General features: G+C 44.7%; 1 long non-coding RNA gene across 1 annotated transcript; it reads left to right on the top strand.

Annotated features, from left to right (window-relative positions):
- The first annotated feature begins 33,665 nt into the window (after positions 1-33,665).
- Positions 33,666-47,231, top strand: LOC116975779. Its single transcript, XR_004412769.1, has 3 exons — positions 33,666-33,871; positions 38,541-38,629; positions 47,027-47,231. It is a non-coding gene; the product is annotated as an uncharacterized LOC116975779 (long non-coding RNA).
- The last annotated feature ends 24,858 nt before the right edge of the window (positions 47,232-72,089 follow it).

Raw genomic sequence — 72,089 nt, 5'->3', positions numbered from 1 at the left:
TGGTTTAGTCGCAAATAAAATAGTTGGCTGATGCCATCAGCACCAATGGTTCAAATCAACAATGTAAGTGATACCACTGTACTGGCGAAAAATTGAAGTTACTTTCACCTCTGCTTTCAACAACTGTGTGTCAGACAGCATCACAGGGCAGTTAAATGGAGCTCTTTTGAAGTCACAACAGGTTCCATGACCTTTTGGTTGTGAAAAGGTGTGAGCGGCATTTTATACCTTTTAGCTCAATGCACCTTAAACCTGACAGCCATATCGAGCTGTCACTGATCTCAATGCACAGTGGCTGGTGGAAACCATCTGTTTCACTGGCTAAAAACAGATTAGCTTATTGTCGTTTACACCAAAGTGCATTGAAATTCCTTTCTCACATGAAACTCGCAGAACATATATCAATGATTAATGCAATCTACCCTCGTTATCACAGACTTCTTTATAACGGATCATAGAAACATAGAAACAGAAAAATAGGTGCAGGAGTAGACCATTCGGCCCTTCGGGCCAGCACCGCCATTCAAAGGCCATTCCTTTAACCCTAAGAGCTAAATCTAACTCTCTCCTGAAAACATCCAGTGAATTGGCCTCCACTGCATTCTGTGGCAGAGAATTCCACAGTTTCACAACTCTCTGGGTGAAAAAGTTTCTCCTCATCTCAGTTCTAAATGGCCTACCCCTTATTCTTAAACTGTGACCCCTGGATCTGGACTCCCCCAACATCGGGAACAATTTTCCGGCATCTAGCCTGTCCAATCCTTTAAGAATATTATAAGTTTCGATAAGATACCTTCTCATCCTTCTAAATTCCAATGAATACAAGCCCAGTCGGCCCATTCTTTCATCAAATGCCAGTCCCGCCATCCCTGGTATTAACCGGGTGAACCTGCACTGCATTCCCTCAATAGCAGTAATGTCCTTCCTCAAATTAGGAGACCAAAATTGCACTCAATACTCCAGCTGCAGTCTCACAGGGTCCTGTACAATTGCAGTAGGACCTCCTTGCTCTTAAACTCAAATCCTCTCGCAATGAAGGCCAACATGCCATTAGCTTTCTTCACTGCCTGCTGTACCCGCATGCTTACTTTCAGTGACTGATGTACAAGCACCCAGATCTTTTTGCACTTCCCTTTTTCCTAATCTGACACCATTCAGGGCAGCAATCTGCCTTCCTGTTCTTGCCACCAAAGTGGATAACCTCACATTTCTCTACATTATACTGCATCTGCCATGTATCTGCCCACTCACCCAACCTATCCAAGTCAACCTCCAGCTTCATAGCATCCTCCTCACTGCTCACACTGCCACCCAGCTTTGTGTCATCTACCAGCTCGGAGATGTTATATTTAATTCCCTCATCTAAGTTGTTAATATATATTGTCTTCTTCCTCGTATCCAGCCATCGTCTATATCACGTCATTCCGGTCGGTCAGTGACGGTTGACGGTCGGTGGTTGCAGAGTTGGCTACTTCAGTCAGTCACTGTGGTACAGTTTCTGTCGTCAGCGTTGCCCGGGATGCGCCACGTGGAGGCTTCTGCTTGCATCCCAATATATATTGTAACTAACTGGGAACCCAACACAGAGCCTTGCGGCACCCCACTAGTCACTGCCTGCCATTCTGAAAAGACCTGATAATTCCTATTCTTTGCTTCCTGTCTGCCAACCAGTTCTCTATCCATGTCAATACCCCACCCCCAATACCATGTGCTCTAATTTTGCACACTAATCTCTTGTTTGGGGCCTTGTCAAAGGCTTTTTCTAATTCCAGATACACCACATCCACTGGCTCTCCCTTATCCATTCTACTTGTTACATCCTCAAAAAATTCCAGAAGATTAGTCAAACATGATTTCCCCTTCATAAATCCATGCTGACTTTGACCGATCCTGTCATTGCTTTCCAAATGCACTGCTATTACATCTTTAATTATCGACTCAAGCATCTTCCCCCCTACCGATGTAAGGCTAACTGGGCTAAAATTCCCTGTTTTCTCTCTCCCTCCTTTCTTAAAAAGTGGAGTTACGTTAGCTACCCTCCAGTCCACAGGAATTGATCCAGAGTCTAAAGAACATTAGAAAATGATCACCAATGCAGACCATCAGGCCCTGGAGATTTATATGCCTTCAGCCCAACAGTTTAACTAACACCATTTCCTGACTAATGTGGATTCCCTTCAGTTCCTCCCTCCCACTAGATCCCCCTTTGTATTTCTGGGAGATTGTTTGTGTCTTCCTTCGTGAAGACAGAACCAAAGTACTCGTTTAACTGTTCTGCCATTTCCTTGTTTCCCATTATTAATTCACCTGTCTCTGATTGTAAGGGACCTACATTTGTCTTCACTAATCTTTTCCTTTTTATATATCTAAATGTAAATAGGCCTTGGTTATAGTGGAGTGTTCCCACAGGAATCAGATGCCACTAACTCTTTAAGAACACAGGCTGGTAGTTACACTGCGGGAGGCCATAAAAATTGACAAGCAATTGCTTCAATCGGCACTTGTGAAATGATACTCTATTAAACAACGTAACAAACAGCCTTCGGTATTTTTAGCTTGCAGTAACAAAAATACATTTTGTCTTTGAAATCAACTCGTTGTGGTTGGATCAAATCCTTTACTCTGTTATAGCGGACAATCGACAATAACGGACACCATTCCTCGGGACACGCAACCTTGCGCTGTATCACAAGCTAACATTGGGCGGCATGGTGGCACAGTGGTAAAGTTGCTGCCTTACAACGCCAGAGACCCGGGTTCGATCATGACTACGGGTGCAGGCTGTATGGAGTTTGTACGTTCTCCTCGTGATCTGTGTGGGTTTTCTCCGAGATCTTCGGTTTCCTCCCACACTCCAAAGACGTGCAGGTTTGTGGGTTAATTGGCTTGGTATAAATGTAAATTGTCCCTAGTGTGTGCAGGATACTGCGGGGATTGCTGGTCGGTGCAGACTCGGTGGGCCGAAGGGCCTGTTACCTCGCTGTATCTCGAACCTAACCATTGGGGATTCTCCTCCTACAAGCTAAGAGGCTCAGAGACTAATAATGGCTTTGATGTAAAAAAAAACTGCTGGAGGAACTCAGCAAGTCAGGCAGCATCTGTGGAGGAAAATGGACAGACGACATTTCAGTTTAGATCTCTTCTTGAGACCAGAGGAGAACTTCTTCAAAGTGGGCATACTTTGAGGAGATTTCACAGTCGAGGTTGCTCGTATCTCTCCCCGGATGCCGCCTGGCCTATCGAGTTCTTCCAGCAGTTTATTTTTAGTACACATTCTAATATCATCAGTCTCTTGTGCCTCCCTAGCTTTGATGTCTTTAAGATAGACACAAAGTACTGCAGTAACTCAGTGGGTCAGACAGCATCTGTAACCAGGGGTCACAGTTTAAGAATAAGGGGTAGGCCATTTAGGACTGAGGAAAAACATTTTCAGCCAGAGAGCTGTGAATCTGTGGAATTCTCTGCCACAGAAGGCAGTCGAGGCCAATTCACTGAACGTTTTCAAGAGAGAGTTAGATAAAGCTCCTAGGGCTAACGGAATCAGGGGATATAGGGAGAAAGCAGGAACGGGGTACTGATTCTGGATGATCAGCCATGATCATATTGAATGACGGTGCTGGCTCGAAGGGCCGATTGGCCTACTCCTGCACCTATTTTCTATGTTTCGATGTTTCTATGTTTCTATCTCTAGAGATAAAGGATACGTGATGTTTCGGGTCGAGACCCTTCTTCAGTCTCAGGATGAAGACTTGATGTCCTTACCCAGTAATATCTCCAAATTACTATTTTCTAGATAATATTTATAGCAAAAAATAGTGGAGTGGAATGGACTTAATATTCAGCAATAGACTGGTTCCACCAAGATGCAGTACAGAACGCCACAGGAGATCCTTTTTCCATCTGGCTATCAAACTGTACAACTCCTCCCCCTTCTGTCGTGGGGTTGACTGACTCCCCTCCCTACCCCCATCTCTCCCCACCCCCCCCCCCCCCCTCCCTCCCCACTTCCCCCCACCCCCCCCCCCCCCCCCCACCCCTCCCCAACCTTTGCACATCCCCAATGCTTTCCACTCGCCACTTTAATTTCATGTTTCATGACTGTTGGCAGATCAATTTCCCTCCTGCGATAAATAAAGTTCTATCGTATTGTATCGTATCATATTAGCTGCTCGGGGGTATTCTGCCAGTAATAGAGTTGTAATGCCGAGAAATTGGCCATTTGGTCCATCGTCACCTTGCCGACCTCTTTGCCCATCTATACAACTCAATTTGATTGCATTAGGAGCATACCCTTGTATGCCTAGTGCTTGTCTAAATTCCTCTTATGTGCAATGACAATAGATTCCACCACCTCCTGCAGCAGGGTGTTCCTGATAGCCATCATTAACACACCGGCTTTTCAATATTTCTCACTTTAGCCATGAATTTCACATTCGCACTAAATGTTATTCCCTTTATCATGTACCTGTATGGTGTGGATGGCTCGATGGTAATCATGTTTTGTCTTTCCGCTGACTGGATAGCACACAATAAAAGCTTTTCACTGTACCCCGGTTCATATGACAATATAAACTAAACTTGGAAACTGGTTATTCCCACTGAAGAAAAGTTGAGGAAGGGTTTTCACCATTTTGTTCAGTTTAAATGAAATGACCTCCCATCCAAATATTGAAGGATATCATTGCCAACAAAACAATGAATCGATTGGGCTTATCTTCACTGGAGTTTAGAAGGATGAGAGGATATCTTATAGAAATATTAAAAATTCTTAAGGGTGCAGGAAAAATATTCCAGATGTTGGAGTAGTCCAGAACCAGGGGTCACAGTTTAAGAATATGGAGTGGGCCATGAGATGAGTGGGACTGAGATGAGGAAAAACGTTTTCACCCAGAGAGTTGTAAATCTGTGGAATTCTCTGCCACAGAAGGCAGTGGTGGCCAATTCACTGGATGTACTCAAGAGACAGTTAGATATAGTTCTTAGGGCTAATGGAATCATGGGGAGAAAGCAGGAATGGGGTACTGATTTTGGATGATCAGCCATGATCATATTGAATGGCTGGCTCTAAGGGTCGAATGGCCTACTCCTGCACCTATTTTCTATGTTTCTATGCAACATTGTCAATCTCTGACTGCACCTTCTGACATGAAAATAAAATGAATTTGTGTTAAATCCTGCAATGGATACAACCACAGAGAAAGAAATCCCTTTTAAAATAACAGTTCCACTTTTGAACAATGATGGTGAGGGTTGTGCCTGTATATGCCACAAAAAGAATTGCAGAGAATTGTGGATGCAACCCAGTCCATCACACAGACCAAACTTACCACCATTGATTCCATCTACTCTTCACGTTGCCTCAGAAATGCAGCAAACATAATCAAAGACTTGTCCTACCCTGGTCATTCCTTCTTCTCCCTGCTCCTGTCCAGCAAAAAGTACTGAAGCTTGAAAGCACGCACCACCAGACTCGGGAACAGATTGTTCCCCTCTGTTATCGGGCTTCTGAACGGTCCTTCCATAAGCTAGGGTACTGTCTGATTCACCTCATTGCGGACATTGGACTTTGTTCATAGAACTATTGTGCCACAATGCCAAGAACTATATTCTGCACTCTGTATCTTCCCCTTTGCTCTATCTATTGTACTTGAGCTTGATTTGATTGTGTTTATATATGTTATATCTGATCTGATCTGATCAGATATCTGAAAAGAGAGTTAGATAGAGCTCTGGGGACTAGCGGAATCAAGGGATATGGGGAGAAGGCAGCCACGGATTACTGATAGTGGATGATCAGCCATGACATATAAAATTATTAAAGGACTGGACAAGCTAGATGCAGGAAAAATGTTCCCAATGTTGGGCGAGTCCAGAACCAGGGGCTACAGTCTTAGAATAAAGGGGAGGTCATTTAAGACTGAGGTGAGAACATTTTTTTCACCCAGAGAGTTGTGAATTTATGGAATTCCCTGCCACAGAGGGCAGTGGAGGCCAAGTCACTGGAAGGATTTAAGAGAGAGTTAGATAGAGCTTTTGGGGGCTAGTGGAGTCAAGGGATATGGGGAGAAGGCAGGCACGGGTTATTGATAGGGGACGATCAGCCATGATCACAATGAATGGCGGTGCTGGCTCGAAGGGCCGAATGGCCTCCTCCTGCACCTATTTTCTATGTTTCTATGTTTCTATGACCACAACGAATGGTGGTGCAGGCACGAAGGGCCAAAAGGCCTCCTCCCGCACCCATTTTCTATGTTTCTACAGCATGCAAAACAAACCATTTTGCTGTACCACAGTAAACGTGACAATAATAAATCTATATGCAAATAATCCGAAAAATAACTAGATGAAACATTTACATTTGGGCACTTGCATTTTTCATATCACTGCTGAATGAAAATAACTATGTTCTTTTGTAAAATAAATCTATCTGGCATCAAAAATTGCCTTTAATAAATATACACGGAACTCCTACAAACCCAGATTTTGTTGCTGAATAAATGAACATTTTCAGTCATAGAATTTTATTTTACTAAAGTTATAACAGCATCAATTCTACTCGGCAAAAATTACGCTTTTTGAATTCTATTACATTTAATAAATCTTTTCAGCAGCTTAAAAAAAAACTGTAGCAAAAGGATGCCTTTCATCGTAGCTTCAAAACCATTTAGTTCAATACATTCAGTGTGTCCTTCTGTACCATCCAGGTCAATTTATTTCTGCTCTGTACTCTCTTATGCAGACAAACAATAGTTTCTTCAGAAGATGAAGAGCAGACTGCATTCAACCCGTGGTATCAACCCAGAGGTGGCCTTGAATGCTTTCTCAAATAACATGTTGTCATTTAGAAATGAATTTCCCGTCGACAATGCTCCCTTTATCAGTGAGCAAGTCAGCACTACGGAAAATTAATGTAAAATTAATAACAGGTACGAGTTCTTCAATATATTGTATCAGACAAAGAATCAGTGTATCATGCACCAAGGCTGCAAAATATATATATATCTGGATTTACAAAAAATGTTAGCTATGTAAGGGTCAACAACCAAGGTTTCCTCCACAGTCTTTTGCTTTGATTGAATTCAAATGTACATTTCTCAACACGAACATGCAACATAACCGATTTAGGAAGTAAAGCTGTTACGGTGGATGGGAGAGTAGTCTCCGTAATGCACAGGTTACCCTTCTCGCCGATTATCCATAATGAATTGCTTTTGTCCATTGCTTGTTAACAATGGCAACATGCATTTATATAGCATCCTTAGTGTGGCCTCAGTTAATCCTGCAGAGATATATATGCGACGCACTGACATCTGACCAGTCGTTTTGCTATCTTTGAAAATGTTGAACGGCGTTGCCTTGATGGGTCTCGTTAAATCTAATCTTTTGACCACCAACTCACCCAAATTCCAAATTGCCTGAAATTTTTTTGACCCTGAAGAAATCCTAAAATTAAGCTCACCAACCTGTCCCTCTCACTAACAGCAGTCAGGATTCCCCCTCCCCACTGCAATCCTAGCCTCATCAATATTCATTTCCTTATTTCTGGTGCTACTGATAAATAGTTTCATGCAAGGAATATTATTGAACAATCCTTTCCATGGCTTAACACCACTTCTGAAATCAAATAAGTTGAAGTGCTAATATCACATAGCTCGTGGATAGATGTGTTACCTCCACTACCCTAATAACAGCACATAACAGCTTTTTGCCTCTTCCCAAGTCCCTTTCTCCCTCCTATTGTCACAGTGAGTTGTTCAATGTTTGGTGTCGCCCTGTTGGGGAAATAAAAGCTCGTCTCTCTGACAAGAACACGATTGTTCTTTGGTCTGCTTCCTACAGCAGGGACCAGCAAAAAACAAGAACCATATTCATGGTGTAAAAAAGCCAGCTTTGTGCGTTTTGTTTAGTAAAAGGCAGCAAGCAGTAAGACAATAAAGTTGAAGGGGAATATCACCACAGACCATCCAGAAGGTTAAAAGGACACTTTTCGCTCTTTGTTTGGGCATTTAACTTCTTTAATTTTCACGGCTATAAAGCTGACAAAGGTTTCAGAAATCAATGCAAAGCAATGTACAACGGGGGATATGAGTCCCCCGTTGAATAAAAAGCTGAGGTGCTAAATACTAATGTTTAAAAATAATGAGTTTCACTCCTGGGAAATAGTATCAACTATTTTTTTCCCATGGATTTTTTTCTTCTGCATTATTTTCCAATCAGTTATTCCCTGTCCAATCAATCTCCATACGTTACTCCGTGACTGAAGAATGAGCATCTAGTGGCACAAGAACTGTAATATTTCTGTGCATTGTACGGAATGGTGTTCAATATCCCTCGAGAAGCATGGGAGAAAAAAAGGTTAGATTTACAATTGACTGAAATCGAACCTGCGGGGCAATCAGCAGACAATTAGGCTAACCTTTCTCACGCTTCCTAGTGAACACCAGGGTATTAAAGCTTGTAGTACGAGGAGGAAGCAATATGTCCAAAACTAAATCAAATTACCGATACAGCTGAATCGTGACAAACCGTAACTAATGCACCGTGATATTCAGAGCTTGGACCGGGATTATGCTTGGATTAGGCATTCTGTAAGCAGTCAACAATAATTGCTTATTTGCAAATCTATGTACTGCCAGCCATCATCCACAGAGCAATTCAATCCAATTAGAAACAAAACACTTAAATAGATGGTTTAGGTAAAATGGATCAGACTTCTAAAATCTGTTGGTGTCTTTGTAAAATTCAACGCTCAGCTTTGGCAGCCTTCCCAGATTCTCCAGGAGTCCCCCCCAAATTGAAATTTCAACTCCTGGTCAGTGCCGTGCAACAAAAAGCCAGCAAAGGTACCCCTCATGTTTGAAAACTGGCGCAGCTGGAGAGTTTAAGAAAGAACTGCAGATGCTGGAAAAATTGAAGGCAGAGTTGCTGCCTTGCCGCGCCAGAGACCCATGTCCGATCCTCACCACGGGTGTTGTCTGTACGCAGTTTGTACGTTCACCCCGTGACCTGCGTGGGTGTTCTCCGGTTTCCTCACACGCTCACAAAATGTACAGATTTGTAGGTTAATTGGCTTGGTATCATTGTAAATTGTCCCTAGTGTGTGTAGGATAGTGCTAGTGTGCAGGGATTGCTGGTCGGTGCGGACTCGGTGGGCCAAAGGGCCTGTTTCCAACTCTAAAACAAAGAGCCAAGCTTCTTAAGGTGTGGAGTGAATTGAAGGACAAAATTCGTGATCAACTTGAAAAAGAAAAGGACAGTGTGATGAGGAGTGTGGGATTAATCTGTCACCTTCAGTTTAGTTTATTGTCACATATACCGAGGTACAATGAAAAGCTTTTGTTGCGTGCTATCCAGTCAGCAGAAAGACAATACATGATTACAATCGAGCCATAGTATTACAATACATTTACTGTACAGTACAAGGGAATAACGTTTAGTGCACGGTAAAGCCAGCAAATGCCGATCAAGGAAAGTCACAGTCACTGTCGTGAATGGCACAAAGATTGAAATGGTCTGCTTGTGTGGCGCCTGAACCTACCATCACCAATATTTTCCCAATCTGTTGGCATTTTTCCTTCCTCTATAATCCTCAATGGTCTTTCATACTTTCTTGCCAGGACATTCTTGCCATACAGAGAAGGTTCACCAGACTGATTCCTGGGATGTCAGGACTTTCATATGAAGAAAGGCTGGATAGACTCGGCTTGTACTCGCTAGAATTTAGAAGATTGAGGGGGGATCTATAGAAACTTACAAAATTCTTAAGCGGTTGGACAGGCTAGATGCAGGAAGATTGTTCCCGATGTTGGGGAAGTCCAGAACAAGGGGTCACAGTTTAAGGATAAAGGAGAAATCCTTTAGGACCGAGATGAGAAAAACATTTTTTACACAGAGAGTAGTAAATCTCTGGAACTCTCTGCCACAGAAGGTAGTTGAGGCCAGTTCATTGGCTATATTTAAGAGGGAGTTAGATGTGGCCCTTGTGGCTAAAGGGATCAGGGGGTATGGAGAGAAGACAGGTACAGGATACTGAGTTGGATGATCAGCCATGATCGTATTGATTGGCGGTGCGGGCTCGAAGGGCCGAATGGCCTACTCCTGCACCTATTTTCTATGTTTCTATGTTTCTATGTTTCTATGTTTCTATCCATAATCTCCAGGGATGCTTGGGCAGCTTACAACCCAGCGGTATGAAGATAGATTTTTCTAATTTCAAGTAGCCACTTGCATCCCCTTTCCCTCTATCCCTCCCCCACCCTAGTCATCTTGCTAGCTTCACTGTTTGCACCCTTTCATTATCATCTTTGGCCCCATAGCAGAAGCGTCCACGTCCACGTCCACGCCCGGGCAACATCCAGCGTGCCCATGCGTTAAGACGGCCCTGCCTCTTCTTGATTACCCCATATGTGTTGGAGAAAATCTACCATTTCCTTCTCCTTCACTCAAGCAATTCCAATGCACTCAGCTGTTTGCTATTCAATACTGTGGGAAATTTGACTATTAATACTCAGTGCTTGGCAATTCTAAACATGATGATGGGATAAACATGATAAACATGAAGTCCTGGGATGGCAGGACTTTCATATGAAGAAAGACTGGATAGACTCGGCTTGTACTCGCTAGAATTTAGAAGATTGAGGGGGGATCTTATAGAAATTTACAAAATTCTTAAGCGGTTGGACAGGCTAGATGCAGGAAGATTGTTCCCGATGTTGGGGAAGTCCAGAACAAGGGGTCACAGTTTAAGGATAAGGGGGAAATCTTTTATGACCGAGATGAGAAAAACATTTTTCACACAGAGAGTGGTGAATCTCTGGAATTTTACTTCGGAGTCACGTGAGTGACTACGTGAAGAACCCCGCCAGGACGCATGCGTGTCATATCGCTTTCACGCTTGCGAAACGACAGGCGGGGTGGAGCGTTCCCCCGCAACGGTAAGTTTGAAACCGCGACCTGCAGGTAAGTGACTTACTCTGCGGTAGTTTTTTGTCCCCGCGCTGTTTTACACAGGGGGGGAAGCTGGACAAAATAGTGTCCACAAGTGCTGCGAGTAAAGCTGGCTGGGGAGGACCGCGAAGTTGCGGGAGCCAGCAGCAGCTGAAGGCACAAGCCCCGTAAGTGGGATCAACTGTGCCGACTTTTGGTCCCGCGCCGGCCAGAACACCACGGCCGGGCGGGAGACTATTCAGAATGGGGCCGTCGACTTTGACAAGTCGAAACGGCAGGAGGCGGGGTGGAACGACGTTCCCCCGTAGCGACAGTTTAAACCTGGACCTGCAGGTAAGTGAAACTGCGGTCTTTATTCTCCCCATACTGTTTCACAGGTGGGGAAACATGGAGAGCTGTGCAAACAACGGCAGGCGGCACAGGAATCACCCGTAAGGGAACAGCTGTGCCCGACTTCGCTCCCGCACCGGCCAGATTAAACACCATGGCTGGGCGGGAGACTATGCAGACGGAGCCGTTGGCTTTGACAAGTCAAAACGACAGGAGGAGTGGTGGAAGGACGTTCCCCCATAACAGCAAGTTTTAAGCCTGGACCTGCAGGTGAGTGATACTGCGGTCTTTATTGTTCCCATACTGTTCTACAGGTGGGGGGAAACATGCACAAGGCAAAGAAGTCGACCAGAGCTGCACAAAGCTGGGGGGGGGGGGGGGAGACCGCGGAGTTGCGGACGCCAGCAGCGGCCTGCGGCATAGGAATCACCTGTAAGGGAACAGCTGTGCCCGACTTCACCCCCGCACCGGCCAGATTAAACACTGCGTCTGGGCGGGAAGGCAAGAAGAAAACCAAAAGAGTCGTTGACTGATGAGTCCAACTTTGAGCAGCCGCGAGCGGCCAGCGACTGTGAGCGCTGGAGCCGGTTGGAGCGGCTTATGGAGCAGAGCTCCAACATGACAGACTCCGGGAGATGGAATCTAGTCACCGTGGGGATATAAAAAACACTCACAGCAGCACCTTACGTAGGGCTGCACAGTGCATCTCCCTCGTCAGAGGGGAGTAATGGGGGGTCAATTCTGGGCTGACCCTGAAGAGGGGTTTTGACAAACAAAACTACAAGTGTGCAGGGGGTGCAGGAAGGCAAAATCTACTGGTCATGGTGTCCAAATACATACAGCCAGACCACGATGGACACCACTGCAAAAATACTTGGGACCAGGAAACTGCGTATCCCTGAATGTTCCAGTCGTGGAAATAGCATCTGGAAACATGTCGGAGCAGGACTTAGGAAAGCCCTGGGGCTCATAAAGGCGACAACATTAAGGATCTCCTACAGCCAGTGACAGCACCCTTATGCACCCACCAGCAGAACAAGAGAATCTGGTGAAAGCTCAAAGGCCGGGCATACAAGACAGCGGTCTTTTAGACCATAGCCCAGACCGGCCTTCCTGGAAGATGCGCAAACCCCCAACCCAAAAACAAACACAGACACCGGCGCCTCAATCTCCACGAAGACCACACAGAAGAAGCAAACTTCCACTGGTAACAATGGAGGTAGGTGGGTCTGGTCCCTTACAAATTATAGGAAGAGCGGATAATACACACATTGGTGGGAGATTACACTCTTTTGGATACATGGTGTATATCAACTACAGACACTTATATCCTAAGCAGTATCCAGGGATATACCATTGAATTGTGCAAAAGGGGTAATGGGTAAATCCAACACGATTGGCTGGAATTTGTGTCTTATATCTTTACCAAAAACAGTCGCATCATCATCGAATTGACCAAATTGAATACATTGTACTATATATTCAGTACAAAATGGGGACTGGTAACTGCTAAAGAACTGATTTCCAAAGGCTACTCCATGGCTAGCATTGACCTAAAAGATGCTTACTATTCAGTGCCTACACGGACTGATCACAAACGTTATTTAAAAAAATTCAACTGGATGGGGCAGCTCTGGCAGTATAGAGCTCTACCAAATACATAATCATATGATCATACTAATTGTGGGCATAACTTTGGAGTTGGCCTAACTAGCTGTAACAGCCACCATACAATTGGGTGAAAACTGGGGTTATCATCCATCCAGTTAAATCTAAACCCTTAGTGGTGCTACAAACTGATGCCAGTGCGCTTGGTTGGGGTACTACCAATTTCCATCTCCATCTGTGGAGGTAGATGAAAGGCACAGGAGGCATCATTATCACAGACACTGGGCATAAACTACCTGGAAATGTGGGGTACGTTCTATGGCCTAAAGTCATACTGCTCTGGGATAAATCACCAGGATTTGTGCCTGGAAGGTCATGTTTGACTAATCTTCTTGAATTTTTTGAAGAGGTTACTCGGGAAATTGATGAGGGTAAAGCAGTGGATGTTGTATATATGGATTTCAGTAAGGCCTTTGACAAGGTTCCTCATGGAAGGTTGGTTAAGAAGGTTCAATGGTTGGGTATTAATGGTGGAGTAGCAAGATGGATTCAACAGTGGCTGAATGGGAGATGCCAGAGAGTAATGGTGGATGGTTGTTTGTCAGGTTGGAGGCCAGTGACTAATGGGGTGCCACAGGGATCTGTGTTAGGTCCACTGTTGTTTGTCAATGATCTGGATGATGGTGTGGTAAATTGGATTAGTAAGTATGCAGATGATACTAAGATAGGTGGGGTTGTGGATAATGAAGTAGATTTTCAAAGTCTACAGAGAGATTTATGCCAGTTGGAAGAGTGGACTGAGAGATGGCAGATGGAGTTTAATGCTGATAAGTGTGAGGTGCTACATCTTGGCAGGACAAATCAAAATAGGACGTACATGGTAAATGGTAGGGAATTGAAGAATGCAGGTGAACAGAGGGATCTGGGAATAACTGTGCACAGTTCCCTGAAAGTGGAATCTCATGTAGATAGGGTGGTAAAGAAAGCTTTTGGTGTGCTGGCCTTTATAAATCAGAGCATTGAGTATAGAAGTTGGGATGTAATGTTAAAATTGTACAAGGCATTGGTGAGGCCAATTCTGGAGTATGGGGTACAATTTTGGTCGCCTAATTATAGGAAGGATGTCAACAAAATAGAGAGAGTACAGAGGAGATTTACTAGAATGTTGCCTGGGTTTCAGCAACTAAGTTACAGAGAAAGGTTGAACAAGTTAGGGCTTTATTCTTTGGAGCACAGAAGGTTAAGGGGGGACTTGATAGAGGTCTTTAAAACGATGAGAGGGATAGACAGAGTTGACGTGGATAAGCTTTTACTAATACAATTTGGTAATGGTGTATCCAGAAAAATATTTGAACATCAGCTACTTACCTACCAGGTAACCCAAAATTCAGTGACAGACATCAGGTCACGCAAATTCAATAAAATAAGAATTAATCACCAGTTACCAAACTGTGTTTCTTGGGAACCAGACCCTGGGACAGCAGGGACAGATGCTTTTCACTGCATTGAGGGGGCAATTGTTTATCTATGCATTCCCTCCTTTTCTGCATCATCAGTCGGGTATTACGGAAAATACAACAAGACTCAGCGTCTGTTAATTGGTAGTGCCGATTGGCCTACTTAACCATGGTTCCCTGTGATACTCGACATGGATTTTAACCATGTATCACCATCCTGAAACAACCAGATTATTGGTTCATCCCGTAACAGGGGAACCCATCCATGTCAAATACAACAGACCTATCAATTTGTAGAGTCTAAAGAAACCTCTACTGCAACTGGGACTGGCGGACCGAACATTGAACATTATCTCAGCGGGCCACAGACAGTCCACCAAAAAACTATATCTGGTATACATCAGGAATGGGAGATATATTGTCACAGAAACAACATCACCTACAGTTCGATGAACATAACGTCTGTTCTGGAATTCCTGGCAGGCCTCCATTATGATGAGGGGCTCAGTTAAAGTGCCATTAACTGCGCCAGAAGTGCCCTTTCAACATATCTATGGCGAGGATCAGAGCGTCATTCTGTTGGGACTCACCCCTGGTAACCAAACTTATGAGGGGAATTTTTAATATCATTCCCCAAGAACCAGGTACACTCTAAAATGGGATATGAGTATTGCCCTAACGTTGCTAAGGAAATGGTCTCCAGCAACAGCTCTGTCCCTGCAAAGACTGACGCACAAAACAGTCATGCTGATGGCTTTGGTCACGGTACTAAGGGTACAGTCATATAAGTTAAGGCTGGACTATATGACTTCTTCAACAGGAATATAACGTTTCATATTACGAATTAGTCTAACAGAACAGACCGGGATCATTAGGCCTCAAAATAGAATTTAGGGATTACCCTACAGATATCGTTTCTGTATAATAAGACAATTATTGTTATATATGGAGAACACCAAAAACATCTGAGGTTATGAGATGGCACTACTAATCAGCCACAAACAACCCACAAAAAAGTGTCGGTTCAAACTATTTCCAAATGGCTGAAACAGGTTTTAACAACAGCTGGGGTGGATACTAACATATTCAAATCTTATTCCACCAGGGCTGCAGCTACATCGGCAGCTATGGAGTTGGATGTACCAATGAACCAAATCCTCGAGACAGCAGGATGGATCAGGGGAAAATGTTCCAACTATTCTACCACAAACCAGTAGTTAAACTGGAACTTTGCAGAGTCAATTTTAAGTTCTGTAATATAATTTCACCCCATAAATAGGGGCTATAATTTGTTGTTAACAATTTATCATGGATTTCAATGTTGGATTCATGTCTAAACATGTTAACACAATTCCTCCCACAGTCAATTAAGGCAGATGTGATGCATGGACTCGTTTCTATGGCATGAAATCACAGAGCTTTGAAATCTTCACGTAGTCACTCACGTGACTCCGAAGTAAAATAGTAAGATTAAACGAGAACTTACCAGTTCGAAGTTTGATCTTTATTTTATGAGGAGTACGTTGAGGGAATACGTGCCCTCCGCTCCCACCCTTGATCATATACTCAACTGGTATTTTCTTCTCTAATCTTACTATGTTCAGTCATTACAGTTATCTGTGATTTCACACGGCTGCTTTGAAGAATGACACGCATGCGTCCTGGCGGGGTTCTTCACGTATTCCCTCAACGTACTCCTCATAAAATAACGATCAAACTTCGAACTGGTAAGTTCTCATTTAATCTTACTATTCTCTGCCACAGAAGATGGTTGAGGCCAGTTCATTGGCTATATTTAAGAGGGAGTTAGATGTGGCCTTTGTGGCTAAAGGGATCTGCGGGTATGGAGAGAAGGCAGGTACAGGATACTGAGTTGGATGATCAGCCATGATCATATTGAATGGCGGTGCAGGCTCGAAGGGCCGAATGGCCTACTCCTGCACCTATTTTCTATGTTTCTATGTTTCGAAACTCCATTAACCATTCATTTGCGTACAGTTTTGGTCTCCCAATCTGAGGAAAGACATTCTTGCCATAGAGGGAGTACAGAGAAGGTTCACCAGACTGATTCCTGGGATGGCAGGACTTTCATATGAAGAAAGACTGGATAGACTCGGCTTGTACATGCTGGAATTCAGAAGATTGAGGGGGGATCTTATAGAAACTTACAAAATTCTTAAGGGGTTGGACAGGCTAGATGCAGGAAGATTATTCCCGATGTTGGGGAAGTCCAGAACTAGGGGTCACAGTTTAAGGATAAGAAGGAAGTCTTTTAGGACCAAGATGAGAAAATCATTTTTTACACAGAGAGTGGTGAATCTGTGGAATTCTCTGCCACAGAAGGTAGTTGAGGCCAGTTCATTGGCTATATTTAAGAGGGAGTTAGATGTAGTCCTTGTGGCTAAAGGGATCAGGGGGTATGGAGAGAAGGCAGGGATGGGATACTGAGTTGGATGATCAGTCATGATCATATCGAATGGCGGTGCAGGCTCGAAGGGCCGAATGGCCTACTCCTGCACCTATTTTCTATGTTTCTATGTTTTATTCTTCAACCTAGAAAGTAGTTGAGGCAGTACAATAAAACATTTAAAAGGAACATGGCGTTTGGACAGACAGGTACATGGGTAGGAAAGGTTTAGAGGGAAAGGGTCTAACTTGGGCAAAAGGGACCAGCTTAGATGGGGCATCTGAGTCAACATGGACAAGCTGGGATGAAGGGCCAGTTTCTGTGCTCTATGTCTCTATGGCTACTACATTTCGAAGCAGCTTTGTCATTTGAAAAGATGTCAATAACCAAGCACAAGAATTGGAGGTTCCATTATCTGACTTTACACTGGTAAATATTAGTAATACCAATAAGAATTCATTTGCATCAGTTTAAGAGAGCTTTGATGACATGGGCACTCCATTCCTTCTTTCATCATTCATAAGTACCTGTTAATGGCAATTCTTTGCTAATCCAGTAGTTTGCTAAAACTTTTATTGAAAAAGCTCGTATACTTACATTTCAAAAGGACTCTTTAAACAGGACTGCTGCTCCCTGCATTGATATTCCAACTCCTAAATAATCCCTGCCAACCCAACAGAATTGACCTAAACCATCAGATCAGCACTGATGTTGAATGGGTAGGTCAGTGTATTTTCTATGAAGATAGACAGAAAAAGCAGGAGTAACTCAGCGGGTCAGACAGCATCTCGGGAGAAAAGGAATAGGTGATGTTTTGGGTCGAGACCCTTCTTCTAATTTCTATGTTCACATTAACTCTGTTTATCCTTGTACAGCTACTGCTTGTCCTCCTGAACTTTGCTAATGTACCCCAATTTCATTCCACATATCTTCTGCCATCAGTTTCCTTGCCATTATCCTTACTTTTCGCATCATGTCAGCAGAGGTAAACTGTACCCCAGATAAAGAAGTAACACAACACTATAATATTGAGTTTAAGAAGGAACTGCAGATGCTGGAAAATCGAAGGTAGACAAAAGTGCTGGAGAAACTCAGTGGGCGCAGCAGCATCTATGGAGTGAAGGAAATAGGCAACGTTTCGGTGTTTCGGCCCGAAACATTGCCTATTTCCTTCGCTCCATAGATACTGCTGCACCCACTGAGTTTCTCCAGCACTTTTGTCTACCTACTATAATATTGATTTCTCTAACTTCAAGTAACCCTTCCATCCCCTCTCTCTCCGTCCCTCCCCCACCTTGGTCGTCGTACTAGTTTCATTATCGCCCTGCTGAGTTTCAATGTTTGTATTACTCGTTATCACCTTTCCCACAGCCAACAATGGACCATTGTGGGCTCCACCTTACTGTGGTCATCATTGCTGGGTTCGATCTGTCTGTTGCGCTAGTATGGGTGTTGTGGGCTGAAGGTACTGGTTTCCAGAGGGCTAGTATAGACATTGTGGGCCGTATGAATGCTTGGGCAGGCATCCAACTGTTGCAACGATTTTAAAAGCCAAGCCAAGGCAAACAATTGGGCTGCAGACACCCGACAACCAAAATTCATTTTGTGAACACAAACTTGTTAAAAAAAAAGGCGAGGCAAACAGTTGGGCTGCAGACACCCGACAACAAAAATTCATTTTGTGAACACAAACTTGTTAAAAAGGGCTGCAGCCACTTTACAGCCGCATCGAAGGGACGTGGAGTCGACGTGCGTTCAGTGTTATTCGCAGCTCAGAGTGCCGTGACCCTCTCGCTTCCTGGGCCTGGCAGAGACTAAGTGAGGCACGACACTTCCTGGTTTTATAGTTCCTCCCCCTGCCGCCAGCGGGGGCAGCAGAGAGAATGGGGAATTTTGTAAAAACATTAATATCTCTCTCATTTTTCATCGACGGAAAAAATCCTCCGCACTCATAAGGCGGAGGGGGGCTCTGAGCGAGGTGGCCAAAAATGACGGCCGTAGGTGGTGGCGTTCTCTCGGAAATTGCAGCACAGTCGCCCAAAAGCGGTCAAGATCAGAGATTTAGTAATATAGATAAGCATCAGAGGAAACAAGGGAGTACTGTCCATCTATTTTCCTTCATTAAGAAGCAGAAGATAATTAAATGGTAGGTACACAAAAATGCTGGAGAAACTCAGCGGGTGCAGCAGCATCTATGGAGCGAAGGAGATAGGCAACGTTTCGGGCCGAAACCCTTCTTCTGACTTAAATGAGAATTAAATGCTGCTCAGCAGACCTGAGGTTGACTTAAATTCAATGATACTTCATTGTCACACGTACAGTATCGTGGTACAGTGAGATGTTTTGTTTTTCACACAACCCGCTATAATCATACCGCAGACCTCACCTAGGCAGTAGTGTACACAAGAGTCGCATTCCTGGTGCATGGATACCAAGGCAAAACCTGCAACGCAAATAAAAGAGAATTTTTTTCACAGCATAACAAAAAATGAATCCGGTCCATTGTCATTACGGGCTGAGAGATTGAGTTCACCTCATCAAAGCAGGGTACGACAGGTGACTCAATAGGCTGATGCTGAGCAAGGAGCCAAGAAGATTAGCAGGCCACTGATATCATTATTTTCGCCTATCAGAGATTCAGCAGGGAGGCGATTGTAATTTCTGGGCTTATTCGTTCAGATTCTGAGGGAGAAAAATGAATGATAAACCTTTAGGTGATGGCCAGGCAATCGTGCAGTAAGTGCTGTCACGGTGACACTTGCAGAATGGCAAGGTGGCAACATCTCCATGCTAATGTAATGACATTCACATCTTCAGCCTCACGTATAGGAAGGTTTGCAGAAACAAAATGTGCTGGAAGGAACTGCCGATGCAGTTTTTTAACCGAAGATAGACACAAAATGTTGGAATAACTCAGTGGGACGGGCAGGATCTCTGGAGAAAAAGAATAGCTGATGTTTCGGGACTGAACCCTTCTTCAAGCTGAAGGTGGACGTGTGGTTGGGGGGGGGGGGGTTGGGGTGCGATGGGGAGGGGGGGGTGTGGTGGGGGGGTGTGGAGTAGGGGTGGGGGGCATAAGCTGGAGGTGAGAAAAGGCCAGAACAAATCAGGGCTGGGAACAGGTGTGTTCAGGAAGGGTGGAGCCCACAATGGTGCAATGTTGACTGGGGAGTTGCGATAACAAGGGGGATTCAAGGATGTGAACTGTGGAAATGGTAGAGCGACCAGGGTGGGAGAGGGGAGGGAATGCAAGAGATACTTGAAATTGAAGAAATCAACACTCACACCATTGGTTGTAAGCTGCCCAAGCGAAATATGAGGTGCTGTTCCTCCAATATGCGTGTGGCTTCACCCTGACAGTGGTTTGCACAAAGTCTTGTTCATACCAGATATTGCGCTCACTTCTGCACACCAAATTTCAGGAAAGGTTTATTTGGGTCGAAGTCTGTTCCCCAGTCACAGTCTCTAAATTTGTGCAATGCCAACATTTGCTCAGTGAACTATTTTCTGTGACATTTAGTTGGATTGAATTCAATGGTTCACAACCATAGAGTCAAGGAGTCACAGCGTGATACAGTGTGGAAACAGGCCCTTCGGCCCAACTTGCCCACACTAGCCAACATGTTCCACCTGCCTGTGTTTGACTCATACCCCTCCAAACCTGTCCTATCCATGTACCTGTCTAACTGTTTCTTAAATGTTGGGATAGAAACATAGAAACCTAGAAACATAGAAAATAGGTGCAGGAGTAGGCCATTCGGCCCTTCGAGCCTGCACCGCCATTCAATATGATCATGGCTGATCATCCAATTCCGTATCCTGTACCTGCCTTCTCTCCATACCCTCTGATCCCTTTAGCCACAAGGCCACTAACTCCATCTTAAATATAGCCAATGAACTGGGCTCAACTACCTTCTGTGGCAGAGAATTCCAGAGATTCACCACTCTCTGTGTGAAAAATGTTTTCCTCATCTCGGTCCTAAAAGATTTCCCCCTTATCCTTAAACTGTGACCCCTTGTTCTGGATCCTTAAACTGTGACCCCTTGTTCTGGATATCCTTAAACTGTGACCCCTTGTAAACTGGATAGTCCCTGCTTGTTCCATACACCCACCACCCTTTGTATGAAAAGTTACCCCTCAGATTCCTATTAAATCTTTTCCCCCTCACCTTAAACCTATATCCTCCGGGCAAGATATTCACCAATTCTGGGCAAGAGACTCTACCTCTCATGATTTTATACGCCTCTATAAAATCACCGCTCGTCCTCTTGTGCTCCAAAGAATAGAGTCCCAGTCTACTCAACCTCTACCAATCGCTCAGACCCTCTAGTCTTGGCAACATACTCGTAAATCTTCTCTGTACCCTTTCCAGCTTGACAACATCTTTCCTATAGCATGGTGCCCAGAACTGAACACAGTACTCTAAATCCAGCCTCACCAATGTCTTATATAACTGCAACATGACCTCCCAAGTTCTATACTCAATACTTTGACTGAAGAAGGCCAATGTGCCAAAAGCCTTTTTGACCACCCGATCTACCTGCGACTGCACCTTCAAGGAACCATGCACTTGAACTCCTAGATCCTACCTTTGTCGCAGTTATATAGGATGTTATGAGTGAGTTAGAGCCATAGTCATACAGCACGGCCAAACTTCCCCATGCCAACCAAGCTGTCCCACTTGCCCACGTTTGCCCCATATCCCTATAAACCTTTCCTGTCCATGTACCTGTCCAAATGTCCTTTAAACATTGTTATAGTTTGGATAAGAGCCATTTGTCACTTGATTAGACAGGTGCAAGTGTCGTATCAAGGGCACAATACCTTCAAATGGCCTGGATAGAGTGGGTGGAGAGGATGTATTCACTTGTGGGAGAGTCTAGGTCCAGAGGACATAATCTCACAATAAAACAACGCACCTTTAGAAAGGACATGAGGGATTTCCTTAGTCAGAGGGTGATGAATCTGTAGGAATTCATTGCCACAGACGGCTGTGGAGGCCCAGTCATTGGGTATTGTTAAGGTGGTCAACAGATTCTTGATTAGTAAGAGTGTCAGGGGTTATGGGGAGAAGGCAGGAGAATGGAGTTGAGAGGGAAAGATAGATCAACCATGATTAAATGGTGGAGTAGACTCAATGGGCCGAATGGCCAACTGCTGCTTCTATGACCTGAACAGCTGGAGAGGAGTGGGGGAACTGTAGTTGGGTAAGTATTTTGAGGGATGGGGGGATTAGAGGTTGTGATTTTGAGAGGAGCGATGGGGTCAATGAGGAGAGCATGCCAGACCCCGAGAAGAGGGAAAGATTGGAGAACGCGTTGGGTGTCATGGTGGCCAGAGACCCTGATTTAATCTGACCTTGGGTACAGTCTGTGTGGAGTTTGCACGTTCTCTCTTTGACTGCGTGGGCTTCGTCCGGGTCCGGTTTCCTCTCATATCCCAAAGACATGCGTGGGTTAATAGTAAGATTAAACGAGAACTTACCAGTTTGAAGTTTGATCTGTATTTTATGAGGAGTTACGATGAGGGATTACGTGAAGAACCCCGCCAGGATGCATGCGTGTCATTCTTCAAAGCAGCGGTGTGAAATCACAGATAACTGTAATGACTAAACATAGTAAGATTAGAGAAGAGATACCAGTTAAGTATATGATCAAGGGTGGGAGCGGAGGGCACGTAATCCCTCATCGTAACTCCTCATAAAATACAGATCAAACTTCAAACTGGTAAGTTCTCATTTAATCTTATTATTTTACTTCGGAGTCACGTGAGTGACTACGTGAAGATTTTAACGCTCTGTGATTTCATGCCGTGGAAACGAGTCCAAGCATCACGTCTGCCTTGATGACTGTAGGAGGAATTGTGTTAACATAATTTGGACATGAATTCGACATTGAAATCATAAAATTTATTAACACAAATTTATAATCCCTTTTTATGGGTTTGAATTAATTTACAGAACTTAAATTTGTTTCTGCAAACGTTCCAGGTTTCATTACTGGTTTATTGTAAAATAATTGGAATGTTTTTTCCCCCAGACCATCCTGCTGCCTTGAGGATTTGGTCCCTTGGTACATCCAACTGTATCGCTGCCGATGTAGCTGCAGCCCTGGTGGAATGAGATTTAAAAATATTAGTATCCACCCCAGCCTGTGTTAGCACCTGTTTCAGCCATCTTGAGATGGTCTGGACCGTCACTCTTTTGTGTGGTTGCTAGTGGCTGACCAAAAAGTGCCTTCTCATTGCCTCTTAGGATTTTCGTTTTCCTCCATGTATAACGACAGATGTCTTACTATACACAGACGGTCATCTGTTGGGTATGACCTAAATTGTATATTGAGGCCTGCTGATCCCTGTCTGCTCTGCTTACTAACTCATAGATATGAAACGTAATATTTTCTGTTGAGGAAGTCATGTTGTCCAGTCTTAGTTTATGCAGTGACTGTACCCTTTGTGCCGTGACCAATGCCATTAGCATGACTGTTTTTAATGTCAGTCTGTGTAGGGACAGAGCTGTTGCTGGAGACCAATTCCTGAGCATCTTCAGGTTAATACTTACATCCCATATTTGGGAGTACCTGGTTCTTGGGGGATTAGTATTAAAATTTCCCCTCATAAGTTTTGTTACCAGTGGGTGAGTCCCAACAGAGTAACGCTCTGTCCCCTGCCATAGGTAAGTCGATAGGGCACTTCTGGCGCAGTTGATGGCACTGTAACTGAGCCCCTCATCATAGTGGAGGCCTGCCAGATATTCCAGAACAGATGGAATGTTCATGTCTCTGTAGGTGATGTTGTTTTTATGGCAGTGCATCGCCCACTTCCTGATATAGACCAGATACTGTTTTTTGGTTGACTGTCTTTGGGTCGCCGAGATCATGTTCACTGTTCGGTACCGTCAGTCCCAGTTGTAGTAGAGGTGTTTTTTAAAACTCTACAAATTAATAAGTTCAAATGTTTATGGCCTGGGTGGCTATCCCTTGTTACGGGATGTAGCAATAAATCTGGTCTATGTGGGATGGTGATACATGGTTCTAATACCATGTTTAATACCACTGGGAACCATGGTTGAGTAGGCCAATCGGGTACTACCAATACCAGACGCAGAGTCTTGTTGTATTTTCCTTAATACCCGACTGATGAGGCAGGAAGGAGGGAATGCGTAAATAAACAATTTCCCCCCCCAATGCAGCGAAAATGCATCTGTCGCCGCTGCCCCAGGGTCTGGTTCCCATGAAACATAATTTGATAACTGGTGGTTAAGTCTGGATGCGAATAGATCGATATCTGGTGTTCCATATTTTGCTGTAATTTGCGTGACCTGGTGTCTGCCACTAAATTTAGTCTTCCTGGTAGGTAAGTGGCTGATATCCAAAATCTCTCTGATACACCATTGCCAAATTGTATTAGCCAGATTGTCACATGATGTCGATTTGTTTCCACCCATGTGGTTAATGTATGCTACCACGGTGGTATTGTCTATCTGTAGTCTAACATGCTGGTGATATGATCCAGTACAATATGACTTTAGGCCATGGAATGCACCCAACATTTCCAGGTAGTTTATGCCCAGTGTGAGTAATAATGATGCCTCCTGAGCAGTCCATCTACCACCACAGCTGGTGATGGTATTGGTGGCTCCCCACCCAAGTGCACTGGCATCAGTTTGTAGTACCATGGAAGGGTTACTGACAATGATTGGATTGGAACAAAGCCAGATGTTATCTATCCACCATTTTATTCCATTTTAGCTTGATTGATAGTTTCATAGGTCTGTCAAAGTGACCTGCATTAGTTTAGAGTGCTTGTATTTTTGCTCTCTGTAAGTTTTGGTAATGTAGAGGTCTAAATTGTGTGGCTGGAAAGGCAGCCACCATTTGCCAATTACTTTTGCTACCAATCTGATGGATGGTTTGCTGATGTCAATGAGGTTATGCAAGCCTCTATTAAATCTCTAGCCTTTCCCTTAGGCAGAGTCACCGACATATGAACTGAGACTATGGTGAAACCCCCAAATAGTCCATAGTAGTGGAAGGCGTTAGTTTAGATTTAACTGGATGGATAATAAATCCCAGTTTTTCAAATAACTGTTTTGTGACTGTTACAGTTTGTTTGGCCAATTCCAAAGTTTTGCCCACAATGAGTATGTCATCTAAATATGCCATGACCATGTGTTTACGTTTCCGTAGAAACGTTAGGGCTGGTTTCAAAATTTTTGTGAACAGCCTGGGGCTGATGACCCATTTGGCAGTGCTTTATACTGCCAGAGTTGCCCATCCAGTTGAATTTTAAGTAACATCTGTGGTCACCTCGTATAGGCAATGAATAGTAAGCATCTTTTAAACAATGCTGGCCATGAAGTAACCTTTGGAAATTAATTGTTTAGCAGTAACAAAGGTATCCATTTTGTCAGATCTATGGTGATGTGACAACCACCATCTTTTTTGTTTTTGACAAATATATTGGACACGAATTCTAATGGTTCGTGTTGAGTTTTCTCAATTACACCTTTTATGTAAAGCCGCTCCAGTTCAGCTTGCGCTTTTGATTTTTCTTTATCAGAAGGCACGAACATTCGGTTCGGTATATGTTGAACTGGAGGGCTGTACTTGTGTATAAACTCTATTGTATATCCCTGGATACTGCTTAAGATGTAAGTATTGGTTGTTAACATGCTCCATGCATTCAGAAAAGAGTGTAGTCTCCCCCCAACCTCCATGCTCCCTGTAGTTTGTAGGGAACCAGACCCACCTACCTCCATAGTTACCAGTGGCAGGTTTACTTCTTTTTGTAGGTTCTTCGCTGCTGTTGTTGCGCTGGTGTATGGTTTTTCGGTTTGGTTGGCGTTGGAAGTCCCCACATCTTCCAAGAAGGCCGGCCTGGGCCATGGCCTAAAAAGACTCATGTTTTGAATACCGGGCCTTCGAGCTTTCACCAGTTCTGCTGGTGGGTGCGTAGGGGTGCTGTCTTTGGCTGTAGTGTTTGTTGGAGTCAATTTTATTAGTCCAGTAGGTTCTCTTGTTCCTGCACCCCTTGCACACTTGTCTTTCCTTCTGCGGACCCCTCTTCCAGGTCAGCCCAGAACTGACCCGCAGTGCTCCCCTCTGATGAGGTAGAAGCACTGTGCAGCCCTTCAAGAGGTACTGCTGTGGGTTTATCATAGGGCCCACAGTGACCCGACTCCATCTCCCGGAGTCTGTCACATTGGAGCAAATGTTCCACACACCGCTCCATCCGGCTCCAGCGCTCTCGGTCGCTGGCCGCCCGCGGTTGTTCAAAGTCGGACTCCTCTGAGTCCACGACCTTGTTTGTTTTTGTGTCTAGCCTTTCCGCCCGGCTGCGTGGATCTGGCCGGTGCGGAGGCGACACCGGGCACAGCTGATCCCACTATCGGTGATCCGAGTGCCGCTGGCTGCTGCTGGCTGCCCGCTGCTCCGCGGTCCTCCCTCACCAGCTTAGTCCTTACTGCCCTGCCGTGGAGTGAATCTGGCCGATGCGGAGGCGACATCGGGCACAGCTGATCCCATCTAGCCCACCAGCTTTGTCGCAGCCCATTGGTTTCTCCACCTGTAATTAGCATGGTAAAAACACAAAAAAGACCGCAGCTCTTACCTGCAGGTCCAGGTTAAAATTGTCGCTACGGGGGAACGTCGTTCCATCCCGTCTCCTGCCATTTTCGACTTGTCCAAAAAGTCGACGGCCCCATTTGAATAGTCTCCCGCCCGGCCGTGGTGTTCTGGCCGGCGCGGGACCAAAAGTCGGCACAGCTGATCCCTTACGGGGCTTGTGCCTTCAGCTGCTGCTGGCTCCCGCAACTTCGCGGTCCTCCCCAGCCAGCTTCACTCGCAGCACTTGTGGACACTATTTTGTCCAGCTTCCCCCCCTGTGTAAAAACAGCGCAGGGACAAAAACTACCGCAGAGTAAATCCCTTACCTGCAGGTCGCGGTTTCAAACTTACCGCTGCGGGGGAACGCTCCCCCCCGCCTGTCGTTTCGCAAGCGTGAAAGCGATATGACACGCATGCGTCGTGGCGGGGTTCTTCACGTAGTCACTCACGTGACTCCGAAGTAAAATTGGCCTCTGTGTGGTGTGTTTCGGGAGTGGATGCGAAGGAAGGATAACATAGAACTAATGTGAACGGGTGACCAGTGGTGGGCATGAACTTGATGGACTGCATCCTTCAATCAAAAATTCGGTTTCTGATAGGGGTGAGAATAAACAGGTAGAGAACAAAGAGATTTGGGGAGACATTCCACAGCACCTGAAGGAATGGAATGGAATACTTCATTGTCACGTGTGACAATGTCACCGTGAAATTCTTTGTTTGCATACTCAAGGTATGCAAATAACACCCATCTACAGCGCTGACAAAGTTACAATGTACACCAGCTCCTCCTTTGTTCTCCACCCCCCCCCCCCCTCCTTCACAGCATTTCCCTACGCCGGGTCCTCAATGGTCCATTGTTCTCCCTCATCCCTCCCTATTGTCCATTGTTCTTCCCCCCTCACGCCGGTCCCCCTACACTCTCATCGACCTGCGAGGCTTCACCACACCCGAAGTCCGCATCGCCACGAGGCTCCACCACCGCCACCGCCAGGCTCCACCTCGCCGCGAAGGCGTCCACCGCCACCAGCCGAGCCCACCGCCACCGACCGAGGCTCCACCGCCACCACCGAGGCTCCCCGCCCCTCCGAGGCTCTACCAGCCCACCAGCCGATGGCTCCACCGCCACCGCCGAGGCTTCCACCCGCCAGCCAGCCGAGGCTCTACCGCCACCGCCGAGGCTCCACCGCCACCGCCGAGGCTCCAAGAGCTGCCAGCGATTCAGCAATTCATAAAAACATAGAAACATAGAAAATAGGTGCAGGAGTAGGCCATTCGGCCCTTCGAGCCTGCACCGCCATTCAATATGATCATGGCTGATCATCCAACTCAGTATCCTGTACCTGCCTTCTCTCCATACCCCCTGATCCCTTTAGCCACAAGGGCCACATCCAACTCCCTCTTAAATATAGCCAATGAATTGGCCTCAACTACCTTCTGTGGCAGAGAATTCCAGAGCTTCACCACTCTCTGTGTGAAAAATGTTTTTGAGATGGAACTATCAAGTAATTCCACATTGGGAAAGCACGAATACCCCGACGATGGGGAAATGTTGGTGAGTGGGATAGGATAATGGGGAATTGGTACTGGTGCTGGCCTGATGTAGGGTTGAGGAGGGTTACAGAGAAAATACGATGTGCGACAACAGATTTGAAAAGAATGAACAATCTTAAATTGACACAATGCTCTACTGCCAACTTCTGAATACAGATGATGTGGTCAAAACCACATTGAAATTAAACAGTCAGAGGAAATGATTACCCTTGTATCCTTCTCATTCCCCTCGTTCTTTGTATATGTTTTAGCGGCAATTTTATGTGCACTATGAGTGCTGATTACAAAATGAGAGTTACTGAGCTTGTGAGTACAACATAGCTGAAATAATTTATAACATTGAGACGACACAATCATTAAAACGCCCAGGGTTAATGATAGTACTGACGTTATTTTGACTTCCCACACACACAGTTGAAGCTCTGTAATTCTTGCCAGCTGGCCTCATTCATTGATGCCATCAACACTCAGAGTCCAAAGAGCGATACTCCTTTTTTTTATATTCGCGAAAAGTAAAGCACTACCTTAAAAAAAAGTATTAAAGTCTTTCCCTCGAATACTGGATTTTAATTGTGAGACTGTCTGGCCTTTGTCACCGACGAGACAGGTCTTGGCATTGAAGATGAAATGCACGCCAATGATCGCAAGATATATTCGGTCTCCTCGCAATCGAGGGTGTCCAACCTTTAAAGATCGGTTAAAAAAAGATCAGAAAACGATGGTTTTATAAAAGGTTGTCAGTCCATACAGGGGAGACATGGTGAGAAGTGTTTGTACAGATGCAACTGACTCAGCCTGGGCTCCCATAAATCATGGGCAGAACCCTGGGGGAAACAGGTCGGGAAGGTGAATTTGCACCCATTAGCTTTATTCCTCAGATTTATGCCTTCATAATTCACATTTTATATTCAAGATAGATGAATGCTCAAATAGACCTCACAACAAAACCTCGGGAAGTAAACCGGTTTGCAATTTACAACGTGATAATGGGGAATTATTCGGCGTGTAAAGAGTTAACTTTAGCTGGCAAGCACTGACACTTTACAAAAAACATGGCACCATTTCATCGAAGGACTGTTTATAAAAATCATACATAATTTCAATTTATAATAGTGCCTATTATTATTACAATTATGATCCTGCCAACCGCTTTTACTAAGTCTCATCTGGTCAGTAACCTTGCAACAGTTTACGGAATTATAGGCAACTGAATTCTTGACACACACAGACACACACACACACACTGGCGCAATTCAATGCCTGGGATTGATTTCATCTGTAATCAAATTATTACCCAGTAAATTATAATTTTTACATTCACATGAGAAACAACTTATTAAAACCTGTAATTTACTCTGTAAATGAAAACAAAAAAAAATCAATTAGTTTCAAGCCAGTGGGTACATCTGAATTTATTAAACAAAAGGTCGCAGCGAGCATGCAGAAAATATACCCAATGCCAGCCAGGAACAGTTCATGGATGTAATTGGGGTAATAAAAGTATTCTCTCTCTGCAGCTGTACAGACATATGGTCAAGAAATTCTTTGACGCAGGGAATGTGATTACCTTCATGTTTAGTTATACAAGGAGGCATTTGCTTCATTTCCTGTTGTGGGGAGGGGGTCCTTTGGTGGAAACCTCTATTATCCATTCATCGTTAAGGCAGCGAGAGGGGGGGGGAGGGGGGAAGACCCATTTCCTGCTCGTGTTACTATTTTCCAACCACAAATACTTCCATTCTAAACTGTGCGGGTGTCTCAATTCTCTGCCTACGTTGCATGCACACAATAGCAGGGTTCCATGCACACAACAGCAGGGTTCCATGCACACAACAGCAGGGTTCCATGCACACAATAGCAGGGTTCCATGCACACAACAGCAGGGTTCCATGCACACAACAGCAGGGTTCCATGCACACAATAGCAGGGTTCCATGCACACAATAGCAGGGTTCCATGCACACAATAGCAGGGTTCCATGCACACAATAGCAGGGTTCCATGCACACAATAGCAGGGTTCCATGTACACAATAGCAGGGTTCCATGCACACAATAGCAGGGTTCCATGCACACAATAGCAGGGTTCCATGCACACAATAGCAGGGTTCCATGCACACAATAGCAGGGTTCCCAAGATTTTGGAGATAAATTGTCATTGTCGCGTTTGATCAATCAACAAGTTTTCCCCTATTTTCAGACAATGCGGCCTCAACAAGAAATAAATATCAAGTAGCTGGGGCAATCATTCAAATTTATTGTTGTTTGTTGCCTTGGTACTCAGATGGTTAAAAATATACACAGACATGCACACTCTGAGCCCGATAACACTGTTTTTACTGAGACTTGCCACAAAAGGATGGAAATGGCCATTGTTCACAACTGGTAATAGGATTATGTTGGTTACTAGCTCTATAACTGGGGGGCCTAAACCATCCCTAAATTTCCACCTCTCATGGGGATGTGCCATTGTTACCTTTTACAGCTGACTATGGCCACAAGAAAGCAGCATGAGAAAAAGCCTGGGATTACAGCAGTGATGGTTACAATGTACACAAAAGGCTGGAGAATCAGCAGGGCCAACACAAGTCGAACGTTGCAGTCAAACAGGATGGCAGTGGGGAAATTTCTCTGCCGCTTTAATGCTTGTAAATCTCATCTTTCCGCCACAGCCAGGACTAATGTAGAATTAAGTGACCACAGGGGTCACAGCTTACAAAATGGAGTATTAAAATAATACGCTTGCAACTAATGCTATAACATGCATTCAACACAAGACTGTTTTTTTTGCACAAACTAGCTGTTTCGTTTTCACAAACCTAAAAGTGGATTTTTTTAAAATTTTCAGTCAAACACTTCTTAGAATCGCTGAGCCAAAGTTCATTAGAAATGAGACTGTAATGGTGTAATGTTTTTGTTCAGACCTCCGCAGTTCTGTCGCTGTCCTGGTTGGCCCAATTTCATCACTTTAAATATTGTCACTCTAAGCTGCACTTGGATTAAAGCCCATGAGCCGTGAGGTACAGGTTTTATGCCTGCAGTCTGATAATTTTTTGAGCTATTGGCAACTTGGGAATTTCCTTCCCTTATCACTGGGGTTCAGCTAACTTCACAAGCACTAATCAGAGCTCGAATCATTCATTCAAGGATTGCATGATCATGTTTTTCTTTAGCGCTGACAGCTGTCTCGACCACATTAGCAATGCAGATGAGCCTGTCTAATAGGTTAATGCAGAACACGCGTAAATTAGGTTTAATCCCCAGTGAAATAATCTAACAATTTCAAATTTCTTGATGTCGGGATGGAGACATCGACGGTGACTCAATTAGATGTAATGCAGATCAAAGCAAATTTACCTTCTGCCTGAACCTTCCCCATAGTTTAGGCTTTAGACTGCAGTGCAAGGCTGCGTCAGAGAGAGCTGGCTGGCAGGTACGTTTGCCGATAAATACCCACGGCACAGATAAAGAGTGGCAGAAAAGCCTGAGCAAATCTTTGCTGTCTTTTTGTAATTATTAAGAAAGGACATCTCAGACATATTGCCTTTCCAGTCTGAAAGAGAGTGCAAACCAAACATGATATAAACCCTGTGGCCAAATTAATTCTTTTTGTGACATCTTAATTCCAAACCCTTGTGTGTGGTCAAAGCATCTTGCAAAGAGAAATGCAATCAAGCTAAATTATATTTGTCCAAATCAATCTGATTGGTAATTCATTTCTTATTGGGTAAACTCATTAATTTTGAAGAGATTACTTAATACCTTAAACATTATTTTCTTTCTTCATCATATCTGCCAGAACCAGTGTACTATGTTTCGGCTTGGCATGTACACTAAAGTCTCAGCGATCCACACTATTGTATGTACAGTAATTACTCACACATTCCTCATTAATTTTGATGTGAGAGTTAACGAGATAAGGCAAATTATCAAGATTGATCCAATAATATATTCTTGTTTCTTCAATGTTTGACATAAATAGGTAAAAAGTGATGAAGGTATACCAGGCTACAGGCGGAAAGAAATGTACTGCCCTTCTCTTTCCAAACACCTAATTCTCTTAGCATGATAGCTAGGTTCTCACTTTAAAGCATACCTCAAAGTGGAAAAATGCTTTCTTCAACCGATTTCTGTGGACATTTGCAACCATTATTTTACACAATGTTTAAAAGTAGGCCTCATGTACTTAAAAAAAAAATACTATCAATGATTATGATACATTATATTAATACATATATCACTCTACGTAATGAATTAAGGTAGAACATATTTGATTCCATTCCCGTTCAAAATGCCAACATAATTTTTTACAGATAAATAAAACTCAACATGACAGCCATTTTCACATGCCAATTTAGATTTTATGTTTCCACTGTCTCATGTTAATTGCTTTCTATATTATCTGCTTGAAAAAAACTGTTAATGTGATTATTGCTTCAAAAAAAAAAATCACAAGTTTAAATGAAAGCACTTGAATAAAGCAATTTAGGCAATAATGAAGATGATCCTTGCTTGAAACAAACTATGTTGGTGCCTCTGTAGTAGCAGGCAGTAACATTTAATTTTAAATAGTTGCAGTGCACCTTTTGATTTAGAGAGTAATGTAAATATTTTTTTACATCTAAAAACATACTCAAGACAAATGAGAAGATGTTGCTTTTGTCTGAGATGCTGAAGAGCTCTACAAACTTAAAAGCTCAACCTCAATTAAGCTCATCATCTGAAAAATGAGCAACACAAAGCTGAATACATTAGATAATGTAGTCTTGCTGAAGAGCTTTTCCTTCAGCAACACAGACTCTCTCTCTTTTTCCCTCTCTCTTTGCTCTCTCTCTCTCTGTCTCTCCTCTCTCTCTCCTCTCTCCTCTCTCTCTCCTCTCTCTCCATCTCTCTCCTCTCTCTCTCCTCTCCCTCTCTCTCCTCCCTCTCTTCCTCTCTCTCCCCTCTCTCTCTCTCTCTCTTTCTCTCACACTCTCTCCCTCTCTCCATCTCTTTCTCTCACATTCTCGCTCTCCATCTCTTCCTCTCTCGTTCTCTCTCTTTCTCTCATTCACACACACGGGCAGAATTGTTGCCAATCTTTCCTATAGTATGTCATACATCATAATATGGTGCAAACTAACAGAGAAAAAAAATATATAGTAACTAATTTAAGGACAAAGGGATGACCTCTAGCATTTCATTAAAAGAACTGGATGAAAAAAGGAAGATTGACAGTATTCATCCTCATTCAATTCAACCAACCAATTTCCACATGCAAATCATAATCTGCAGATGTCGAAGCACGATATGTTTAAAATACCATCTCTCTCAATTTCAGACCATCAGAAATTTGAATTTAAAACAACATCAGGCCATGCTTCAGTGTGCTTAATAGTTATCTTGGAACTGGGATGTTATTTATGAACAGCACCAATTTGTTTTCCTCTGTTTAGCTGTATCTCAAGTGTTCAGTGGATCTCAAGTAAAGGCAGCATCGTTTATTTTGTGTAAAGGAGCAAAGTTGCCTGTGAACTAACTGGAGCTACTGCACAAAACATGTCACCCTCCACTTAACAATATTTATACATGGTGGCAACATTAATTTCTTTATGAGCAAAACGGATATAATCAGTCCATATCTCTGTGTTGAAATATCACTGATTAATCACTTTCTGCTGTCTACATCCTTTCAAGTACGGTCTAACGTCCTTTGGTCAGGAGAGTTGTCTAAAATGTGAATGCTGGCATTTCTGCCCAACACAATGTACACATGCCGATGCAATCATTTTGTCCGATGCAAGAAATTATTATTCGCTGGACTGTTTGCAGTGCTCTCTCTCTCACTGGGCGAGATGATGGAAAATCACAGCGGAGCCTATTTTGCGTGGGTTTTATGTGCAGCAAATCTACAAAATCAACTCATCCCTCAAGTCCCTCGGCCACATTTTACAACTTGCCACCAAAGAGAAATCTCCGGATCTGTCAGGTTAATGTCTGAATTTTACTGCGACGGTAATAAGCTGCATTAATTATACCCCATTTATTTCTATCTCAATCCTGTGCATACATACTAAGATTAACTGAAAAAGTATATTTATTGATATCAGTGGAAAAGAGTAAATATTACAAGTGAGTGCTTCTTCATTCTGACAGTCCTATAATCACTCATTTTTCCAGTGATTATACGACGACCGTACTTAGCTTTGTGAAAGTGAAGTTGTTTACGTTCAATATGATTGGCACAAGCTTTTTATAATTGTCACCAAAAATGTGATTTTCAATTTAAAAATGCGACAATTTTTTTTTCTCTAAATAAAGAAGTGGCCTGGTTCGCTTCACTGTTTTCAGTGTTTGTGACCAACATTCAGTCCCAGAAGCAAGTTTAAGCTGTCCTATAAACCTGAAGCCTTCAAGTTACTGTGGAAATTCTCTGATAATTTGATGGAGCAACTTCAATCCCTCTTCAAACTGATTCAAATGAGCTTCTTGTTCCAGCATATTTAAACAACTTGGAGCACAAACAAAGCAGAGCCTGGTTCGAACAAGCAAGGCTCGTTGCCTCATCAGTCATGCCAAAATACCCCGCAAATGTCAGGGATATACAAACCCTGCAGCTGTCTGCAAACAGAATAAATGACTTCCGGGGGAAGAGAAAAATTCAATGTATTCATGTGCGTGCGTGGTGAAAGGGGCTTTGTCCACCCTGTTACACAAAAAAACGTTAAGGTACTGCTTCAGGACGATGTTATTTATGTTAGATAATTCTGTGATAGAATCTATTGTTACCACTGACCGGTTAGTGTGAGGGGATCAGTGTTTCAGGGAGAATTTGTCAAACATTGCGATAACACTTACAGAGTCAGTCAACACCAAAATCATCTAAAGTGAACATTTGCCTTTTTTTTTTTAATTGATCGTTGACTTCTAATGTTGCTCGTTCTTGACTTTCCCCGCCCTTATAATGGTCTTTAATGGAGATCATTTAATTGTATCTTTTCGGGACAGGGCACATGACAATAAAACACTTTTGACTCTTGAGGTGAGAATAACTGGGTTGTGAAATAAAATAAGAAACTGCTCTAAACACCCAGAGGTCAGGCAGTAGCTGTGGGAATGGGTCACATTACAGGTTGCAGATGGAGCTGTTTTTATTTCTACAAATGGTGGAAACAGCTATGTTAGGGGCATGTACCATACTTTTGGATAGGCATGTGGATGTGCAGGGAATGGAATGATATGGATTATGCGCAGGTAGATACGCGATGGTCTAGGCATCATGTTCGGCACAGACATTATGGGCCGAAGGGCCTGACTTTGTGCTAAACTATTCTATGTTCTATGTTCACAGATGCTGCCCGACCTGCTGAGTGTTCCCAGCTTTTTCTGTTTTAGTTTCATATTTCCACCATCTGCAATTCTTTTGATTGTCATATCTGGACTGGACCAAGTAGTCATAAGTGATAAGAGCAGAATTAGGCCATCCAGTCCATCAGGTCTACTCTGGCATTCAAACATGGTTGATCTATCTTTCCCTCTTAACCCCATTCTCCAGCCGTCTCCCCATAACCTCTGACACCCGTACTAATCATTCTTATAACTTTTGATGCTTCGAACAGCAGGGCAGTGATGATTGCTTCTCTCCATCCTCAACCTCCCCGTACACCACTGCAATGTCATCTGACTAACAATCTAATCAGTAGAATCAATGGCCCCATTGCAGAAGCATCCACGTCACGGGGCTGGAAACTGGAAGTATCCTGAGCTAATTCTGCTACTACCATCATCTATTGCGACAAGTGATGGCTTCCACTGATTGTCGCCGGAAGCTTGCGTCCTTTTCAGGACGGACGATGACAGCGAGTCCAACATTTGTAACAAGATGGACACGAAAAGAAGAAGTAGAATCAATAAGATTTAATAAACAACAAAACCAAACAAAGTTAGCATTGGATGCTGGAATTTCTTAATTCAAAGTTCTCAAACTTCATACTTTGCACAAAAGCTGAAGTAGTGCAGCCAAAGAGTGGGTAAAAGAAAGAAAGAAAAGAGAAAAAAAAAGAACTAAAGGAAAAAGAGAGAAAAAAAGTGGTGATATACCTGCCTCTCGTCCCTCCCTCCCCACCCACCTCACCCAACCCATAGTTGGATTTAAATCCAAAGTTGTGTTGCGCCATTCTATCCTTGTAAGAATTCGATGAAGGGTGTCCATGTCTTGGAAAAATGATCTGGTTTTTCTGCCAAAACAAGTCTAATATTTTCAAAGGTACACAAAAATGCTGGAGAAACTCAGCGGGTGCAGCGGCATCTATGGAGCGAAGGAAATAGGCAACGTTTCGGGCCGAAACGTTGCCTATTTCCTTCGCTCCATAGATGCTGCTGCACCCGCTGAGTTTCTCCAGCATTTTTGTGTACCTTCGATTTTCCAGCATCTGCAGTTCCTTCTTAAACTCTAATATTTTCAAGATGTGGTGCTCATTTTAAAAGAAAAAAAAGAACAACATTTTAATGAAGACACAAGGAACTGCAGATGTTGGAATCTTGAGCAAAACACAATGTGCTGGAGGAATTCAGCGGGTCAGGCAGCATCTATGGAGGGAATGGACAGGCAACGTTTCAGGTTGGAACCCTTCTTTGGACTTCGGGAGAAAGCTGGACAAAAGAGGTGGAAGCAGGACAAACCCTGGTGAGTGATAGGTGGATACAGCTGAGGATGGGCTTAATTAGCAGAAGAGTGGAGTAAGTGACAAAGGCTTGAGGTGGAAAGGAGGATAAAAAGGATGTCATATAAGGAGAGAAGAAGAGTGTAAAGCCAGAGGGAGGGATAACAATGGAAGGGGACGGGAGGAAGGGAAAGAGGGGGAATAAAAGGGGAATGAGGGGGGTCGGGTAATGGGAGAAGAATGTGCGAAGAAGGAGAAAAGGGCAGGGTGACTGGGAGGGTGGGAGATAGTGGTAGAAATAGGTACACACAGGGGTGGGGTGCACAAGTGAGAAGAAGGGGGTTGGAGTTATTACTTGAAATTACTTGACATATTGAAAAAAAACATTTTAAGAGCAACAATTTCTCCTATTTCTCAAAAGGGAAGTTGAAGCAGATATGAGTTCCTTTCCACCATCATTATTTTTGCCTTCAGTCCCTATGTGTAATGTAAGTAGCAAAGACTTGGCCTTTCTCCAGAGAGTCAGCATGCATGGAGATGGACAAACAAATTTACCACAAAGTGAAAACATTAGAGGCTGGAAATCTGCAATAAAGACCAAAAGGGCGGGAAAATACTCAGCGGGTCAGGCAGCAACCTTGGAGAGGGAAACAGGGTTAACGTTGCTGATCTTTTAACAGAAGTAAGAAAAATTGAAAAGAGTCATGCAGAAGAAGTGAGTGCCATCTGCAGTTTTCTACTCTCCAAGCTCCACAGATGCTGCCTGACTCGGCCATCGCCCGTATTTTCTGCTTTTATTTCAAATCTCCGGCATTTTCTGCAGATTTTTTTTGCTTTTTTGCCCACCGGCCACATCACCACTTTTCCTCTCCACCTTGCTCTCAGTATTTGAAAAGGGTCCATTCCGTCTTCAACTCCCTGGTTTGCTTGTCCATCTGCACCAACCGCCAACTGGCCTTCCCACAGCACCATCTCACATCGGTCATGTGACTCGTTTTACCTTCCACTACCCACCAACCTGGATCCAAGCAGTTCTTCAGGGTGAAAGGACATACCTTTGGAATGGAGACGTGGAGGAATTTCTTCAGCCAGTGGGTTTCAAATCTGTGGAATTATCATATTGGGAATCATAGACAATGTTAAATAAAGCCTTAACGCCAAGCAAAGATGAAACACAAGAGCAATAGTAGCATTCCTGACTAGAATTGCAATGTTCAGATTTGCAGAATTAATATGAAAAAAAAATCTTACATTTTTTTTGATTATGAATAAATAATCTAAAGTAATTTAAAAGATCATCAAGTGCTGTGCCCTCTGTTTCACATTTTATTTCTAATGCGGATTGGAAATCAATATAGTTAACTTTAAGCTAACATATGAACAGGGAGTATTATTTGCTTATTTGTTTATCTTAATCACTTTTGTGCAGAATCAGTTGATATTTACCATGTAATGCGTATGGATGGTCAGTTTAAGGCACAATAATGCACAGGTTATAGAATGATGCACCATGTTGAGAGTGTATTCAATTCTATTCCAACCTCAACCAAACGACAAGCTTTGACTTTTGAATGAAGTTCAAGTGTTTTCTCATGAGGAACGACGAAAAATCAACCACTTAAATACCAGCTCCGAAACAAATTCAGGTGCCAAGTCAACTGGGGAATGGTATATGTCAGAACACCATCTTGCTCCTTTATCAGCGTAGAAAATTCTGAGTTACTCCTCCGATTAGTAAAATACAAATAAAAAGGGGGAGTGCTGAAAATTCTGAAGAGAAAAAGCATTTTGTATATAAAGCCTCATCCTGAAACTCTCTCGATGGGTACAATTTATCACATCTTATCCAATCAACATTTCTATCAATGGGTGCGATGTAACCGATTGTAACAAGTCTGCTGCTTTTTCTATTCCCCCTTGAATACACCCACTATTTAACTTGGTCACTGTGTGTTTAAATGCATTCTTTCAGCAAATGTCCCTGTCGTTTCACAGGACAAATCCTAAACATAGAGACAGAATACGCTGAAGGTTTAACGCAATGAAATTCAATCTTAAGGATGACTGTTTTCGGATGTAGATTGGTAAACACAAACTTTATAAGTGATCCACAGTGCTGAGTTAAGACAAACAGTAGTGTTCTTACTACAGAATAAAGTATCAATGTAACTGCTTTTCAATTACGATGCAAAAAGATCACAAAAGCCTCTCACATAACATAGGAGATTAATATGAACAAGTGTTTATAAAAATTTCAAGTATCAAAATCCCGACAATTATTTTGCCAAACTTGAAATCACATCACCATCGCAACCGTAGGGAATGTGGTGTTGGATTAATATGTCTAAATAAGGGGGAAAAACAGACAGGAAGTGGAGGACAGAGCAGGCTCACAGAAATGAGAAAGGCCAATTCGCAACAAAACAGGACACTTGAAAAAAATAAATTCTCAGAGACAACAGTATTTGTTTAAAGGTCAGCTAGAAGCTAATCAGAGAATCCCGTGTCAACAAACAAAGGCAGTCACAACCCTTTTAATAAAGGAGCATTCCATGCATATCAATAGCTTTGGAAAGCATTTAACAGTTAGGGCTCAGTCAGGGGCACCTCACACATAACTCCCAGGAACAACTTAGACGCTACTGACTGGGACCAGAAGGATGAAGCCTAAAAAAAAAAATCGACAAACCAGGCTGCTAATTGTATTAGTCTGTAGACTTTAGACTTTAGAGACACTGTGCGGAAACAGGCCCCCAAGTCCGCGCTGTCAAGCGACCACCCTGTACAGTAGCACTATCCTACACACTACGGACAATCCACTATTTTACCATAGCCAATTAAACTACAAACTTGTACGCCTTTGGCGTGTGGGAGGAAACCAGAGCACCCGGAGAAAACCCACGCGGTCACAGGGAGAATGTACAAACTCCGTACGGACAGCACCCGTAGTCTGAAGACCTGAAACATCACCTATTGCTTCTCTCCAGAGATGCTGTCTGGCCCGCTGAGTTACTCCAGCTTTTTGTGTCTAGCACCCATAGTCAGGATCGAACTGGTGTTGTAAGTCTGCAACTCTACTGCTCCACCACTGTGCCGCCCTAACATGCAAAATTATTTCTGTTTCCGTATATGCAAACAACTCTGTAATTTCAGCTGGACTGCACAGCCTATGTCGTTTCCTTTTGTTTGCCTGGACAGAAGGTCGGCAACCTGCTCATTGCAAAGTGCCCAACATGCCACGCATGGCGAGAGTTTCATGGCTAGATGTGAGGGAAGTTAATCTCTCTATGGCAACATATCACTAGTAAGTTTCTGAGGTTCTAACGGAAACTTGATCTACTGCTATAGACAGATTGCCTTTAGCCACCAACAGATGTTGTCAAGCTGGAAAAGGTGCAGTGAAGATTTACGAGGATGTTGCCTGGACTTGAGGGCCCGAGCTATAGGGAGAAGTTGAGCAAGCTAGGACTTTATTCCTTGGAGCGCAGGAGGATGAGGGGTGATCTTACAGAGGTGCATTAGATCATGAGAGGAATAGAGTGGAGTCTTCTACCCAATGTAGGGGAATCAAGAACCAGAGGACATACTGTACGTTTAAGACGAGAGGGAAAAGATTTAATAGGAAACTAATGGGCATCTTTTTCACACAGAGGATGGTGGATGTATGAAATAGAGGAGGTAGTAGGGACAGAAAGTATTACATTTAAAAGAGATTTGGACAGGTACATGGATAGGAAATGTTTGGAAGGATATGGGCCAAACGTGGGCAGGTAGGACTAGGTGGGGCATCTTGATCGGCATGGGAAAGGTGGGCCATAGGATTTGTTTCCATGCTGTGTAACTCTATGATCCTAACAGGAGGTAGATGTGATGGGAAAAATGCTCAGTCAGTGGACTTTCCAACACTTTTATCCAAGTCATTACAAATCAAAAAAGGCTTTGGGCGCATGGCCATCATGCCTTCCCTCAGGTGGAAAATGGATTTTGTAGAATTACATTGGAATTACAAAATCCGAACCATTTTATTCAGCGTAGCCAATCCTGTGTTGGAGTTTACCATTGGCAGAGATAGTTGGCTTAATGCCATGTGTTCTCTCTTATCCCTTTCGTCACGGGCAGTCACGGTGGCGCAGCGGTAGAGTTGCTGCCTTACAGCAAAATGCAGCGCCAGAGACCCGGGTTCGATCCCGACTACGGGTGCTGTCTGTATGGAGTTTGTACGTTCTCCCTGTGATCTGCGTGGGTTTTCTCCGAGATCTTCGGTTTCCTCCCACACTCCAAAGACGAACAGGTTTGTAGGTTAATTGGCTTGATAAAAATGTTAAATTGTCCAAGTTGGCGATATGCAGAGTACTGCCCTGCCGACTACAAAATTCAGAAGGTCCAGAAGGTTTTGTTCCAACCATCACTGTGACCTTTTCTCAAGCAGTGACAATCAAAGATCCTATAGCAGAGCGCTCCGCTATAAGATCTTTGGTGACAATGTATCTCCCATCTCCAGTTTTTAGCTGTGTTCATGTACTATAACTCTGTTGTGCAACATTCTCCTGTTCTCTGGTTAGTGAAGGATGCTGCTGATATGTAAGGACCAAGATAATTCCCACCTGAAGCATCATCCAGTGTGGCAGGCAACATCCACAAACAGGTTCTATGTAGATTCAACTTCGGTTTAGTTTAGAGATACAGCATGGAAACAGGCCCTCCAGCCCACCGAGTCCACGATGACCAACAATCACCCCATACACTATCACTACCCTACACTCTGGGGTCAATTAATGCAAGTCAATTAACCTGCAAACATGCACGTCTTTGGAATGTAGGAAGAAGCCAGAGCGCCCGGAGAAAACCCACGTGGTCAGTGGGAGAACGTGCAAACTCCGTATAGACAGCACCCGCAGATAGACACAAAATGCTGGAATAACTCAGCGGGGTGAGGAGATGGTGACATTTCTGGGCCGAGACCCTTCTGCACCCACAGTCAGGATCGAACCTGGGTCCCTGGCGCTGTAAGGTAGTAACTCTACCGCTGCGCCACCGTACCGCCCGCTATCTGCTATCTGCTGCCTGAAATATTAAACAAGAAGCAGAGTGCCTTGGTTGCCATCAGAGAGCCTCGGTTGGTTTTTGTTCATTGATTAACACAATCAGATGACAGGATTTAAATTTGGAAACCAAATCAAACCGTGACCAGATGTTGCAGTCCAGTCACACTACAAAACCCCACAATGTGAATCCTGGCTGGTAAAATCCTGGAAGAGAGAGTGGATGATACAAAAGCAGAAGGGGGAAGGTAGCCTTCACCACTTTCTCTGGTGCCAACACCACCATCTTTCTGTCTCTGTTGTCCTCCACCATATCCCTTTGTTTGGACATAGAACATAGCACAGCACAGCAGAGAAACGGACTCCTTCAGCCCCCAATGTTTGTGGCAAACACAATGCCTGGCTGAACTGATCTCATCTGCTCGTACATGATCCATATCACTCTATTCCATGCGCCTATCTAAAAGCCTCTTCAATGCCACTATCATACGTACCTCCACCCCCACACCTAGCAATGCGTTCCAGTCCCCCACCACCCTATGTGTAAAAAATCTCCCCCCCCCCATCTCACCTTATATCTATCCCCACTAGTGTTGGACATTTCCACCCTGGCTGTACTTAACTATGCCTCATAATTTGATATACTTTCATCAAGTTTATCCAAGTAGCTGAAACCCTCTAATCCAGGCAGTATTCTGGCAAACCTCCTCTGCACCCTCTCCAAAGCATCCACCTCTTTCCTATAATGGGGCGACGAGAACTGCACTCAATACTTCAAATGCAGCCTAACCAAAGTCTTATAGAGCTGGTTCTCTCCATCCAGCCACCCCCCACCTCTTCTCTGTACTTGAACGCATGCTTAATTTCCATTTATTGTCTGAGTTCTGAAGAATGGTCACCAACCTGAAAAATGAAGACATATATACACAAACACAAACAAATCCTAACTCTGTACAGAGTTTGTACATTCTCCCTGTCACCGTGTGGGTTTACTCCGAGTGCTCCGGTTTCCTCCCACACTCCAAAGACGTCTAGGTTTTTAGGTTAATTGGCTTCGGTAAAAATTGTAGCTGGTCCCTAGTGTGTGCGATGGTGGCAGTGTCGCCGCGCTGGAGCTCCGGTGAGCTGAAGATCGCTGAGGAAAACATCGCGGAGCTGCGGGACTGTGGAGCGGCCAGCTGCGGGCGGCGGCGCTGACTTTACACCGGGAGCCTGGGATCTCTAGATGAGATCGCCAGTTGTGGAGCTCCAACCGGCGCGGCCTTGTCGGCTTCGGAAGCCGCGGCCTCCAGTACGGAAGCGGCCATTCCAGGGTTCCCAAGCCGCTGAGAGGACTCTCCCGACGCCGGAGCAACATCACCCGGCGAGAACGGCCTGGAACATCGGGTCTCCGTAGAGGCAACTGTGGAGGCCTCAATGGGCCCGACTATGGGTGAACTGGGGTTGGGGACTGGACTTTGTGCCTTCCCTCATGGTGGGAGCCATTGTGGGGGAATGTTCTTTATGTTTAAATCTCTTATTAATGTTATGTCTGTATTCTTTCTTTATGTGCTGCATTGGCAAGAAGCATTTCACTACACCTAGGTGTATGTGACCAATAAATAACCTTTAACCTTTGATTGCTGGTCGGCACAGACTCAGTGGGCCAAAGTGCCTGTTTCTGTGCTGTATCTCTAAACTAAATCTGATCTCGAGGAAGACAGGTATTACCCTCGGGGATACAAGACATGCTGTTACTGGAAACCCCTGGATGGTGAAAAATAACTTTTAAAAGTTTAGTTTATTGTCACATGTACAGTGAAAAGCTTTTTGTTACCTGCTATCCAGTCAGCGGAATGATTGAGGCCAGGGTACAGATACATGATAATAGGAATACAAAATAAAGTCCAGTAAAGTCCAATTAAAGATAGTCCAAGGGTCTCCAATGAGATAGATAATGAATCAGGACTGCTCTCTAGTTGTGGTGGTAGGATGGTTATAACAGCTGGGGGGAAAAATGACTCTGAATCTGGAGATAGACACAAAATGCTGGAGTGACTCAGCGGGACAGGCAGCATCTCTGGAGAGAAGGAATGGGTGACGTTTCGGGTCGGGACCCTTCTTTAGACCCTGGAGGTGTGCATTTCCACGTCTGAGTTTTCCCTGCAATGGAGTAACCAGGAATGAGCCTTCGCTAATTCTAAGGGGACCTGGTGTCGATGCCTTCAAGAATTTACAAAAGAGGGGTTTAAATCAGTGCAGTGTGAAGCAAAGCTTTAGACTGCCATTTCTTTAAACGATTTGACTCTGCTGGGGTAAGTGGTGGCTCGAGAACGAGAGGTTTCCTCTCTGTTGGATGACATGCTGGACTGGTTGAGATGACTGCAGAGATTGTCCAAATGGCCAGTGAGACGGCAGAGGGATTATAGCAGCAACATTGATTGCCGTACAGTTTCATTTAATAAAATCGTTGAAGGCGTCTGTGACCTGTGTAGCCAGCACACAATCATGAAATTCCCAAAGGGTGATTTGTAACCAAGCAAGGGATGGCTTCTTCATGATAAATGTGAAAGGACTTGGAGGAGTGCGGATTCTTAATCACATTTTGATGAAATGTCATTAACACTTGTGAAGAAGGTGCATTTAAATTTATAGATTCCCATCATAGTATTCATCACCTCAGAAGCAGGAGGTGACAAGGAGGCCAGTGTCATCAGCATTCACATCTCTCAAAAAGGAAGCAACTCAACTTGCATTTTGTGCCAGCTGCCCCTTTGTATTATAATTTTAAAATCATTTTTTATTGCACTTCTCTTTAATTTCTTTTAAGCCAATTGCATAAAACTAAGAACATTTAAATTATACATTTAATTTAAAGGCAGTTTCATATTTTTCAGCCAATGATTAAGCAGCTATTTCTTTTTTTTTTCCCTATTATTAAAAAAAAAACTATTTGTTTAGTTTAGTTTAGTTTAGTTTCGTTTAGAGATACAGCATGGAAACAGGCCCTTCGGCCCACCTCGCCCAGCCTTTACCGCACACTAACACACACTAGGGACAATTTACAATTATTCCGAGCCAATTAACCTACGAACCTGTATGTTTTTGGAGTGTGGGAGGAAACCGGAGTTCCCGGAGAAAACCCACGAGGTCACTGGGAGAACATAGCTACTGATTCAGTAGCACTGAGAGTAGGGAAGATTCAAACAAGGGGACATGACTTGAGAATTAAGGGACTGAAGTTTAGGGGTAACATGAGGGGGAACTTCTTTACGCAGAGAGTGGTAGCTGTGTGGAATGAGCTTCCAGTGAAGGTGGTGGAGGCAGGTTCGTTTTTATCATTTAAAAATAAATTGGATAGTTATATGGATGGGAAAGGAATGGAGGGTTATGGTCTGAGCGCAGGTATATGGGACTAGGGGAGATTATGTGTTCGGCACGGACTAGAAGGGTCGAGATGGCCTGTTTCCGTGCTGTAATTGTTATATGGTTATATGGTTATTCAGGTTCGATCCTGATTACGGGTGCTGCCTCTATGGAATTTGCAAGTTCTCCCTGTGTCTCCGTGACTTTTCTCCCAGTGCTCCACAGTCCAAAGACGTGCGGGTTTGAAGGCTAATTAGCTTCGATAAAAATTGTTCCTAGTGTGCAGGATAGTGCTAGTGTAACGGAGTGATCACTGGTCAGTGTGGACTTTCTCATTCCCAAATGAGGGACAAAAGGTCAAAATAAGGGACAAATTCCCAACGGCAATTCGTTGACTGACTCTGTCGTGGCTGGGTGAATGATGAGTTGGCCCGGGTGCTGGACTGCACACATAGCCCAGCCGGCAGGCCAGCTAAGGAGTTTTGGCCCAGGCCGCGCGATGTCGCACGCAAAGTCCGGCAACCCATTCAATTCATGAACCGGTGATCGGCCATGAGAGGGAGGGGTGGCGGTGTCGGCGGTAAGCGAAGGTCCGAAGGTCGGACAGCTGGCCGGGCTGCCGACCGATGGGCCCATGGGCGAGGCGCTGCTGCTGCTGCACTCCATGGGCTGCACTACGTCGGGATGGGTGAGGCGGGGCCAGACGCAGAGCTCCGACCCGACACTCCCCTCGACCCGAGTAGTAGCGGTCAAATACGGGACAAGGGCGGTCCAGTATGGGACAAACCAATTTAGCCCAATATACGGGATATCCCGGCTAATACGGGACAGTTGGCAACCCTACTCGCTGGGCCGAAGGGCCTGTTTCTGTGCTGTATCTCCAAACTAAACTAAACTAAACATTTCACCAAATAAAGAATGAGGTAAACTCTACCCAGTTTGGGCCTTGCCTCGCCAACTGTCGTTCTGTCCTTTCTTCTTTTTTGTTCTATTTAGTATCTGTTAAAAGTATGTTTGAGTGTTCCTTGGTTTGTTTGTGGGGGGTGGGGCTGGGGAATACTTTTTTCAATCTCTTACCCCGACAGAGATGCGATTTTTTTCCGTATCGTATCTCCGTCCCTACTGCGGCCTAACATCGTGGAGTTGGCGGCCTTTCCTGGAGGCCGACCCCGGCTCTCCAAGCCGCGGGAGTCTACGGGACTTTAACATCGCGGAGCTTGCGATCCCTTTTCCGGGGATCGAAGCTCCAACCGCGAGGCCTGTGGACATTAACGTCGTGAAGCCCGCGGTGGAGAGAGTTTCAACCGCCCCGAAACGGGAGTTTCGATCACCCCGACGGGGGCTTCGATCGTCGGCTGCGGGGGCTTTGATGGCCCCGACTGCTTATGGTTTGACTGCCTCGACCGCGGGATAACAAAGAGGCAGAAGTTTGAACTTTATTGCCTTCCATCACAGTGAGGAATCTGGAATCCACTATGGTGGATGTTTATGTTAACTTTTATGTGGCTGTGTGTCTTGTTGCTTTTCACTTAGTATGGCTGTATGGCAACTCAAATTTCACTGCACCTTAACTGGTACATGTGACAATAAACTGGCCTTGAAACCTTGAAAGCCTGCTGCTCCATCCCTCTGTAACTTCAAAACATCCCCATCAAAGCCTCTGTGCTTCACTGCGGAGGGGGGGGGGGGGGGTGAATGCATCCTTGACAAGGAGTATAAAATAGTTGTATAATAGTTTATTGTTTGTCGTGTATTATGGTTCTGTCTTGTTTTTTTACTGTACTGTATATGCTATTTTAATATTTGAATAAATATTTTTGATTTGAAAAAATAAAATTAAAAAAAACCTCTGCGCTGCTGAAAATGTGCCCACCATCTATGATCTGAAATCACCCTCTCCCCCCCCCCCTCCACCCCCTTCTCTCACTCTCTACTCCTTTAACTTATTCTTTACAATACAATGCTTCTCTGGCTCATTGTCAAAATTGGTTTATTGATCATGCTTTTATTAAGGACCTTGGATGCTGTTTAAACGCTGTTTTTTTGTTGTTGCTGTCAACAATTTAACTGGCTGGCAACACTTGCCACACACAGGGGATGACGAGAACTCATGAAACCAGTTTAAAAAGGAAGTGGAGAGAAATTGGAGGTGAAAACTAATTCCAGACTAAAATTGCAGCAGACAGCTTGATCTATGAAAATATTCGATATAATTTCCAGTCACTCTACTCCACTCCACTTGCAGCTTTGGTAACAAATTGGTGGATAACCCTGACGTGAGTTAATAGCATTTGAAATTTTTCCTGTAAATCATGTACTGACTACAATTCTAATGTAATTGTATGTAGAATATCTTGGACCATCCTCAGAATGTGCAAGGCATTATATAAATATAAATTTGCTTGTTGTCTTAATTTATGATGCACCAAACTCGTCTTTGCATTCCTTTCACTGCTCAGGTGCCTTATGGTTATTTTAGAACGGATCACATTTTCATTATTATGGGATGTTCATCTTCTTTCACATCTGCATTGATTGACATGAGCAGGAACTCGTGTGATTGTATAAATTGGATGATCAAATACTATTATGATACAGTACAAAGCATGTTTACCAGAGCATTCTTACTCACAATGAAGAGAAATAGATGCAATATTGTTTCACAATTAAAAAAAGTAGAAAATTATGATTGCGGAGAGAGAAAAAGTTGACTTTTTAAGTTGACGACTTCTCTCTGCAAATGTGGCCTATTCTTTAGGCTTTAGAGATGCAGTGCGGAAACAGGTCCGTTGGCCCACCGAGTCCGCGCCGACCAGCGATCCCCGTACACTAGCACTACCCTGCCCACTAGGGGCAATTTACAATTTTACCAAAGCCAATTATTCTACAAACATGTACGTCTTTGGAGTGTGGGAGGAAACCGGAGCACCCTGAGAAAAGCAAAGCGGCCTCAGGGAGAACGTTCCAACTCCATACAGACAGCACCCGTAGTCAGGATCGAACCTGGGTCTCTGGCGCTGTAAGGCAGCAACTCTACCACTGCACCACCGTGCGGACACAACACTGTAGTATGTAACGTTGTCAGTGGGAGAGCCATACACGGGATCATAAGGTCACAAGGTCATGTGATAGGAATTGAATTGGGCCATTCGGCCCATCAAGTATACTCTGCCATTCAATCATAGCTGACCAATCTCTCCATCCTAACCCCATTCTCCTGCCTTTTCCTCATAACCTGACATCTGTACTAATCAAAAATCTATCCCTGCCTTAAAAATATCCACTGGCTTTGCCTCCACAGCCTTCTGCGGCAAAGAATTCCTCAGATTCACCACCCTGTGACTAAAGAAATTCCTCCTCATCTCCTTCCTAAAAAAAAGTCCTTTGATTCTGAGGCTATGACCTCTAGTCCTAGACTCTCCCACTAGTGGAAACATCCTCTCCACATCCACTCTACCCAAGCCTTCCACTATTCTGTACGTTTCAATGAGGTCCCCCACCCCTCATTCTTCTAAACTCCAGCGAGTACAGGCCCAGTGCCGACAAACGCTCATCATAGATTAACCTACTCGTTCCTGGGACTGTTCTTGTAAATCTCTTCTGGCCCCACTCCAGAGCGAGCACATCTTTGGGATGTTTCACCAAATGTGCACTTTAAAAAAATAAAGGATCACTGCATTAGGAAACATTTGATGACTTTGTCTCACGCATCACATTGGCACAGCACAGCTGGTGGAGCTGCTGCCTAACAGCTCAAACGACCCAGGATCGATCCTCATCTCCCCTGTGAGTGTGTGGGCTTCCTCTGCATGCTCCATTTCCCTCCCACATCCCAAAGATGTACGGTTTGTAGGTTAATTGGCCTTTATAAAATTGCCCTTAATATGCGGATGAGAACATAAGATAACATAGAACTAGTGTGAAAAGGTGATAGTCAGTTTGATGGACTGAAGGGCCTCCTTCCATGCTGTATCTACAAATATGCATCTGAAGAAAGACTGGATAGACTCGGCTTGTACTCGCTTGAATTTAGAAGATTGAGGGGGGATCTTATAGAAACTTACAAAATTCTTAAGGGGTTGGACAGGCTAGATGCAGGAAGATTGTTCCCGATGTTGGGGAAGTCCAGAACAAGGGGTCACATTTTAAGGATAGGGGGGAAATCTTTTAGGACCGAGATGAGGAAAACATTTTTCACACAGAGAGTGGTGAATCTCTGGAATTCTCTGCCACAGAAGGAAGTTGAGGCCAGTTCATTGGCTATATTTAAGAGGGAGTTAGATGTGGCTCTTGTGGCTAAAGGGATCAGGGGGTATGGAGAGAAGGCACGTACAGGATACTGAGTTGGATGATCAGCCATGATCATATTGGCTGGCGGTGCAGGCTCAAAGGGCCGAATGGCCTACTCCTGCACCTAATTTCTATGTTCCTATGATGGACTGAGCCACATACCCACACCGAGCCATCCAGCATGTGGGAACTACTTATCTGATAAGTTCTTACTGTCACTTGCAGGTTGTCAGTGTGACGTTTGGACAGTAGTTGAATTGCTCTTAATAGCAGTTAAAGTCATTGCGAAGCATTCGTTTCAGTCAGTGTGTTGCAGCACTTCCAGATCATCTGATTCAATAACAAGGACAACTACTTGCATTGACATGTAGCAAAACATGCCAATGCATTTGAATAGAGTATTATCATAGCGTCTGAAGGAGGGTCTCGACCCAACATGTCACCTATCCATCTTCTCCAGGGATGCTGCCTGACCTACTGAGTCACTCCAGCACTTTGTGTCCATTTGTGTAAGCCAGCATCAGTGGAATTATTGGATTAATACAAGATCAAAGGGTCTGCTAGGGTATCTTAGAGGGGAGAGAGAGGGGGAGAGAAAGAGAGGGGGGAGAGTGTGTGTGTGTGTGTGTGAGAGTGAGAGAGAGTTAGGGAGAGAGAGAGGAGGAGGGTGAGAGAGAGAAAGAGAGAGAGAGGGGAGGGTGAAAAGGGTGGAGAGAGTGCTGGGAGGGAGGGAGGGAGGGAGGAGAGAGAGAGAGTGAGGGAAAGAGAGAGAAAGAGTGAAAGAGAGGGAGGGAGGTAAAAAGAGAGAGACGGAAAGGGAGAGAATGAGAGAGGGAGAAAGAGAGAGAAAGAGAAAGAGTGAGAGTGAGAGTGAGAGTGAGAGTGAGAGTGAGAGTGAGAGTGAGAGTGAGAGTGAGAGTGAGAGTGAGAGTGAGAGTGAGAGTGAGAGTGAGGAGAGAGAGAGAGAGAGAGAGAGAGAGAGAGAGAGAGAGAGAGAGAGAGAGAGAGAGAGAGAGAGAGAGAGAGAGAGAGAACGAGTGAGAGAGAGAGAGTGAGAATGAAGCAGGGAGTTTACAATGTGAATTTAAATCACATATTTTGAGATGTCACTATATGGAACCGAGTGCCTGGGCTGCATTTTCTGTCATGTATTGATCAATGCTCATCCCAACACAGTTGTGAACAGCTGGAGATTTGCAGATTTCTCAGCTGATTTGTTTTGCTCTGACTTCCTAGTTTTTTCACTCTCTCTCTCTCTCTCTCTCGCTCTCGTTCCCTCACACACACACACCCTCAGCTTGTTCATAACTTTCCGAATCAAAGTGGCCAACTCGAGCAGGATGTGAGCTTGGCTTCGAGCCAGGGAGAGGAGGGGCTGGGACGGGACAGCACGGGCAGCTTCCGACCGCATCTTTAAACCCATGTCACGCTTGTCAATTGACAACCGCTCTTCTGTGCTTGTTTGAACTGTCCCTCCCAATTAGCGGTAATAAGTAAGTCTGTAAGGATGAGCAAACACAGTGTGCGCGTCCTTCCAGCCCACCACATTCCCAAGAGCACAACCTCGCTAATAGACGGAGGAAGCCAAATGCATCTTCTGCTCTGCCAACAAGTGCAAGCAAAGAGGCAAATTAATGACAAGTCATTTGAAGAGTTGGGTGGATATTATGTTGTGTTGTCTATCCACTGTAGAATTGATTAGTTTGTGTGTGATCAGTGGCTGAATGAATCGGCGAAAGCAAAGAGCAGACAAAGCATGCTCCAGTCCAATTTATTTGCTGCAATGTTTTTTTTTTGATAAGTGGCATATAAATGACAAAGCACAAATTGCTGCTCCAGAGCCAGGCCTGCCCAGTGCGACCACTAATGGCAAGCTCAGGGAAACCTGTACGTTCATCCATCTCTCGGGTGAATTCAAGCCAAACACACTCGCCGATGACTATTTCAGCTGTGGTGAAGACGTCTAGGTCAGCCAGGACGTGCCCGTCGATCGTTTTGCCAACCTTGTCAGCTAGACTTTAGTTTAGTTTTGAGATACAGCGCAGAAACAGGCCTTTCGGCCCACCGGGTCCGCGCCAGCCAGTGATCCCCGCACATTAACACTATTCTACACACACTAGGGACAATTTACATTTGGTTTTTAAGAAGGAACTGCAGATGCTGGAAAATCGAAGGTAGACACAAATGCTGGAGAAACTCAGCGGGTGCAGCAGCATCTATGGAGCGAAGGAAATTTACATTTACACTGAAGAAGGGTCTCGACCCGAAACGTTACCCATTCCTTCTCTTCAGAGGTGCTGCCTGTCCCGCTGAGCTACTCCAGCATTTTTTGTCTTACATTTATACCTTACAAACTTACAATATAACTTACAAACCTGTACGTCTCTGGAGTGTGGGAGGAAACTGAAGATCTCTGAGAAAATCCACGTGGTCACCGGGTGAACTTACAAACTCCGTACAGACAAGTACCCGGAGTCGGGATCGAACCCGGGTCTCCGGCGCTGTGAGCGCTGTAAGGCAGCAACTCTACCGCTGCGCCACCGTGCCGTGAAAATGGGAGCGTTGTTCAGAGTTCCAACCAAGGAGATGATTTTAAACCTTCCACTCAGATGTACAATCTGACAATGAGAGAGACAAGTTAAACGCTGTAACTTTAGGACTTTCATGTAGCATATGGTGAGCGTTTGGCAGCACTGGGCCTCTACTCGCTGGAGTTTAGAAGCTTGAGGGGGGACCTCATTGAAACAGAATAATGAAAGGCATAGATAGAGTGGATGTGGAAAAAGATGTTTCCACTGGTGGGAGTGTCTAGGACCAGAGGTGGTAGCCTCAAAATTAAAGGGCACTCTTTTAGAAAGGAGGTGAGGAGGAACTTTTTTTTAGTCAGAGGGCAGTTAATCTGTGGAACTCGTTGCCACAGAGGGCTGTAGAGGCCAAGTCAGTGGATATTTTTAAGGCAGAGATAGACAAATTCTTAATTAGAATAGGTGTCAAGGATTATGGGGAGAAGGCAGGAAAATGGGATTAGGAAGCAGAGATGCTACCTGTCCTGCTGAGTTACTCCAGGATATTGTGTCTATCTTAGGTTTGTAGGTTAATTGGTCTCTGTATATTGCCCCCAGTGTGTAAGGAATGGAGAGAAAGTAGGATAACATAGAACTTGTGTGAATGATGATCGATAGTCTGTGTGGGCTTGGTGGGCTGAAGGGCCTGTTTCCATGCTGTCTCTCTAAACTAAACTAAAAATAAGGGAATAGCAGTGGATTAATAATATGATAGTGTAACATGATACACTTTAAGAATAAGGGGGTAAGCCATCTAGAATGGAGATGAGGAAATACTTTTTCACACAGAGAGTTGTGAGTCTGTGGAATGCTCTGCCTCGGAGGGTGGTGGAGGCCGGTTTTCTGGATGCTTTCAAGAGAGAGTTAGAGAGAGCTCTTAAAGATAGCGGAGTCAAGGGATATGGGGAGAAGGCAGGAACGGGGTGATTGATTGTGGATGATCAGTCATGATCACATGGCTCGAAGGGTCGAATGGCCTACTCCTGCACTTATTGTCTATTGTCAATTGTCTATTGTCTATAGCCTGTTGATGGGGAATGCATATCTCTAGTTCAGACCGAAGGCAGATACAAAATACTGGAGTAACTCAGCGGGTGAGGCAGCATCTCTGGAGAGAAAGAAGGGGCGACATTTCGGATCGAGACCCTTCTTCAGTCAGGGGAGGGGGTGGGACAAAGATAGAATGTAGTCAGAGACAGTAAGACTAGTGGGAGAACTGGGAAAGGGGAGGGGATGGAGAGAGAAAGCAAGGGCTATCTGAAGTTAGAGAAGTCAATTCTCCAGTTCAGACGTTGAGGTTCGTTGAGTTCACTTGTAAGATTAGCATTTTTCTAGTCCTCTGGAGAATTTTGAAGACAGCCACAAGAAACATGGCACCCCATAGTGTGAAAGGTTGGCAATATAGTTAGACTTTAGACTTCACTTCAGAGATACAGAACGGAAACAGGCCCTTCAGCCCACCGGGTCTGCGCCGACCAGCAATCACACCGTACACTGGCGCAATCCTACACACTAGGAACAATATACAGTTTTCTCAAAGCCAATTAGCCTGGAAAGCTGTACGTCTTTGGAATGTGGGCGGAAACCGGAGCACCAGGAGAAAACCCACGTGGTCACAGGAGAATGAAGAAACTCTGTGCAGACATCACCTGTGGTTAGGATCGAACCCGGGTCTCTTGCACTGTAAGGCAGCAACTCTACCACTGTGCCACCCTGCCACCTGTGCCCCCATGCATAGTCTTTGCTTGGGATAAGCTTTGAATTTCATTGATAGCTCTATTTGGAATTAGTGTAGATGGGGCATCATAATCTTCATAATAGTAATATATTAGCCATGTTTTGCAACATACGAGGAATTTGATTTGCCATACAGTCATGACAATAAAGAGCAACAAGACACCCAAATACATTTTTAACATAAACTTCCACCACAGCGACTCCCCCATATTCCTCACTGTAATGGAAGGCAAAATAAATTCAATCTTCTTCCCTTCTTTGTTCTCCTGCGGTCGGGACACTCGAACCTTCCGTTGTCGGGGCAATCTTGGCTCCCGCAACCGGCGGTCGAACCCTCCGCGTCGGGGCGATCAAGCTCCCGCATCGGTGGGGGGGACCGCAGCTCCCCGCACCGGGCGATCGGACTCCCTAGTCGGGGCTTGTCAAACCTCCTGCGGCTTGGAGCTTCCCGACATCAGTCACGACCCGAGACTGCGAGCTCCTCGGTGTTGAAATCCGCAGGCCGCGTTTGAAGCGCCGATCTCAGGCAAGGGATCGCAGGCTCCGATGGTAAGTCAACGTCCCCACGGTGGGGCTCAAAGTCAGTGTCGAGCAAGGCCGCCAGCTCCATGATGTTAGGCCGCAGAGCGACTGGAAAAAAAAATCACTTCTCCCGCAAGGTAAGACATTGAAAAAAGTTCCCCCAGACCCCTTCCCCCACCCCCCACATAAAACAAACCAGAGAACATTAACACATACTCTTTAAAACACACTAAAAATAACTAAAAAGACAAAAATAGACAAAAATGCTGGAGAAACTCAGCGGGTGCAGCAGCATCTATGGAGCGAAGGAAATAGGCAACTTTTCGGGCCGAAACCCTTCTTCAGACTGATGTAGGGTGGGGAGAAGAAAGGAAAAAGGAAGAGGAGGAGCCCGAGGGCTGAGGGAGAGCTGAGAGGGGGAGGAGACAGCAAGGGCTACCGGAAATTGGAGAATTCAATGTTTATGCCGCTAGGGTGCAGACTGCCCAAGTGGAATATGAGGCGCTGCTCCTCCAATTACCGGTGGTGCTCACTCTGGCCATGGAGGAGGCCCAGGACAGAGAGGTCGGATTCGGAATGGGAGGGGGAGTTGAAGTGCTGAGCCACCGGGAGATCAGGTTGGTTAATGCGGACCGAGCGGAGTTGTTTGACTCTATGAACATATTCTGACTCAAGGCTCCATCACCTGTAACTCACAAGTCACGTGGTGCAACCTATTGACTGATGGATGTGCTGTGCTGGTTTATGGTTAATTTTCTTCAACTTGGCAAACTGGCATCTTCGATAGTCAATAGTGCTTTATTTGTCACATATGCAACTGCACAGTGACATTTATTTTGCATCTGTTACACATGCTGGCGCCGACAATTTGGGCGTAATTTTACAAAGTCCAAAGTCTGGTCAGCCCACACATTCAATGTACTGGAGCAGTTTCCGCGAACCGACGTCCCTCTCCTCTCCTCTCCTCTCCCGGCCAGTTTTGTGTCCCGAACTTGTAATCTGTTTGGCACAAGGGGCTAAGAGTAAGCTGGAGCTCCAGCAATGTTTGGTAAGCCATTATGGACAAAGCCAATTGGATGCAGTGGCAAGATCTGTGGGCAATTGTAAACCCAAGGACCAGGAAGAGAAAACAAATTAATCTGGACTCTTCAGTCAAGATGTTCTTGCCCTGAGCATCAAACGTGGGATGTGCACCATTGGCCATTGCCAGCAAAGAAACTGTAACGACCATTCAGCTTTCTTGTCATCCCAGCTGTCTCCCAAGCCAACACTATGAGGAGTGCTTCATGAAGAGAGGGAAGGGGAGGAGAGGAGAGGAGAGGAGAGGAGAGGAGAGGAGAGGAGAGGAGAGGAGAGGAGAGGAGAGGAGAGGAGAGGAGAGGAGAGGAGAGGAGAGGAGAGGAGGGAGAGGAGAGGAGAGGAGAGGAGAGGAGAGGAGAGGAGAGGAGAGGAGAGGAGAGGAGAGGAGAGGGGAAGAGAAGGGAGGGGAAGAGAGAGGAAGGGGAGGGGAGGAGAAGATAGGGGAGGGGAGGAGAGGAAAGGAGAGGAGAGGGGAAGAGAGGGGAGGGGAAGAGAAGGAAGGGAAGGAGAGGAGAGGAGAGGAGAGGGGAGGAGACGGGAGGAGAGGGAGGGAGAGGAGAGGGGAGGGGAGGGAGGGGGGGGGGGGGGGGGAGGAGGAGGGGAGAGGAGGGGAGGGGGGGGGGGGGGGGGGGGGGAGGGGAGGGGAGGGGAGGGGAGGGGAGGGGAGGGGAGGGGAGGGGAGGGGAGGGGAGGGGAGGGGAGGGGAGAGGAGAGGAGAGGAGAGGAGAGGAGAGGAGAGGAGAGGAGAGGAGAGGAGAGGAGAGGAGAGGAGAGGAGAGGAGAGGAGAGGAGAGGAGAGGAGAGGAGAGGAGAGGAGAGGAGAGGAGAGGAGAGGAGAGGGAGGAGAGGAGAGGAGAGGAGAGGAGAGGAGAGGAGAGGAGAGGAGAGGAGAGGAGAGGAGAGGAGAGGAGCACCATACTGGATTGGTGTCTTACATCAATACTTGTATTACATACTTTGGATGAGTCTTGTCGCAGTCCATGGAAAGCTGCAGCAAGGTTACGGGCAGCCAAATTGAGCAGGTTATTCTCTTCCACAGTGGAAAAACAAAGTGCCGAGAGGACAATAAAAAGACACCAGCTATTTATAGTCATAGAGTCATCATAAAGTCATGTCATGTGATAGGAAAATAATTAGGCCATTCAGCCCATCAAGTCTACGCCATTCAAAAATGGCTGATCTACCTCTCCCTCCTAACTCCATTCTCCTGCCTTCTCCCCATAACCTCTGACACCCATAATAATCAAATTCCATCCACCCTCCATCCCTCCCTCCCTCCCTCCCTCATCCCATGTCCATCTCTCTGCCACTGCCTTTTTATTATGCAGCACGGAAAAAGGCCCTTCAGCCCAACTCATCCATACCGACCAAGATAACCATATAACCATATAACAATTACAGCACGGAAACAGGCCATCTTGACCCTTCTAGTCCGTGCCGAACACGTATTCTCCCCTAGTCCCATATACCTGCGCTCAGACCATAACCCTCCATTCCTTTCCCGTCCATATAACTATCCAATTTATTTTTAAATGATAAAAACGAACCTGCCTCCACCACCTTCACTGGAAGCTCATTCCACACAGCCACCACTCTCTGAGTAAAGAAGTTCCCCCTCATGTTACCCCTAAACTTCTGTCCCTTAATTCTCAAGTCATGTCCCCTTGTTTGAATCTTCCCTACTCTCAGTGGGAAAAGCTTATCCACGTCAACTCTGTCTATCCCTCTCATCATTTTAAAGACCTCTATCAAGTCCCCCCTTAACCTTCTGCGCTCCAAAGAATAAAGCCCTAACTTGTTCAACCTTTCTCTGTAACTTAGTTGCTGAAACCCAGGCAACATTCTAGTAAATCTCCTCTGTACTCTCTCTATTTTGTTGACATCCTTCCTATAATTAGGCGACCAAAATTGTACCCCATACTCCAGAATTGACCTCACCAATGCCTTGTACAATTTTAACATTACATCCCAACTTCTATACTCAATGCTCTGATTTATAAAGGCCAGCACACCAAAAGCTTTCTTTACCACCCTATCTACATGAGATTCCACTTTCAGGGAACTGTGCACAGTTATTCCCAGATCCCTCTGTTCACCTGCATTCTTCAATTCCCTACCATTTACCATGTACGTCCTATTTTGGCCCACCTTTGCTAGTCGCACCTGTCCACATGTGATCCAAGCCCTCTAATGCTTTCCTATCCATGTACCTGTGCAAGTGTCTTTTAAATGTTCCTATTGAACCTACCTCAACTAACTCCTCTGGCAGCTCATGTCCTATACCCACCACCCTTTTAGTTGAATATATGAGAGTGACAGTTCAAATCAAATGCAATCTCAGATTTAGAGGGCTGCTGAAACCATTTAAGACTCACTTGCATCACTTTTCACACAATGTGAAGCACTCAATTATATCACAGGTCTCATGAATCACTGCCAAATATCCATTAGTTTCTGGATATTGTGGTGCATTTAGTTACGTAAAACCACAGTGTTCAGAGAATGTAAATGTAACCCATTCTCAGGTTTTTGCCACTGCAGTTTAACATATCATTGGAGTTATATTATAACTCAATTCCGGATGATTGACTGACATTTATACCTGTGCTCGACACAAAGAACTGCAGATGCTGGTTTACAAAAAAATAAACAAAGTGTTGGAGTAACTCAGCAGCATCTCTGGGGAACACTGATAATCCAGTCTGAGGAAGGTTCCCATCCTGAAAAGTCACCTTTTCATGTTCTCCAGCGATGCTCCCTGACACACTGAGTTTCTCCAGCAACTTGTGCCTGTATTTATACTGTAGGAAAGGACTGCAGATGTTGGTTTACACCAAAGATAGACACAAAGTGGTGGAGTAACACAGCAGGTCAGGCAGCATCCCTGGAGAAAGGAAATAGGTAACGTTTTGGGTCTTCTTCAGACTGAGAGTCTCAGACTAAAGAAGGGTCTTGACCCAAAACGTCACCTATTCCTTTCTCCAGAGACTAACTTTGGGTTTTTTTTAAAGTCACACTGTTTAATAGCCCAATTCTTTCCTTACTACTCCCATAATGTGGGATAATCTTTCACTAGTGGCAAGGGCCAAGGTGCTGAAGGCTCCACATCCATGCTGTATGACTCAATGACTCTCTGGTGCCAAGAAGCCATTCGGATGACGGGCTGGTCAAGCACTTTGACCTTGAACTTCATCTAATCTTTGTCTCCTGTCCACAGCAAAGGACAAAGAACAGCAGTTGGGAATGTGGGAGTGGGAGCCATGGCAGCCTTACCTCTGATGATGAATCACTGCCAAATATCCATTAGTCTCATGATATTGTTGAGCATTTACTTACGTAAAACCACGGTGTTCAGATAATGTAAATGTAATCCATCCTCAGGTTTTTGGCTCTGCAGTTTAACCTTGCATTGGAGTTATATTACCGTTCAATTCTAGCTGTGTTTGTGCTTATTTCAAAGCCCTGTCCCACGGTACGAGTTCATTCCAAGAGTTCTCCCAAGTTTGCCCTGACTCGAACTCGGAGATTTACGGTAATGGCCACTCGTCAGTACTCGGGGCTCTCGTGGACATTTTTCATCATGTTGAAAAATCTTCACGAGTCTTCCCGTGCCTACCTGCCTTTAGCGAGTTTTCCCGAGTACCTGCCGTTAGCGCTAAGGAACGTCCCCGAGCTCCGACGTACCCGCTACGTTCCTTCTCCGTGCTTACCACGAGTTTGATTTTTTTTTAAACTAGGGAGAGCTCTTGGAATGAACTCGCACCGTGGGACAGGGCTATTAGTTTAATTTAGAGATACAGCATGGAAACAGGCCCTTCGGCCCACCGAGTCAGCGCCGACCAGTGATCCTCGTACACTGACACTATCCTACACTCTCGGGACAATTTACAATTTTACCAAAGCCAATTAACCTACAAACCTGTATGCCTTTGGGAGAAACCCAGAGCACACGGAGAAACCCCACGTGGTCACGGGGAGAATGTACAAAATCTGTATAGACAGCACCTGTAGTCAGGATCGAACCCGGGTCTCTAACGCTGTAAGGCAGCAAATCTATCGCTGCACCATCGTGCTGCCTCAACACTTTGTGCTAAGATAGGATAGGGGAGACATTCATAGCCTTTTCCCCAGGATGGAAATGTCTAACACTAGAGGACATAAGGTGAGAGGGAAAAAGTTTAACGGGGCAAGATTTGTTAAAACAGAGAGTGGTAGTGGCCTGGAGCACGCCAGGGATGGTGGTGGAGGCAGATACAATAGTGGCATTTAAGAGGCTTTTAGATTGGCATGTGGAAGTGCAGGGAATAGATGGAAATGAATCATGTACATGCAGATGAGATTGGTTTATCTTGGCATCATGTTCAGCACAAACATTGTGGGCCGAAGGGTCTGTGCTGTACTGTTCTATGTTCTAGAGCAGTGATTCCCAAACTGGGGGCATGGCAAATTTCAGAGGGGCCACAGAAAAATGTGGGGATTTAGGGGGCCACAGGTTCAATGAAGGGGGCCACTTTTTTCCGCTAATAATGTCAGGGGGGGGGGGGGGGGGGCACAGAAAAATTAAAGAGCCCAAGGGGGCCATGAACTAAAAACGGTTGGGAACCACTGTTCTAGAGCATCAAATGCCAAATGCTATACTAATCTAGAGCAGCAGATTCAGCAGAGACCTGAGTCCCAGAACATGACTTATTCTGGCATTCCCAACTCAGTGATACATTTATTTAGTGAGGATATTTCTTCTCAATGAAGGGAAGATAAAAAATCCCTGCTCTACCTTTCTGAGTTCACTCAGCACAAAGCAGCTCCGTGCACAAAGAATTGAAGAATGGAAAAGTCATCTGCAGTTGAAAACTGGACTAACATCAAAACTTGCCGATCCAAACACACGCAGTCTTTGCAAAGAAATTCAAGCTTAAATTAAACTCGGGTCAGCCATCAGGGTAACACACCATTTATAAAGTCGCACAATTGTGTTTTAGCTGTCTGGATATTCAGCTCCTGAACTTTATTATCGTGCAATAGTGAATAGTGCTTCCGTTCTTAAAAAAAAAAGTTTTCCATGGTCACCTTTATCAGCTTGTCTGTGCTTTAAAAAGGCAAACCACCTTAATGGACTGTTATTTTTTTCCCCTTGCCTTCAAACTTTGTCCTGCATTTTCTTTTAAAAGTTGGCACTCGTTTAAGCTTAAAATTTCATAATGCACGTTTCGGGAAATGAACAAAAGCCACTTTGGACGGAAGATCTTTACAGCGCTCTGTTTCCTATTAAAGAGCTGTCTTTCTGTGACTGTATACAGTTCAATAGAAAAGTTAACATAATGTGAAAGTCAAAATAAAAACAGAAACCGCCCAATAGAATTTAATTGGATTTTCTCATCAATTCACATCAGTGAGAAGCCACTGTGTATTTTAGTCCAAATTTGCATTTTATTTTATTATCATTCTGCTACGACTCTAAAGTGAACTTTTTGTTAATGTTCATCACAGCTGAACAGCATAAATTTGTTTACAAAATGATGTTGCTATATTGGAGATTACTGTGCCTGTACACTGTTGGAAGGATTAAAATGGAACACATTTTGTTCTTTAAAGGTGTTGCTCAAGATTAGATGCACAGTAAAGAGAAACTATCTCAAACATTCGGTTTATCTCCAGCCAGCTTCCCTGCACCCCAGGTACTGTGAACACTGCCAATACTACCATCAGTCATGCCAGTTCCTCATTAGTATTCGTAGCAGTGGCATTTGCCAGCCCGAAGAGTTGCCTTGGTGACGCTGCCCACACAAGTGATGATAAATGGAGCTTTCAGCTTCTTATCCTTCACAAACGTTATCAAAGAGGTCAGGATTTCTTCGCCAGGGCTCAAACGCAGCGCGCGGACTGAAAGGGGGCTTGATCCAGCCGACAAGGGTGAAACAATCGGGCACATGAGCCGGGAGCTATAACAAAGATGTCACAATTTTCAATTGCACAACTGCAACCCAGCAACCTAACACTCTGATATGTCGCAGCATTGGATGGTTGTTTGTAACTCCTTCACTAATTGCAAATGTGTGTAAAACACCATTTTGTTTTAACTTCCCCACCACCGCGCACACACAGTTTGCACACACTTTCTACAAGGCTCCGCGGTGAGGATTATTCTAATTCAAAGAGATTAAGGCAGCGGTTGTACTGAAGCCTACCGATCCCTGACCAGGCTCTGCAGAGCGCAGTGTGCAGCTGCAGGACCAGAGGGATGCAAGCAGCTGAACGCACTCACAAGTGAGCCTAGGAAGATTGAAAAGTGCCTTCCCGCAGTTGGCTTCCTGGAAAGCTGGCTTCCTTTCAGAGAGTCGGTATCTCAGAAAGGCAGCCAGCATCACCAGAGACCCCACACCAACCTGGCCACACTCTCAGTTCACTCACGCCATCCCGAAGAAGATATAAGAGTCTGAAATCTGTAACATCCAGGTTCAGGAGCAGCTTCTTCACTACAGCCATCAGGCTATTATCTCCAAATCAGCTCTGAACTATTTGAGAGCATTGTTTTTCTCTATTATTGTTTTGCACTATTATTGTTTATTTATTTTTAAGTACATGCGTACATAGATAGATACACACACACATATGCACATATATATATAATCATTTTCTATATATATATATATGTTTATTTGTTTTAAGTACATGCATATATATATATGCATGCATTTAAAAACAAATAAATTATAATAGTGCAAAAAAGACAAAGCCCATGCTCCCAAATAGATGTGCATCGTGTGTGTATACATGTATATATATATATATATATATGTATGTATGTATGTATGTGTATGTATGTATGTGTATATATATGTGTATATATGTGTGTATATGTATATATATATGTGTATATATGTGTGTATATGTATATATATATGTGAATGTGTGTATCAAAGATAGACACAAAATGCTGGTGTAAATCAGCGGGACAGGCAGCATCTTTGGAGAGAAGGAATGGATGAAGTTTCAGATCAAGACCTTTCTCCTTCTCTCCAGAGATGCTGCCGGTCCTGCTGGGTTACTCCAACATTTTGCGTCTAACTTTGATTTAAACCAGAATCTGCAGTTCTTTCCCACATATTGTGTGTGTGTATATATATATATGTATATATGTATATATGGACACAAAATGCTGGAGTAACTCAGTGGGAACTGGCAGCATCTCTGGAGAGAAGGAATGGGTGACGTTTTGGGTCCCCTGATGCTGCCAGTCCTGCTGAGTTACTCCAGCTTTTTGGTGTTTATCTTCGGTTTAAACCAGCATCTGCTGTTCCTTCCTGCACATTTTGGCAGAGTGGACACTACGCAGTCTGAAGAAGGGTTTCGGCCCGAAACGTTGCCTATCTCCTTCGCTCCATAGATGCTGCTGCACCCGCTGAGTTTCTCCAGTATTTTTGTGTACCTACATATATATAAACATTGGACTTTTTTTCTAGTAAATTATATTGTTTACAGAGTACTATGTTTACATATTCTGCTGTGCTTCTGTAAGTAAGAATTTCATTATTCTGTTTGGGACATATGACAATAAAACACTCTTGACACTTGAAATAAGATTTTAAAGCAAAGTTTTAAAGTTGACGCTTGTCTCAACGAAATATCTTGAGCCTGGATTCGGTAGTTGCGCTCCCGATGCCACAGAGGGTGAGCCGGGCCCAAGCACATTGCAGTCTGAAGAAGGGTCTCGAGCCGACACATCACCCACCCCTCCTCTCCACAGATGCCGCCTGTCCTGCTGAGTTACTCCAGCTTTTTGTGTCTATACACAGTAAGGCTTATCGTTCTCATTGAGCCTGCGTTCACAAACCATCTTTAGCTGACACATCTCAAGTACCGAGTTGACAGCTAGATATTCTCCAAAAGGCGTCTGCGGATATCTCCGGATGGACACTTTCCTTTTTGAGGCCTCGTGAAGCCCTGCTTCTACATAGAACTGTACAGCACAGAAATAGGCCTTTCGGCCCATAATGTCCGTGCCGAACACATAGACTAATCTCATCTGCCTCCACTATGAAAGTGGAATCTCCTTGGTAACAAGAAGGGACATATTGGCAGAGTGGGCACAAAATGCTGGAGTAACTCAGCAGCGACTGGCAGCATCTCTGGAGACAAGGAATGGGTGACGTTTTGGGTCCACTGATGCTTCCAGTCCTGCTGAGTTACTCCAGCTTTTTGGTGTTTATCTTCGGTTTAAACCAGCATCTGCTGTTCCTTCCTGCACATTTTGGCAGAGTGGACACTGTACGCACCTTCCAGCTTCTAGTTAGAGGTTGTGGGGGCAAGGATGGGAACTAATTGAATCACAAACAGCAAGTAGTGAACCCAGGACTCATCAATCTTTCTCTACATATGACACACAGATCACATTTTTGGCTTTCAACCCAAAAGCTCCCAAACAGCTGTCTCCCTAAACCACCAAATGCTGGCTTTGCTGGCCGTTGTTTTGCTTCAGTGGAACAAAGTGAATCAGGTGCTGATTGCCAATAATTGACCCAATTGAATATATTATCCTCAACATTTCTCAGGTACCATTTGAGGAGGGACAGTGCTCCTGTTTGTTCCCAAACGCTATATTAAATGTCAGACCATTTCTAAACAAATTACAACCAACCTTCCGCGTAATCAAAAATGAAAAGAAATGTTTGGGACCAGAGGTAACCAGTTAGGACTTCTTTCTCAAAGAAGGCAGCCAGTATCGTCATGACCCACACCACCCTGGCCACATTCTCTATTCATTCCCACCATCAGGAAGAAGGTACAGGAGTCCGAAAACTGTGACCACCAGGGTTCAAGAATACCTTCTTCCCAACAACCATCAGGCTTTTGAACACAACACAACACCAAGGGTGGCCATGGTGGCGCAGCGGCAGAGTTGTTGCCTTAACACGCTTGCAGCGCCGGAGACCCGGATCCGATCCCGACTACGGGTGCTGTCTTTACGGAGTTTGTGCATTCTCCCCGTGACCGCATGGGTTTTATCCGAGATCTTCGGTTTCGTCCCAAACTCCAAAGATAGAAACATAGAAACATAGAAAATAGGTGCAGGAGTAGGCCATTCGGCCCTTCGAGCCTGCACCGCCATTCAATATGATCATGGCTGATCATCCAACTCAGTATCCTGTACCTGCCTTCTCTCCATACCCCCTGATCCCTTTAGCCATACAAGGGCCACATCTAACTCCCTCTTAAATATAGCCAATGAACTGGCCTCAACTACCTTCTGTGGCAGAGAATTCCACAGATTCACCACTGTCTGTGTGAAAAATGATTTTCTCATCTCGGTCCTAAAAGATTTCCCCCTTATCCTTAAACTGTGACCCCTTGTTCTGGATTCCCCGACATCGGGAACAATCTTCCTGCATCTAGCCTGTCCAACCCCTTAAGAATTTTGTAAGTTTCTATAAGAACCCCCCTCAATCTTCTAAATTCTAGCGAGTACAAGCCGAGTCTATCCAGTCTTTGTACAGGTATAGTAGGTTGTAGATGTACAGGTATGTAGGTTAATTGGCTTGGTGTGGGTATAAATTGGCCCTTTTGTGCGTAGGATAGTGTTAATGTGCGGGGATCGCTGGTCGGTGCGGACTTTGTTGGCTGAAGGGCCGGTTTCCGCACTGTATCTCTAAACTAAACTAAACTAAACTAAACGAACCTAACCTAAACTATGAACTGTGGACTGTCTGTGGTGGCATTAAGGACTTTCCCCATTAGTATTGGGGTTATTAATTTATTGAATTATATATTATCTGTGTGTATTGTGTTCACAGGTTTGTTATGCTGCTGCAAGTAAGAATTTCCATTGTAGGTATGTATGACAATTGAACACAAAAGGACACAAAGTGCTGGAATGACTCAGCGGGTCATGCAACATCGCTGGAGTGACATGGACAAGTGACCCATCTACAGACTTAATATTAAACCTGCATCTGCAGTTTCTTGTTTCTGCATTCTAACAATTCAATATAGACAATAGACAATAGGTGCAGGAGTAGGCCATTTGGCCCTTCGAACCAGCACCGCCATTCAATGTGATCATGGCTGATCATCCACAATCAGTACCCTATTGCTGCCTTCTCCCCATATCCCCTATCTTTAAGAGCCCTATCTAGCTCTCTCTTGAAAGTATCCAGAGAACCGTCCTCCACTCTTAACTCTCTTAACTCTCTTAACATTCTTAACTCTCTTCTTAAGCAGTCTCTCAGGATGGTGAGACGTTCTTCCACTCCTTATCTGTAGCTTCTGCGGTGACTGCTGTGACCAATATAGGAGACACAAACTTAAGGCGGCAGAGTGGTGCCAAGGTAGAGGCGCAATGCCTTATAGTGTCAGAGACCTGGGTCCGATACAGGTGCTGTCTGTACATTCTCCCTGTGACCCGCATGGGTTTTCTCCAGTTGCTCTGATTTCCTCAGACACTCCAGAGACGTACAGGTTTGTAGGTTAATAGGCTTTGGTAAAATTACAAATTGTCCCTAGTGTGTAGGATAGTATTAGAGTACGGGATAATCGCTGGTCAGCACAGACTCGGTGGGCCGAATGGCCTGTTTCCACGCTCTATCTGTATCGGACATTGATGTGGCCAAAGGTCCTGGGAGGTGGGAAGTTTGGCCGCTGGTACAATCGCTCCAATATTTATGCTGGGTTTTTAAGCAGATCACCAGCTGAGGGAGGATGGCAGATGGAAATCAGGAGGAGGTTTCCTGACTTGTATTTTGGCATCATCCCTTGAATCTCCATGAGCTCCAGAAATGAAGTTGAAGACCCCAATGTCAAACACTTACCCAGTGCTCAGTGCTCTTTTAACCTGGGGGTTTGATGGAGAAATTTGGGACATCAACTGTGGTTATGTCAATGTCAGCATATCCAGGCACAATGGCCCAGCGGTAGAGTTACTGCCTTGCAGCGTCAGACACCCGGGTTCGATCCTGACTACAGGCGTTGCCTGTACGGATTTTGCATGTGTGGGTTTTCACCGGGTGCTCCTGTTTCCTCCCACATTCATAAGATCATAAGTTATGGGAGCAGAATTAGGCCATTCGGCCCATCGAGTCTACTCTGCCATTCAATCATGGCTGAGCTATCTTTCCCTCTAAAATCCATCCACCTGCTTTCTCTGCATAGCCCCGGACACCCGTATTAATCAAGAACTCCAAAGACCTACATGTTTGTAGGTTCATTTGCTTCTGTAAAAATGACCGCTAGTGTGTAGTGTAGAATTAGTGTGAGGGTGATAGCTGGTCGGTGCAGACTCGGTGGGTTGAAAGGGTCTGTGGAATTCTATGCCTCAGAGGGCGGTGGAGGCAGGTTCTCTGGATGCTTTCAAGAGAGAGCTAGATAAGGAGTCAGGGGATATGGGGAGAAGGCAGGAACGGGGTACTGATTGGGGATGATCAGCCATGATCACATTGAATGGGCGGTGCTGGCTCGAAGGGCCGAATGGCCTACTCCTGCACCTACTGTCTACTGTCTATTGTTTCCACGCTGTATCTCAAAACCAAACTAACCTAAGTTGCGGCTTCAATAACCTGCACGAGTTGGGAGAGTTTGACCAGTTTTGACAATCCAGGCGTTTCACGATCACCAACTCTTGTTAGTAGGTTTTTAGACATATTTCTTTAATAATCGGAATTTCCATTCCCAGCTGCTGTGGGATTTGAAGCCATGCAATGGGTCATTAGTCCGGACCTTTGGCCCAGTAACGACTGTTACGCTGCTGTTACCTTGTACTTATTATTTCAGAATAAATTTTCTTCTCTGGACCTCTCCATCGACTTTCTTTGCTGCAGTAACAAACCAATCTATTGTGAGTGGCTTTTCATAAACAATAGGCACCTTCATTGTCCACGATGGTCCTTTTACTCTATCGATTGACAAGAATATGAAGTGATGCACCCGTCATATGCTGACCCAGGTATATATTGAACATGACCTGGGCCATCCTGGTTCAACTCTCCCCCCAAACACCAGACGATGCTTTCACAAGTCAGGAGAGCAAGTCCAGGGTGTAGTCTATCGATAATCACAACATTATGTCCATCAGCTCATTTCCCAAACATTTTTTTTTACCAAAAATAATTGTAATCAATTATTTACAAAAATGATATGTACAATACAAATTGTAAATTCTCATTAGTGCGTTGATAGTGTTAGTGTACGGGGATCGCTGGTCGGCGAAGACTCAGTGGGTGAGGGGCCTCTGACCTCTAAACCAAACATCCTGACCCTAAACCCCATTTAGATCCCAACCCGTCCCTTCCTCTGGCAACCTAGTTTAGTTTAGTTTAGAGATACAGAGCGTAAACAGGCCCACCCAGTCCGTGCCGACTGGCGATCCCCCTTACACTAGCACTATCGTACAGTTTAGAGACAATTTACAATTTATGTTACCGAAGCCAATTAACAAACCTGTACATCTAGTATACAAACCTATACATCTTTGGAATGTGGGAGGAAACCAGAGCACCTGGAGAAAACCCATGCAGTCACGGGGAGAACATACAGACAGCGCCCATACTGAGGATTGATCCCAAGTCTCTGGCGCTGTAAGGCAGCAACTCTACCACAACGCCACCATCACAAAACCTTCCCCATCTCTTCCCAGCCTGAAGGTGTTCTACAAAACCCAGCTCTCTGACCAAGCTTTTAATCATCTGCCTTGACATCCTCTTAAGAGACTCAGTGGCATATTTTGTTTGATAATGTTGCTGTGTTTGTTTGCTCGCTGTATCTCTAATCTAAACTAAACTAAGGATGACACTTAAATCAGACAAGTAATAAGTATTGCACAAAGGGAGGAAAGATAAATGTCATGCATGCGTCGTGAATACCTAAGGATTAAGTTGGAAGATATGTAGCCGCATTTATAGCCTCAACTCTCAACATGCTCAATATCTGCAGAGCAGCAATTAGCAAAGTCAACAGGATGCTGAACTGCATGGGCAAACTGCAAGTGTCAGACTCAGAGGATATTCTTAGTATATTAATCAGTATTCTAATCAAAACATGTAGAGTTCGAGAGCCATTCAGCACGGAAAGAGGCCCTTCAGCCCAACTTGCCCATGCCGACCATATCAGATTCAGATTCAGATTCAATTTTAATTGTCATTGTCAGTGTACAGTACAGAGACAACGAAATGCATTTAGCATCTCCCTGGAAGAGCGGCATAGCAAATGATTTGAATAAATAATAATAAGTGATAATAAGTGTCCGGGGGGTGGGGGGGGTGATTGGCAGTCACCGAGGTACGTTGTTGAGTAGAGTGACAGCCGCCGGGAAGAAGCTGTTCCTGGACCTGCTGGTTCGGCAACGGAGAGACCTGTAGCGCCTCCCGGATGGTAGGAGGGTAAACAGTCCATGGTTGGGGTGAGAGCAGTCCTTGGCGATGCTGAGCGCCCTCCGCAGACAACGCTTGCTTTGGACAGACTCAATGGAGGGGAGCGAGGAACCGGTGATGCGTTGGGCAATTTTCACCACCCTCTGCAATGCCTTCCGGTCGGAGACAGAGCAGTTGCCATACCATACTGTGATGCAGTTGGTAAGGATGCTCTCGATGGTGCAGCGGTAGAAGTTCACCAGGATCTGAGGAGACAGGTGGACCTTCTTCAGTCTCCTCAGGAAGAAGAGACGCTGGTGAGCCTTCTTGATCAGAGTTGAGGTATTGTGGGTCCAAGAGAGGTCATCGGAGATGTTGACTCCCAGGAACCTGAAGCTAGAAACACGTTCCACCTCCGTCCCGTTAATGTGGATGGGGGTGTGCGTGCCGCCCCTGGACTTCCTGAAGTCTACAATGAGCTCCTTGGTCTTCTTGGAGTTAAGGGCCAGGTTGTTGTCAGCGCACCATGCTGCTAAATGCTGGACCTCCTCCCTGTAGGCCGACTCATCGTTGTTGCTGATGAGGCCAATCACCGTTGTATCATCTGCATTCACCGTTGTATCATCTGCATATGTTGAAGATAGCGTCCAGTCTGGTCAGCAAATGCTGCACTCGGGCCGATAGGGTCAGAGAAATTCGTGGCAAAGAAGAAAGCCCTTCGGCCCATCTTGTCCATGCAAGCCAAAAAGAAACATATCGGATACTTTCCAGGTCTTGGCCTAAAGCTTTGTAGGTCACCGCTCGAGTGTTCGTCCAGATATCTTTTAAATGTGAAGTGAGTTACTGCCTCACTACTTGTGCTGGCTCGAAGGGCCGAATGGCCTCCTCCTGTACCTATTTTCTATGTTTCTATGTTTCTATAAGCCCAGTCAATCCATTCTGATCGTGATTGCTTCAGGTAGATTTTGATTCCAGAGCATTTTAAAATAGCATGTAATTCAGGCTGAAAAAGCTAATATTGCAGTTAATTTGATATTCATAGCTGAATCCTTGCTAAAAGGAAAATGGTCATACTGTAACAGATGTGCTGCCCAACAAACTATAATCTGATGAAATTTTCCTCAGGCAAAATAACAGTATCAATATTGGAATATCATTGAGATTGAATCAAAATTGATCATCTCTTCAAAGTAGTTATTAAAATGAATATCAATAAATTAATGAATATTTGAATCATTACATTGTAAATGGGAAGGTTGGGAAATTTCATTAACAAAAAGGACAGAAGCAGTGTTTTTCTTTAATTATTCTGTTATATTCTATATTTTGCAGCCTCTGCCACTGAAGGAACAGACCCTTTGATGAAAGAGATCAGTTTTAACCTGTTATTAGTGCTGTCAGTCACAGAGGGCACAATTTAGTCACAGTCCAGTTCTTTGTAAACACTGTGAAGTGATTGTCAAATAACATCAGTTTTCAGCTGGGAATCTGAAATTCAACAAAAGATAAAGACTGGATCCTGTCCCATTATAATTCACAGCGCCTTTATTATGTGCCAACTCAAATGGGACAGGTTGTCAAGTATTAAACACAAGCAATGTAAGCCATGTAAGCCCGGTAATAAGCATTCAATTCAGCAGTCATCTGTAATGAGTAAATAAATTAGAGGGGGGTCTTTAAAGTGCTCTCGTCAGCTGTCATCTTCCCCACCCCTGACGAGCAAACAGAGTCTCCTTAAATCAGGCCTGCACACAAATAACAATAATGGTCCCTAATCACAGTGTGAATATCTTTTTTTCTTAAGCTGTTGACTAAACAGAGAGGAGCCTTACAACATTATCCATGCCAAAATGCAATCATTTTGCACTGCTTTTGGGCAGTACAAAATTCTTCAGAGCTGAAACACGCTGTCTGCTGAGCACATGCTCTTCTGGGGAGAAGTGTATCATATAGGGCGGCACAGTGACACAGCGGGTAGTGCTACTGCCTCACAGCGCCATAGACCCAGGTTCGATCCTGACCTCCGTTGCTGTCTGTGTGGAGTTTACACGTTCTCCCTGTCTTCTTCTTGCGTATGGCGTGCACAGCCTAAAGTTGTAGGACAACTTGTTCTATTTGATCTAATTTGATTGTGCATGCCGGGTTGATTGCGCTGGGTTGATTGTATTCGTCATAACAGGGTGGACCACGTGAAGGTTGCAATCTCCCATCCCGTTCTCCCTGTGACCGCGTGGGTCTGAAGACGTGCGGGTTTGTAGTTTAATTGGCTTTGATAAAATTGCCCCTAACGTTTAGTTTATTTCAGTTTATTGTCATGTGTACAGTAGTACAGTGAAAATCTTTTTTTGCGTGCTAACCAGTCAGCGGAATGACTATACATTATTACAACCGAGCCATTCACAGTGTGCAGATACATGATTAAGGGAATAATGCTGGTGTGATTGATGGTCGGCGTGGACTCTGCGGCCCAGAGGGCCCGTGTTCATGCTGTATCTCTAAAACAAAAACTAAATATGCATGTTGGTAGAGAGGCAATGGCAGTGAATAACAAGCTCAAGGATTCAGATAAGGCAAGTGATGAAATCATCACCATATCATGAGAGTTCAAGAAGGAACTGCAGATGCTGGAAGATCGAAGGTACACAAAAATGCTGGAGAAACTCAACGGGTGCAGCAGCATCTATGGAGCGAAGGAAATAGGCGACGTTTCGGCCCGAAACGTCGCCTATTTCCTTCGCACCATAGATGCTGCTGCACCTGCTGAGTTTCTCCAGCATTTTTGTGTACCATATCATTAGAAATTGTCACCACTGTTCCCACTGCAATTTTGCTTCAGTTTTGGGCCAAACCTAGAACCCCTGTCCCACGCTACGAGTTCATTCCAAGAGCTCTCCCGAGTTTAAAAAAAAATCAAACTCATGGTAAGCACGGAGAATTAACGTAGCGGGTTCTTCGGAGCTGGGGGACGTCTCTTACCGGCTCGTAACTGCGAGCATCATCAAATACTACAGACCAGTTTCTGGCTGTTCCTTCTCCGACTGAATCTCCCATGTTGCAAATGACAGTACCTTTCAACATGTGGCAAACATCTACTGCCACAGACGGCTGTGGAGGGCAAGTCAGTGGATATTTTTAAGGCGGAGATTGACAGATTCTTGATTAGTGGTTGTGGGGAGAAGACAGGAGAATGGGGTTGAGAGGGAGAGATAGGTCAGCCATGATTGAATGGTGGAGTAGACCCAATGGGCCGAATGGCCTAATTCTGCTCCTATAACTTAAGAAAGCATGAATTACTGTAAAATGGAATGGCTGGCACAGAGGACCTTTCAATGGCTTTACACCTTCCTCACAAATCCACTTGCTCTTCAAAGGAAATACAAAAAACTGCAGATGCTGGTCTCTACAACAAAAAAAGACAGAATGTGCTGAAGCAACTTAGCGGTTCAGTCAACACATGGATAGGTGACGTTTCAGGCTGGAACCCTTCTTCAGACTCAGCTCCCAGACTGTGTTACTTTCAAACTCAGTTGATTTCCCTCTTGGCAGATACAGCAGCTTAGTTTAGTTTATTACCAAATGAGGTACAGTGAAATGCTTTTGTTGCGTGCTAACCAGTCAGCGGAAAAACTA

This window comes from Amblyraja radiata, chromosome 8 (genome assembly GCF_010909765.2).
Source record: "Amblyraja radiata isolate CabotCenter1 chromosome 8, sAmbRad1.1.pri, whole genome shotgun sequence".
Taxonomy (NCBI): domain Eukaryota; kingdom Metazoa; phylum Chordata; class Chondrichthyes; order Rajiformes; family Rajidae; genus Amblyraja; species Amblyraja radiata.
Note: the sequence above shows the minus strand (reverse complement) of the source record. Positions and strands in the feature narration are given on the sequence as shown.